We start from the raw sequence: 63954 nt of genomic DNA, 5'->3' as shown, positions 1-63954 counted from the left end.
ATACTAGTTACGACTTGTACTTTAAAATTTACCTGTTGAACAGGTCATTAGTAGATTATCCATAATTAAAAAATATTGTTATTATGTAACCATAATTATTCGTACCAAAATGCATAATACTTGTATCCCAATCAAATATATGCATACAATATCAAAAATTAAATAATGCTACCTATAAATGTTATAACAACACCATAAATTGGCATTATCTTACCACAATGAGTTGTATCAAAAATTCTTTGACTCGTATGATAGTCCGTAACAAAATCAAAAATTGTCGTACCAGAATCAACAATTGTTACACCCAAGCCAAAAAATATTTGTAAAATACTACAAATTTTATAAAATAACCACAATTATTATGACAACACATAGAATTGTCATTTTCTTATCACAACGTGTCGTATCAAAAGAAAACATATGTAAATACCACAAATTATATAACAAATCACAATTGTTATGACAATACCATAAATTGACGTTTTCTTACCATAATGTGTCATACCAAATGAAATTGATTAAAATATTTCATAATAAGACATGTCTAAAATACCACAAATTCAGTAATATAACCAAATTTGTTATGACAACACCATAAATTGACGTTTTCATGCCCACAACGTGTCGTATAAAAAAAATTCAATTAGTTTATTCAGTTAACGATAGATATAATCTGCAAAATACCATACCATAATTAAATAATATAACCACAATTGTTATAATAAAATCATAAAGTGGCGTTACCCAATCTTATCAATATTCAGGACGGTGCACTTAACAATTGGCACTATATATTTGACATGTGGATCGGTGCCAAACATTTACCCTATGCATACCAATCCAAATTTAATGGTGGTACTTGGAATTAGGTCGTGGAAATACAATCTAAACAATTTTGTAAATTTATTGTCATTGTACTTTCTTTCAAAAAAAATTATTATAGTCGACATATTGATTTACACCAATGACATAGGCTATAATATGATCTACAAGTGCAGGCTCAGGACTAAGACGGAGGCATTTAAGGCTACTGTCTTCTCAAATTTTCAGCCGGAAAATAGGGCCCCTACATACAAGAAAGTATTATATAATTAATAGCCTTTAGAATTACAAATTCTCAATTGTGTACCATAGTGATAAGGTGTTAAAGTTTGGACATTTATCTAAAAGATCTAGGGTTCAAGTCTTGCACCCTTCATTCCTTTTTTTTTTATATAAAGAATGTTATTATTTTTTAGGATAAATTACATAGTTAGTCCTTGAAGTTTCATACTTCAACAAATCTCGTCATTCAATTTCAATACAACATTAAAAAATCATATAATTCACCATTTGAGCTCCCACGTAAGGTGTTTTTTAATTTATTCATTGAAATCGTCTATCTTTTACAATTTACATGATATCAATTAGGTCATTCGTGCCAAGTATGAAGTGAAGGTTTATAGCTAGACACTTAATTGGATGATGAAAATTATCATTCTATTATTCAATCTGCGTGCCGATGATGGAGCTTCCTGAACCTGATCGAGGCAAAAATTTACGTAGGTGACTTAATCAACAAACATAAAAAATTTAACTGATTTAATTGTTATTATTGTGTCACGGTTGCATGGCTACCTTACATTCAACTACAACAGAGAACTAGGTTTCATATCAAATATAAATTGAATGTACAATCTAAATGTCGTTAATGAGTGTATTTTTAGAATGATCGATCAGGGCTGTTAGGATGTCAAGTTATACAATATTTAATTTGTGATATTTTAGGCATGTATCTTGCTTGGGTGTAATAATTATTGATTGTGCTATGACATATTTTGGTCTTGTATCTAGTACCTTTTGATCGATTTCTTTTGGTATGACACATTGTGGTAAGAAAGTGCCAATTTTTTGTGTTGTCATAACAATTATGGTTATGTTATATAATTTGTAGTAATATTTTACATATGAGGGAGAGGGAGAGAAAGTCAAGGAGGAGAGAACAACTTGTTACCTGCTAAGCCCTTTTTTTATTTTATTAATTGATTTAATAAATGGGTGGTCCGGATTATTCACTTTGAAATCCAAGGATTTAAAATCATGGTGCATACGGTACACCCCCTAATAAGGGGTGTGTACCATAGGACTACCCATGAGTTTTACCCAATTTTGTTACGTAGTGTGTAGATGTGGTAGTGGTAATGGTAAAGAGATGGAGATGGTGCCATGGTGGTCAAATGACAATGGTGGTAGAGGTGTAGTGTTGAAATGATGGTGGGTAAGTAGTGGGAGTGGGAGTGGGAGAAGGTTGTGGTAGTTGTGGTGATAGAACGTTGGTGGAAGTGATGCGGTGGTAGTGGTAGTAAGAGGGTGGTTAGGAGGTGGTGATGGTGTTAATAGCGGGATTTTTGGTGGTAAAGGGATGATAGTTGTTGTGATAAAGTGATGGTGTGCGTGAAATGATACCTTTGGAGGTTGTGGTAGTGGTGGAGATGTTGTGGTATTAGTGGTGAAGCGATATGTGGGGGGAACGTGGTCGTTGTTGTGCAAATGTAATATGCTTCAGGCACAATTGACTTGTGCCTCGGGCAAATCGAAATGTATCTATTGATGCAATGCGTCTCAAGCGCAATTAAAAAGTGCCCTGTGCACATCCTCCATAGACCAAATGCACCTCAGGTGCAATCCGAGTACCCATCTTCCATAGACCAAATGCGCCTCAAGTGCAATCAAAGTGAGCCCTGGGCGCATCTTCACTGACCAAATGAGCCTGAGGCGCAATCAAAGTGCGCATCCTTCATACCAAATGCACCTCACATGCAATCAAAGTGCGCCCTGGGCACATCCTCTGCTGACAAAATGAGACTCAGGTGCAGTTCAAGTGCACCCCCGGACGCATCCTCCATAGATCAAATATGCCTTGGGCGCAATCCAAGTACTCTCCGGGCACCACAAGTGTGCCTCACCTATGCCTCGACCACTATTCCTTTGCCACCCATAACCGCTATCCCACCATGGTCAACTCAATACTACTACAATTGCTACACCATCGCCACCACCGCTCTCACTTCACCACCACTACCACTACCACCACCTCTCGACCCCTCACCTCTGGTCCATTAATAGCATTTCCACATCGTTGTCACCACTTCACCCCTTCACTTTACCACATCTTCACCACCATCTTTGAACACACACACACACACACACACTCTCTCTCTCTCTCTCTCTCTCTCTCCACACCCTTTTGTCTACAGAAATGTGAGACAAATCACAACTGGCGGTTGGAGAAATATCTTCGATCGTATTAGCTACAGTCGCCTAGAGCTATAAACAAACCGAGCTATTATAAGTTCTCACAGCTGGCAGTTGGAGAAATATCTTCGGTTGTATTATCTACAGTCGCCTGGATCTACAAACAAACCAAGCTATTATAAGTTGTTTGTGAGTAGCTCGGCTAGGCTACTTATGGGATCGATTCAACTCAGCTTGATACGAAACGAGACAAATTCGAGCTCTAGTTTTAAGCTCGTTAAGTACAGAATCAAGCTCGAATGGCTTGATACTAAGTGAGCTGAGCTCAAGTTTAATTATTTGGGCTCAACTCGAGCTCAAGCCAAACTCGAGCTTTTGAACAAGCAAAGCTCGAACACTTTAAAGACCGGCTTGGCTCTTTTGCAACCATACTTTTGAGGTGTCAAACCCCCAGAACCAGTTTTGTCGTTTCTAAAAATAGAAAAAATAGAAAATGAACATGGAAGAACGTACGCCTTGAGTATGTGACTTTCTTTCTCATAAACATGGTTCAGACCTACTTCTCTGCAAGTTTTACAAATGAAAATCTATCTTTTTCACATCAAATAATCTCTCTCTAATACAAGAAAAACCTGTACCCATCATTTTTCCCTAAACAGATTCCTAAGCCTACTTTTGTTTTGTTTCTCCAATAACTATAGAGTATGCTGGTGATAATATTAAAGTTCTGTGCAGGAAAATTGGAACAAAACGAATTGCCACTAACATAAAGTTCCCAACATTGTTTGGCAATGGCTAATCTTTCCCATGGGCTAATTGCCTTTTTAGCATCAGCAGGCATTCACCATTTTAATTAAGAGTGCCATTTTCACAAAGAACTTCAGAAATCTCTTATTACTTCAGAAATGAACTACAAAATACATTCACAGTTTCGGAGGTGAACTTCAAAGCTACTCTACGATTTACAGAAGAAAATTCACTCTACACAAAAACCCTACAGTACGATTTCTGATTCATTTCGCATCCCAAAGAATTTGCTTTCTTGTCTCTGTGTTTACTATTGAGAGTGCCAAGAACTTCCTACAAGTACGGCAGAGGGAACAACTCCACCTTTCTTGTTTTATCTCTCAAAAAGCAGAAGTTTTGGCTAGCAGAGTTGTAAGTCATCGGGTAGGAAACTCGGAGAGCAGTTGTCAACTTTACTGAGACTCAGGAGTAGTTGTTGGAGCAAACTTGCAATCAGAGGGAACTCCTGTAAAGTGCCAACGAAGTGGTGCAGAAAATAGATAGAACAGGTAAGCCAGTTTCCTTTTCATAGATGGAGTTATGTTGATAATAGAGCAGGCAAAGAAAGACGAAAACTTTGATGACAGATACCTCAGTGAGATCAACAAAAGAACTATCAGTTAAGCTATCTGGTAGATTCTCCTTCACTGTACTGAAACCTCTGCAAAATGTGAGAACATAAGATACAATCTTTCCGGCAATGACATCAATCTCAAGTGTAGGCATAATCTAAGTTTCATGGACTTGGATACGGTTGTCAAGTGTGGGCACATAGCAGATCAACCAAAAAAAAAGTGTGGACACATACATATTTTGAAGGGTAAAATGGTCATATAACTTAAAAGAATGTAAGAATTAAAGCACTCCTCGTACTGTATAAAATTTATGCAAAAACACATGACATTAGACACAAACATGAAACAAGTGTCCCATGGAAAGTATCAGAGTCCATGTAACATAGGCATAATATTGAATCAGAAGTGCCCAAAAACTAAGAACAAATAAAGAATCAGCAATCTAGATTATGTTAATATAAAATGAGCACGATCATGGTTTTGGAGCATCTCAACGCTCATTTTAACAGCTTACCGAGTGTTAGTGCAGAGCAGTATGTAGCAGCGAAGAATATGAAATAGGAGGCGGGGAGAGAAATCTTGGTCCACAGCCAAACAAGTAACCTTGGAATCGAAGTTAAGAAAGACAAACATTTGTCAGGCTGGAATGCTTATACAGAAAATATGGAATCATAGTTTCTACAATGAACCAGGGCACACTAGGTATATGCCTACCAGATGCTCCCATGTCCTCATCAAATTTTTCAGTAGTAGGTCACAAGTTGGACTGCAAATATAAGACATCCCTGAGTCATCTTGCAAAATTGCTTCCAGAATGTGCATTCCCATCTGCAAACATGTTCCCGCAAACTATTAGCAGATCACTATTAAACATTGGATAAGAAGAAACTAAAAACATGTTTCGTGATTTGAAAGTCCCATGATATAGTTGCTTAGGTACAGGATTATCATTTATAGATGATGACTTTTGAGGCACAATCACCAAAGCCTCAAGGCTTGAGAGTTGGAGGTTTCTTACATCCAGTATCACGCCTTTTGTCTCTTTAAAAATTGAATTTTATGTGGCAAAACAGCCAGCCGGTGCCATGCATATGAAAATAAAAGACTTGAGCCCAATTTGGAAACAGAGTCTCACCACTTTAGAGAGCTCACTTCCAATCTCCATGCTGATCCGACAGATTTCTACCATGTTGCTATCGAGAGCCCATTGAATGACCTTGGGTTCTTTAGCCTTCCAAACAAAAGGAAGGAAAACAAAAGTCCCAAAAATCAACTTCCAACATATAATAGCAGATTAATGCATTCAAAAGGGAAGTACCTGGCATAGAATGCCAATCACAGAGAGGGCCACAGCTCAAACATCTTCGTAATTCTCCAAGGGGATTTCAAACCGTATCAGTGGTACCACAAAATTGGGGATAAAAGCTATATTGCACAACCAAAGATCACAGAATCTAAATGAAGACTAGCTGTAAAATATACCAAGGAATTTTACTCATATTGACAGCGTTAAGGGACCTTACACTTCACAAACTTATATCTGGTTTGTTTGCTAGACGCAATACACTGCAAAGGAAATAAGCTATTGAGCCCAAAACAAATTCAAAGAAAATGCCCTATAGGATGGAAAATAAGAAAAGAATAGAAGTCACAAGTGATGAGATGTTGCTGACAACCTGAAATAGGGTGAGAACATTCACAACACGCTTAGAGGCTCTCACAGTCGGAGTTCCATCTGCCGACAATTGGGAAAAGGCTAAAACTTCCTGTTTCAAAGAAACCGACAACTATGCTTAGAGTCTTTCATGAGTAGGAATAACATGTTGCGAGAAAATGCTTTCTGTTCTTCCGATTTAAGAAACTGAAATGATGTGAAATTTGTGGAGAAGAAAACAGCCTAAATCTTGAACATAATGCTTTCTGTTCTTTTGGTTTAAGAAAATGAAAGAGTGAACATAATACTTTTGATTTAAGAAAATGCAACTGTGAATTGAGTTGTCCAAATAATAGAACTCCAAAAGAAGTTTCTGTTTTCACTTGTTGTCTAAATTTCTTATGATCACGAATAAGGAAAACCACGAACTGAAAATAGAAAAGAAATGGCAGAGGCGGAGGGGGAAACCAAAAGGAAAAACAAACAAGAAAAACCCATTTTATTTTGAACCTGAAGTAGAACGGCCATAGTGCTGCAAGAATTAAACAACAAGAGCGCCGTCCAATCGTAATTTTCACGGTCTTCTTCTCTTTTCTGCCAACAAGAAAGGGAAAACAACCATAAACCAAATGCCTGAACCCATTCAGCATATATTCAATAGGCATCGGGAAAAATATACAGTTTAAAATAATTCTATAGCCTATATCATAATTAACCATTTCAGAAGAAAATACCCAACCGAACAAACTCAGATCTTAGAAAAATTTGACCTTTCATCATTCAAGTACCTCATGATATATATAACACAGTAAGAAGATGTGCCCACTTAAGTAAAATGATACCACTGGAGGTGGTGGTAGTGGTGGAGATGTTGCGGTAATAGTGATGAAGCGATATGTTGTAGTGGTTAAATGATAGTCGTGGTTGTGCACATGTAATGTGCTTTAGGCACGACTGGAGTGTGCCTCGGGAGCATTGAAATGCATAATACTGAAGCAATGCGCCTCAGGCGCAGTTAAAAAGCGCCCCGGGCCCATCCTCCGCAGACCAAATGCGCCTCAGGCGCACAAAATGCGTCCCGGGCGCATCCTCTACTGACCAAATGCGCCTCAGGCGCAGTTCTAGCGCGCCTCCTGGGCGCCTCCTCCACAAATCAAATGCGCCTCTGGCGCTCAAAGTGCGTCCCGGGCGCATGCTGCACAGATCATGTGCGGCCCAGGCGCGTCCTCCACAGATCAAATGCAACTCAGTTGCAATCCAAGTGCTCCCCAGGCGGATCCTCCACATATCAAGTGCGCCTCAGGCGCAATCCAAGTGTGCCTCGACCACGATTCCTTTACCACCCATAACCACTATCCCACCATGCGTGAACACACACCCTTAATTGAAATTTTATCTGAGTTATGTGAATATTATGAAGAAACCACATGAGGGGGAAAAAAGATGGTGAAGAACTCAAATGCAAAGATAAGCATAGAAAAAATTGGCAATTAAAAAAGTCTATACCTTTTGTAGTTAACCAATTCAGGAAATTCCCCAATTGAGCAAAGTCAAATGTTTTAGAAAAACCTGACCTTTCATTCATTCAAGTAAAATAAATAGCCCAGTTCAGCATGTCCCTAAACTACAGAAGATTCGATAGCTTCAAGAATTTATTAATTGTTCAATTGATAAATGAGAATATAATCGAGAAACACAAATGAGAAAAGAAGATTGTGAAACAACCCAGAGAGAAAAAGAAAGACTGTGAAAACCCATATGAGAAAAAGAAAGATAGTGAAAAACCCAGATGAGAAAATCGCTGAGGCAGCGGAGAGCAGATTCTCTCATGGATGGGTGTTGAAGCTCAAGAATCGTTTGAGGAATTGCCATTGGATTCTCCACCATCCATCGCACCTTGTGCTTCTTTCTTTTCGTTCTTTTTTTAGCTCTCACGAAATCTGAAGAAGAAATTAAGCAAATTTGTCATGCTAAATGCATCAATCGAAACTTGGTCAGAGAGAGAGAGAGAGAGAGAGACGTTGGTCGATCTTGGAGTGGGGGAGGAGGTTGAGGGTTCTTTCCTCCCATTGGTCGTCTTGTCGTGGGTTCTGAATATCTTGATTTTCTTCTTCCGCCATTACTGTTTTCATCCGAAGTTGGTGTCTTGATCTTGAGTGAGAGAGAGGGGTTTTGGAGGGAAGGCAAACGACTTTAACTGGGTTATTTATATTTCAAAAATGCTAAGGACACATACATTTGTACACATATCTTGCACACACACTTTTATGGGATCCACCTCGGGTCCCACCAATATGATCCGAACCGCTCATTATTTTTAAAATAATATTTTAAGAATTTTTGTCAAAAATCAACTCGATAGGATATCTGTAAAGGCTTTTTCAGAAATCACAGTGCGAATCAGACTGTTTCCCCCTATGATTTCTGAAAAAGTCCTTACCGATATCCTATCGAGTTGATTTTTTACAGGAACTCTTAAAAAATTACTTTAAAAATAATAAGCGTTTCGGATCATATTGGTGGGACCCGAGGTGGGCTCCATAAAAGTATGTGCAAGATATGTGTAAAAGTGTATGTGCAAGTAGCATGACTGTTTATATTTTCGTTGAATTTTTATTGGTTTTGAGACTTTGAGTCAATTATTTTCAATTTTCGGATTCCCCTTGATCAAAGCGAAGGAATAAAAAATGGGGGCGGCTATTCGCAACCCTTTATTTTCTTCATAGCCCACTTCCTTCATTTACTCCATATAACCCATTAATTTCCTTTTATGTACTCCATATAACCTAGTATTAATTTTTCCAAATCTTTCTATTATATCCCTCTCCTCCCAAAACACAAATCTCCATAGCCACTACCACCAAAGCTACGAACACTACCCTTCCACCGCCACTCCCTCCCCTCCTTTCTTCAAGGTTATTCTCTCTCTCTCTCTCTCTCTCTCTCTCTCTCTCTCTCTCTCTCTCAAAACGAAACCCACTTGGGAGCTGATCGAGCACTGTGTTTTTTTCAACGCAGAATTTTCAATTTTTTGAACCAGATTTTCGGTGTTTCAGGTCCGAAAAAATGTAATATTTTTGACATTTGAATACCGTAATATTTAAATAATTTCAACAGTTAGTTATTAAAATGTTTATATATTTTCAGCAGTTAATTACCGAAATGTATATATATAGATGACTTTTCTAATCTTCAGTAATATAATATTGTCAAATAAATTTTCCATAACCTAATACTGAAGTATATATCAAAATTCGGCAGTTAATTAGCAAATCATATATGTATTTTCAACAGTTAGTTACCTATATATATATATATATATATATATATATATATATATATATATATATATATATATATATATATAGATATATATATATATATAGAGAGGAATTTTCAAGTGAGGGATCCCTCATTTTAACATCATTTTCCGATCAAAATTTGAAAATCCAAACCGTTCAATGTTTGCAAAACGTAATTTTAAGGGTCCCTTGTGAGAAATCAGCAAAAAAAATGACCGGGAAGGGCTTCATCCGAGCAGTTTTTTTGAACCGTTCAATGAAAACTGCTCGGATGAAGCCCTTCCCGGTCATTTTTTTTGCTGATTTCTAGCGGGGACCCTTAAAATCACGTTCTGATCACTTTGAGCGGCTCGGATCATTGAAATTCAATCGGGAAGGGGAGTCCCGCATTTTAAAAAAATGCGGGATCCCTCACCGGAACCCGACTGTATATATATATGTTTTCAACCGTTAGTTACCATACACCAGAAAGGCAAGTAGAACATTTTGCATTAGAGGCTCATGTTGTAATTATTTGAAAATTTTTAATGGGCTAATGAAGAAAATAAGGAGTTGCGAGCCGCCCCCTAAAAACTAGGAAAAATTTTAAAAAAGCCCCTGAACTTTCAAGAACTTAAAAAAAACACCTACACTTTAACTAATGACAAAAAGATGCCTGAACTTACCATTCCATTAACAAAAAAGCTTCCGCCGTCCAATTCCATCAATTTGTAATGGTTGGAGCTAACGGAAGGCGTTAACCTTCCCCTCTTTTTTTTTTACTTTTTACTTCAAATTTTTTTATTTTTTTAAGTAATAAATAAATATGCAATAAAATTCTTTTTTTCCTTACTATTTATCAAAAATTATTTTAACCCCATTTTTTACTATTTACAAAAATAACTCCTTTTTTTTTACTTTCAAATTTTACATTTCTCTCTCTCTCTCTCTCTCTCTTTCCCCTCTTTTTTTTCCCAAAAATTCGACCCCACACTACACTACCAATCAACTCCATAATTAACCGCCAAAGCCCTAGCCCAGCCCCAATTTCAGAATTTTAAAATTGCTTTTTTGGGGGGTGATGATTTTCACACTCCCCTTTTTGATAACCACACTCCCTTTTTGTCTTTTAGTAAAAAAGATTCATACACTTTCAATACTAAAAAGCCAAAAAAAAAAAAAGAGTGTGGCTATCAAAAAGGAGTATGAAAATCACTCCCCTTTTTTAACCTTCATTTTACTTTTTACTTTTAAAAATTACTTTTAACTCTTTCTTTTTTAGTAACGAATAAATATGCAACAAATTTTTTTCTTACTCTTTTTTAAAAATTACTTTCACCACCGTTTTTTTTTTAACGATTTACAAAATTGGGGCTAGGGCTTTGGCGGTTGGTTGTGGAGAGGGGGGGGGAGTTAAAATTTGAAAGTAAAATAGAAGGGTGGATTAAAGTTATTTTAGTAAAATATGAGGTTAAAGTAATTTTTGATAAATAGTAAGGAAAAAAAAACTTTATTGCCTATTTATTTACTACCAAAAAAAAAAAGTTAAAAGTAATTTTTGAAAGTAAAAGTAAAAAAAAAGGGGAGGTTTACGCCTTCCGTTAGAAATTGACGGAATTGGACGGCGGAGGCTTTTTTGCCAACGGAATGGTAAGTTCAGGTGTCTTTTTGTTATTAATTAAAGTCCAGGTGTTTTTTGCAAAGTTCTTGAAAGTTCAGAGGCTTTTTTAAAATTTTCCCAAAAAAATATATGACCAGACTAAAAATTAATTTTCTACACATAAAATACATCAAAGTCAGTTATTTTTCATTAATTTGCACTTTCAGCAATGCTTATGCCTTTGATGTTGGTAGTTTTGGTTCATTCCTTTTATTGTGATGTAATCTTCGCCTTCAGGCTTTGAAATTAAAAAAAAAAAGAGTAGACAAATTCTTTTTGCTTAAAGTGGAGTTAGTTATATTAAGTGGAGTAGTTGTACTTTTTCTACATTTTTCCATCTCTTTTCTTGACATATAATCATTTCTGATAATTCCTTACTAGTTTATATTTGAGGGGGATATTGCAAATCGAATCTAAAACATGAGTCAGTGCGCTAATCTGATGATTTGAAATCAAAATTATAGAGCCCAATTGAAAAGAGATTGAGTGAGACATATCACCCGACGTGGATCGATAGAATTATAAGAATAAGACAATGGCAGGCTAGTCCCCTGCTCTATCAAGTAAAATGCTAATATTTGTTTTCATTTGAAGGATACTCCTTGAAATGTGGACCATGAGAAAGACTCTTGCACGGCTTGGAATGTGCACTACGACAGTGCACTGTCCCCGGTTTATGAACGAAATCCTATTTCTTCACTTCATTTATGCAAGTGGTTTCTATGGTTCGAACAGAGGTGGGGCCTTGGAACAATGGATTATCAGGGGACTCGTTAGTGAGAACCACAGTCTCCTCAACAACTGTACAAGAGTTCGTGTGGATTCACGATGGGGTTGAAGCTGGTCAAGCTCTGAACTGTTAGTATTATGCAGGTTTTATTGATGGTGCTTGGATTCTGGAGGAGCTTAAACTGGGTGCAGCGTGGATAGTCAAGGATGCGGCAAGGGTTAACGTCCATGAAGGCACATGTGGTTTCGTTGCTCACTCAACTCTTCAAGCGGAGTACAGGGCGTGTTAACTCTTTCTTGGTGTTTTCACAACAATCTTCTCCAAGTCGAGATTTACACGGACTCTTGGCTCTTGGTCTGTGATCTTGTGAAGGGTTGTGAATCCGAATGGCTTTTGGATGCTTTGCTAGAAGATATCAGAGCTTTATGTTATTTGCTTATCAATGTTTGTGTTTGTAAGGTTAATAGGGTTGATGCTAACAGGCAGTGCCCTCAACCAACTTGTTCAATTTCTTGTTCCTCAATCTCTCAGCAAACACTTCACTCCCTTGGCACTCATACCTGTACATAAACCAAAACCAAGATTCAGCCAAAATGCAGATTCTTGATTGATGGCAAATCCCATGAGCGGATTTGAAGTTCTCACTTATAAAAGGCAATCGTTAGAGTTTCGTGAAATTTTGTTTTCCCACAGCTATCGCAAAACACTAACCAACATCCTTCCTTTTTGTTCAACTTGAAACTGATTTCGTTAGGCATTACTTTGTGCGATATATTACAGATTTCCTGTCAGCATTGAGATTTTGATAGTGTCTAATCAATAGTTCATCAGTCAAAATGCATGCCATCCATTTTTCATAGAGTGGCATGGATTTGAGTCACGAGAACCAGACTTTGTAGAAAAAGTGGGGGCATCGTGGTTTATCGATTATTCTCCCAGACTTTGCTCTAATTATCACTTGTGAACGAGAGAATTCTCAGTCTTATCTTTGTTTGTTTTACTTAAAAATGAAATTAGTGTAAAGAACTCTTGTCTTGACTCCAATCTAAACAATGAGTCTTACTCAATTTTGTTATGTAGTGTGTGGATGGTGTGTAGACCGGGTAGTGGCACTGGTAATGGTAAAGAGATGGAGATGGTGGTCAAATGACAATGATGGTAGAGATGTAGTGTTGAAATGACTGTGTGGAAGTAGTGGTAATGGTAGAAGGTAGTGGTAGTAGTGGCGATATAATGTTCATGGAGGTGATGCGGTGGTAGCGGTAGTAAGAGGGTGGTTAGGAGGTGGCGGAGTTTTTGGTGGTAAAGGAATGATAGTCGTTGTGATAAAGTGATGGTGGTGCGTCAAAGGTTGTGGTAGTGGTAGTGGTGGAGATGTGGTGGTACTAGTGGTGAAGCGATATGTGGTGGTGGTTAAATGATGGTGGGAACGTGGTCATCGTGGTGCAGATGTAATATGCTTAAGGAACGATTGGAGTGTGCCTTGGGCGCATCAAAATGTATCTACAGATGCAATGCGCCTCTGGCGCAGTTAAAAAGCGCCCTAGGCGCATCCTCCATAGCCCAAATGCGCCTCAGGCACAATCCGAGTGTGCATCTTCCATAGACCAAATGCGCCTCAGGAGCAGTTCAAGCATCTTCCATAGAACAAATGCGCCTTAGGCGCCAATCCAAGTGTGCACTGGGCGCATCCTCCATAGGCCAGATGCGCCTCAGGCGCAATTGGAGTGTGCATCCTCCATACCAGATGCGCCTCATTTGCAATCAAAGTGCACCCCGAGCGCATCCTTTACTGACCACATGTGCCTCAGGCGTAGTTCAAGCGCGCACCCGGGCGCATTCTGCACAGATCAAGTGCACCTCAGGTGCAATCCAAGTGCTCCCCGGGCACATGCTCCACAGATCAGGTGCACCTCAGGCCCAATCCAAGTGCTCTCTGTGCACCACAAGTGTGCCTCACCTATGCCTCGATGACTATTCCTTTACCACCCATAACTGATATCCCACCATGGTCAACTCAATACTACTGCAATTGCTACACCATCACCACCACCACTCCACTTCACTCCATGGATAGCATTTCCACATTGCTGTTACCACTTCACCCCTTCACTTTATCGCATCTTCACCACCATCTTCAATCTCTCTCTCTCTCTCTCTCTCTCTCTCTCTCTCTCTCTCTCTCTCTCTCTCTCTCTCCACCCTTTTGTCTACGGAAATGTGAGACAAATCACAGCCGGCGGTTGGAGAAATATCTTCGGTCGTATTATCTATAGTCGCCTAGAGCTACAAACAAACCAAGCTATTATAAGTTGTTTGTGAGTAGCTCAGCTCGGCTAGTTATGGGCTCGGTTCAACTCAGCATGATACGAAATGAGACAAATTCGAGCTCTAGTTTTAAGCTCGTTCAGTACACGAATCAAGCTCGAACGCCTTGATACAAAGCGAGCTGAGCTCAAGCCGAACTTGAGCTTTTGAACAATTTGAAAGATTAGCTCAGCTCATTTGCAACCCTAATTTTGACGGGTCAAACCCAGAACCAGTTTTTTTTTTTTTTAAACAATGAAAAAATAGAGAATGAACATGGAAGAACATACACCATGAGTATGTGGCTTTCCTTCCCATAAACATGGTTCAGACCTACTTCTAGTTATACAAATGAAAATCTATCATTTTCACATCAAATAATCTCTCTCTCTGATACAAGAAAAACCTGTACCATCATTTTTCCCTAAACAGATTCGTAAGCCTATTTTTGTTTTCTGTTTCTCCACCAACTATAGAGCTAGTATGCTGGTCATACTACTAAAGTTCTATGCAAGAAAAGTGGAACAAAATGAATTGCCAACAAAAATAAAGTTCCCAACATTGTTTGGCAATGGCTAATCTTCCCCATGGGCTAATTGCCTTTCTAGCATCAGCATGCCCTTCACCATTTTAAGATTTCCATTTTCACAAGGAACTTCAGAAATGAACTACAAAATACATTCACAGTTTCAGAGGTGAACTTCAAAGCTACTCTATGATTTACAGAAGAAAATTCACTCTACACAAAATCCCTACAGTATGATTCTGATTCTTTTTGCATCCCAAAGAATTTGCTTTCTTGTTTCTGTGATTACTATTGACAGTGCCAAGAACTTCCGACAAGTATGCAGAGGGAACAACTCCACCTTTCTTGTTTTATCCCTCAAAAGCAGAAGTTTTGGCTATTAGAGTTGCAAGTCATCTGGTAGGAAACTCGGAGAGCAGTTGTCAACTTTACCAAGACTCAGGAGTAGTTGTTGGAGCAAACTCGCAATCAGAGGGAACTCCTGTAAAGTGCCAACGAAGTGATGCAGAAAATAGATAGAACAGGTAAGCCAGTTTCCTTTCTACATATGGAGTTATGTTGATAATAGAGCGGGCGAAGAAAGATGAAAACTTTAATGGAAGATACCTCAGTGAGATCAACAAAAGAACAATCAGTTAAGCTATCTGGTAGATTCTCCCTTACCGTACTAAAACCTCTGCAAAACATGAGAACATAAGATACAATCTTTCCGGCAATGACATCAATCTCAAGTGCAGGCATAATCTAAGTTTCATGGACTTGGATACAGCCGTCAAGTGTGGGCATGGACATATTTTGAAGGGTAAAATGGTCATATAACTTAAAAGAATGCAAGAATTAAAGCACTCCTTGTAATGTATAGGAGTAAAATTTATGCAAAAAAACACATGACATTAGACACAAACATGAAACAAGTGTCCCGTGGAAAGAATCACAATCAAATTTTTATCTCATACCCTTATCCAAGTATCTAAGAGTCCATGTAACATAGGCATAATATTGAATCCGAAGTGCTTAGAACAAATAAAAACTCAGCAATCTAGATTATGGTATTAAAAAATGAAGATCACGGTCTTAGAGCATCTTAACACTCATTATAACAGCTTACCGAGCATTAGTGCAAAGCAGTACGTAGCAGCGAAGAATATGAAATAGGAGGCGGGAAGAGAAATCTTGGTCCAAAGCCAAACAAGTAACCTTGGAATCAAAGTTGAGATAGACAACATTTGTCAGGCAGGAATGCTTATACAGAAAAATATGGAATCATAGTTTCAACAATGAACCAGGGTACACTAGGTACATGCCTACCAGATGCTCCCATGTCCTCATCAAATTTTCCAATAGTAGGTCAAAAGTTGGACTGCAAGTATAAGACATTCCTGAGTCATCTTGCAAAATTGCTTCCAGAATGTGCATTCCAATCTGCATACATGTTACCACAAACTATTAGCAGATCACTATTAAACATTGAATAAGAAGAAACTAAAAACATGTTTCATGATTCGAAAGTCCCATGATATAGTTTCTTTGGTACAGGATTATCATTTATAGATGATGGCTTTAGAGTTGGAGGTTTCTTACGTCCAGTATCGAGCCTTTTGTCTCTTTAAAAACTGAATTTTATGTAGCAAAACAGCCAGCCGGTGCCATGCATATGAAAATAAAAGACTTGAGCCCAATTTGGGAATAGAGTCGCACCACTTTAGAGAGCTCACTTCCAATCTCCATGCTGATCCGACAGATTTCTACCATGTTGCTATCGAGAGCCCATTGAATGACCTCGGATTCTCTAACCATCAAAACAAATGGAAGGAAAACAAAAGTCCCAAAAGATCAACTTCCAACAAATAATAGCTGATTAATGCATTCAAAAGGGAAGTACCTGGCATAGAATACCAATCACAGAGAGGGCCACAGCTTGAACATCTTCGTAATTATCCAAGGGGATTTCAAACTGTATCAGTGGTACAACAAAATTGGGGATAAAAGCTATGTTGCACAACCAAAGATCACAGAATCTAAATGAAGACCAGTTGTAAAATATACCTGGGAATTTATTCATATTGACAGCGTTAAGGGACCTTACACTTCACAAACTTATATCTCGTTTGTTTGCTTGACGCAATACACTGCAAAAGGAACAAGCTATTGAGCACAAAACAAATTCAAAGAAAATGCCCTATAGGCTGGGAAATAAGAACAGAATAGAAGTCACAAGTGATGAGATGTTGCTGACAACATGAAATAGCGTGAACACATTCACAACACGCTTAGAGGCTCTCACCGTCGGAGTTCCATCTACTGACAATTGGGAAAAGGCTAAAACTTCCTGTTTCAAAGATACCGACAACTATGCTTAGAGTCTTACATGGACCCTCTCTTTATAAGACGACAATGAGAAGAAATAACGTGTAGCTAGAAAAGGCTTTCTGTTCTTCCGATTTAAGAAACTGAAATGATGTGAAATTTGTGGAAAAGGAAAACAGCCTAAATCTTGAACATAATGCTTTTTGTTCTTCTGGTTTAAGAAAATGAAAGAGTGAACATAATGCTTTTGATTTAAGAAAATGCAACAGTGAATTGAGTTATCCAAATAATAGAACTCCAAAAGAAGTTTCTGTTTTCACATGTTGTCTCAATTTCTTATGATCACGAACAAGGAAAAGCATGAACTGAAAATAGAAAAGAAATGGCGGAGGGGTAAGCCAAAAGGTAAACAAACAAGAAAAACCCATTTTATTTTGAACCTGAAGTAGAACGGACATAGTGCTGCAAGAATTAAACAAGAAGAACGCCGTCCAGTCGTAATTTTCACGGTCTTCTTCTCTTTCCTTCCAACAAGAAAAGGGAAAACAACCATAAACCAAATGCCTGAACCCATTCAAATGCCTGAACCCATTCAGCATATATTCAATAGGCATCGGGAAACATATACAGTTTAAAATAATTCTATAGCCTATCATAATTAACCAATTCAGAAGAAAATACCCAACTGAACAAACTCAGATCTTAGAAAAATCTGACCTTTCATCATTCAAGTACCTCACGATATAACACAGTAAGAAGAAGTGCCCACTTAAGTAAAATGATACCCGTTGGAGGTTGTGGTAGTGGTGGAGATGTTGCGGTAATAGTGATGAAGCGATATGTCATGGTGGTTAAATGATAGTCGTGGTTGTGCACATGTAATGTGCTTCAGGCATGATTGGAGTGTGCCTCGGGAGCATGCAAATGTATAATACTGAAGCAATGCGCCTCAGGCGCAGTTAAAAAGCGCCCCGGGCGCATCCTCTGCAGACCAAATACGCCTCAGGCGCACAAAATGAGTCCCGGGCGCATCCTCTACTGACCAAATGCGCCTCAGGCGTGGTTCAAGCGCCCCCCCTGGGCGCATCTTCCACAAATCCAATGCGCCTCATCCACAAATCAAATGCGCCTCAGGCGCTCAAAGTGCGTCCCGGGCGCATGCTGCACAGATCATGTGCGCCTCAGGCGCGTCCTCCACAGATCAAGTGCAAATCCAAGTGCTCCCCGGCGGATCCTCCAAATATCAAGCTCCCCTCAGGTGCAATCCAAGTGCACCACAAGTACGCCTCGGCCACAATTCCTTTACCACCCATAACCACTATCCCACCATGCGTGAACACACCCTTAATAGAAATTCTATCGAGTTATGTGAATATTATGAAGAAACCATATGAGGGGGAAAAAAGATTGTGAAGAATTCAAATGCAAAGATAAGCATAGAAAAAATTGACGATTAAAAAAGTCTATAACTTTTGTAGGTAACCAATTCAGGAAATTCTCCAATTAAGCAAAGTCAAATGTTTTAGAAAAAACTGACCTTTCATTCATTCAAGTAAAAGAAATAGCCCAGTTCAGCATGTCCCTAAACTACAGAAGACTGGATAGCTTCAAGAATTTATTATTTGTTTAAATGTTTAATTGATAATCGAGAAACCCAGATGAGAAAAGAAGATTGTGACAACCCAGAGAGAAAAAGAAAGACTGTGAAAAACCCAGATGAGAAAAAGAAAGATAGTGCAAAACCCAGTTGAGAAAATCGCTGAGGCAGCGGAGAGCAGATTCTCTCATGGATGGGTGTTGAAGCTCAAGAATCGCTTGAGGAATCGCCATTGGATTCTCCACCATCCATCGTACCTTGTGCTTCTTTCTTTGTGTTTTTTTTTAGTTCTCACGAAATCTGAATAAGAAATTCAGGAAATTTGTCATGCTAAATTCATCAATCGAAACTTGGTCACAGAGAGAGAGAGAGACGTTGGTCGATCTTGGAGTGGTGGAGGAGGTTGAGGGTTCTTTCCTCCCATCGGTCGTCTTGTCGTGGGTTCTGAATATCTTGATTTTCTTCTTCCGCCATTACTGTTTTCATCCCAAGTTCGTGTCTTGATCTTGAGAGAGAGAGAGAGAGATATTTTGGAGGGAAGGCAAACGACTTTAATTATCTAGGTTATTTATATTATCGTTGAATTTTTATTGGTTTGAGTCAATTATTTTTTATTGTCGGATTCATCTTGATCAAAGCGAAGGAATAACAAATATGACCAGACTAAAATTAAGATATTACAAATAAAATACATGAAAGTAGACTAAGTCTTTTTGCTGAAAGTGGAGTAGTTATATTAAAGTGGAAGTAGAAGTACTTATTCTACATTTTTCATCTCTTTCCTTGACATATAATCATTTCTGATAATTCCTTGGTAGTTTATATTTGAGGGGGATATTGCAAATCGAATCTAAAACATGAGTCAGTGAGCTAATATGATGATTTGAAATCAAAATTATAGAGCCCAATTGAAAAGAGATTGAGTGAGACACATCACTTGACATGGATCGATGGAATTATAAGACAATGGCAGGCTAGTCCCCTGCTCTATTGAGTAAAATGCTAATATTTGTTTTGATACTCCTTGAAATGTGGACCATGAGAAAGACTCTTGCACGGCTTGGAATGAGCACTACGACAGTGCACGTCCCCGGTTTATGAACGAAATCCTATTTCTTCACTTCATTTATTCAAGTGGCTTCTATGGTTCAAACAGAGGTGGGGCCTTGGAACAATGGATTATCAGGGGACTTGTTAGTGAGTACTACAGTCTCCTCAACAACTGTACAAGTGTTCGTGTGGATTTGCAATGGGGTTGAAGCTGATCAAGCTCTGAACTGTTAGTATTATGCAGGTTTTATTGATGGTGCTTGGATTCTGGAGGGGCTTAAACCGGGTGCAGCGTGGATAGTCAAGGATGCAGCAGGGGTTAACGTCCATGACGGCACATGTGGTTTCGTTGCTCACTCAGCTCTTCAAACGGAGTACAGGGTGTGTTAACTCTTTCTTGGTGTTTTAGCAACAATCTTCTCCAAGTCAAGATTTATACGGACTCCTGGCTCTTGGTCTGTGATCTTGTGAAGGGTTGTGAGTCCGAATGGCTTTTGGATGCTTTGCTAGAAGATATCAGAGGATGTTTGTGTTTGTAAGGTTAATAGGGTTACCTTTCGCAAAGCCCAAGTACTAGCAGGTATATATAGCAAGAGATTCGTCTATCCCCTAGCTATAACTCTGCTCATTGTATTTGTCTACCCTTTTTCTGTTTGGTTATACATATGATTCTGGTGTTTCCTCAAACAAACAAAAATCACAGAAACGACGATGATAATGGATTGAATAAATTAACATATGATTACCAGGTCTACATAAGGAATGACTTTTACATTTACAATATCAAAGCTACAAGCTACAAATCTATGTAACATGGCAGGGTTAATGCTAACAGGCAGTGCCCTCAACCAGCTTGTTCAATTTCTTGTTCCTCAATCTCTCAGCAAACACTTCACTCCCTTGGCATTCATTCCTGTACATAAACCAAAACCAAGATTCAGCCCAAATGCAGATTCTTGATTGATGGCAAATCCTAGGAGCAGATTTGACGTACTCGCTTTTAAAAAGCAATCGTTAGAATTTCGTGAAATTTTATTTTCGCACAGCTATCGCAAAACACTAACCAACATCCTTCCTTTTTGTTCAACTTGAAACTGATTTCGTTGGGCATTACTTTGTGCGATATATTACAGATTTCCTGTCAGCATTGAGATTTTGATAGTGTCTAATCAATAGTTCATCAGTCAAAATGCATGCCAGTTATCCATTTTTCATAGAGTGGCATGGATTTGAGTCGCGAGAACCAAACTCTGTAGAAAAATTGGGGGCATCACGGTTTACCGATTACTCTCTCAGACTTTGCTCTAATTATCACTTGTGAACGAGAGAATTCTCAGTCTTACCTTTGTTTGTCTTACTTAAAAATGAAATTTGTGTAAAGAACTCTTATCTTGACTCCAATCTAAACAATGAGTCTTACTCAATTTTGTTATGTTGTGTGTGGATGGTGAAGTGATGGGTGTAAGATGGGGTAGTGGCACTGGTAATGGTAAAGAGATGGAGATGGTGGTCAAATGACAATGGTGGTAGAGGTGTAGTATTGAAATGACTGTGTGTAAGTAGTGCTAATGGTAGAAGACGAGCCGAGCTAATCTTTCAAATTGTTCAAAAGCTCAAGTTCAGCTTGAGCTTGAGTTGAGCCCAAATAATTCAGCTTGAGCTCAGCTCGCTTAGTATCAAGGCGTTCGAGCTTGATTCGTGTACTAAACGAGCTTAAAACTAGACCTCGAATTCGTCTCGTTTCATATCAAGCTGAGTTGAACCGAGCCCATAACTAGCCGAGCTGAGCTACTCGCAAACAATTTATAATAGCTTGGTCTGTTTGTAGCTCTAGGCGACTATAGATAATACGACCGAAGATATTTCTCCAACCGCCAGCTGTGATTTGTCTCACATTTCTGTAGACAAAAGGGTGGAGAGAGAGAGAGAGAGAGAGAGAGAGAGAGAGAGAGAGAGATATTGAAGATGGTGGTGAAGATCGGTAAAGTGAAGGGGTGAAGTGGTAACAGCAATGTGGAAATGCTATCCATGGAGTGAAGTGAGAGTGGTGGTGGTGGTGGACCGGTGGTGTAGCAATTGTAGTAGTATTGAATTGACCATGGTGGGATAGCGCTTATGGGTGGTAAAGGAATAGTCGTTGAGGCGTAGGTGAGGCACACTTGTGCTGCACGGAGAGCAGTTGGATTGCGCCTGAGGTGCACTTGATCTGTGGAGCATGTGCCCGGGGAGCACTTGGATTGCACCTGAGGTGCACTTGATCTGTGGAGAATGCGCCCGGGTGCGCGCTTGAACTATGCTGAGGCACATGTGGTCAGTAGAGGATGCGCCCGGGGCGCACTTTGATTGCGCCTGAGGCGCATCTGGTATGGAGGATGCACACTCCAATTGCGCCTGAGGCGCATCTGGCCTATGGAGTATACGCCCAGGGCACACTTGGATAGGCCTAAGGCCGCATTTGTTCTATGGAAAATGCTTGAAGTGCACCTGAGGCGCATTTGGTCAATGAGGATGCGCCCAGGGCACACTATGATTGCGCCTGAGGCGCATTTAGTCTACGGAAGATGCACACTTGGATTGTGCCTGAGGTGCATTTGGGCTATGGAGGATGCGCCTAGGGCGCTTTCTAATTAGTAGATACATTTTGAGGCGCCCAAGACACACTCCAATCGTTCCTTTAGCATATTACATCTACACAACGACGACCACGTTCCCACCATCATTTAACCACCACCACATATCACTTCACCACTAGTACCACCACATCTCCACCACTACCACTACCACAACCTTTGACGCACACCACCATCACTTTTTCACGACGACTATCATACCTTTACCACCAAAAACCCCACCACCTCCTAACCACCCTCTTACTACCGCTACCACTGCATCACCGCCACGAACGTTATATCGCCACAACCTTAATTTTGACGGGTCAAACCCAGAACCATTTTTTTTTTTTTTTAAACAATGAAAAAATAGAGAATGAACATGGAAGAACATACACCATGAGTATGTGGCTTTCCTTCCCATAAACATGGTTCAGACCTACTTCTAGTTATACAAATGAAAATCTATCTTTTTCCCATCAAATAATCTCTCTCTCTGATACAAGAAAAACCTGTACCCATCATTTTTCCCTAAACAGATTCCTAAGCCTATTTTTGTTTTCTGTTTCTCCACTAACTATAGAGTGTATGCTGGTCATACTACTAAAGTTCTATGCAAGAAAAGTGGAACAAAACGAATTGCCAACAAAAATAATGTTCCCAACATTGTTTGGCAATGGCTAATCTTCCCCATGGGCTAATTGCCTTTCTAGCATCAGCATGCCCTTCACAATTTTAAGATTGCCATTTTCACAAGGAACTTCAGAAATCTCTTATTACTTCAGAAATGAACTACAAAATACATTCACAGTTTCGGAGGTGAACTTCAAAGCTACTCTATGATTTACAGAAGAAAATTCACTCTACACAAAATCCCTACAGTATGATTCTTTTTGCATCCCAAAGAATTTGCTTTCTTGTTTCTGTGATTACTATTGACAGTGCCAAGAACTTCCAACAAGTATGTAGAGGGAACAACTCCACCTTTCTTGTTTTATCCCTCAAAAGCAGAAGTTTTGGCTATTAGAGTTGCAAGTCATCTGGTAGGAAACTCGGAGAGCAGTAGTCAACTTTACCAAGACTCAGGAGTAGTTGTTGGAGCAAACTCGCAATCAGAGGGAACTCCTGTAAAGTGCCAACGAAGTGATGCAGAAAATAGATAGAACAGGTAAGCCACTTTCCTTTTCATAGATGGAGTTATGTTGATAATAGAGCAGGCGAAGAAAGACGAAAACTTTGATGGAAGATACCTTCGTGAGATCAACAAAAGAACCATCAGTTAAGCTATCTGGTAGATTCTCCCTTACCGTACTGAAACCTCTGCAAAACATGAGAAAATAAGATACAATCTTTCTGGCAATGACATCAATCTCAAGTGCAGGCATAATCTAAGTTTCATGGACTTGGATACCGTTGTCAAGTGTGGGCACGTACATATTTTGAAGGGTAAAATGGTCATATAACTTAAAAGAATGCAAGAACTAAAGCACTCTTTGTACTGTATAGGAGTAAAATTTATGCAAAAACACATGACATTAGACACAAACATGAAACAAGTGTCCCGTGGAAAGAATCACAATCAAATGCTTATCTCATACCCTTATCCAAGTATCTAAGAGTCCATGTAACATAGACATAATATTGAATCAGAAGTGCCCAAAAACATAGAACAAATAAAAACTCAGCAATCTAGATTATGGTATTATAAAATGAAGATCACGGTCTTAGAGCATCTTAACACTCATTATAACAGCTTACCGAGCATGAGTGCAGAGCAGTACGTAGCAACGAAGAATATGAAATAGGAGGCGGGGAGAGAAATCTTGGTCCAAAGCCAAACAAGTAACCTTGGAATCAAAGTTAAGATAGACTACATTTGTCAGGCAGGAATGCTTATTCAAAAAAATATGGAATCATAGTTTCAACAATGAACCAGGGCACACTAGGTATATGCCTACCAGATGCTCCCATGTCCTCATCAAATTTTTCAGTAGCAGGTCCCAAGTTGGACTGCAAGTATAAGAAATCCCTGAGTCATCTTGCAAAATTGCTTCCAGAATGTGCATTCCAATCAGCAAACATGTTACCACAAACTATTAGCAGATCGCTATTAAACATTGAATAAGAAGAATAAAAACATGTTTCATGATTCGAAAGTCCCATGATATAGTTTCTTTGGTACAGGATTATCATTTATAGATGATGGCTTGAGAGTTGGAGGTTTCTTACGTCCAGTATCGAGCCTTTTGTCTCTTTAAAAACTGAATTTTATGTAGCAAAACAGCCAGCCGGTGCCATGCATATGAAAATAAAAGACTTGAGCCCAATTTGGGAACAGAGTCACACCACTTTAGAGAGCTCACTTCCAATCTCCATGCTGATCCGACAGATTTCTACCATGTTGCTGCCGAGAGCCCTTTGAATGACCTCGGATTCTCTAGCCTTCAAAACAAATGGAAGGAAAACAAAAGTCCCAAAAGATCAACTTCCAACAAATAATAGCTGATTAATGCATTCAAAAGGGAAGTACCTGGCATAGAATGCCAATCACAGAGAGGGCCACAGCCCGAACATCTTCGTAAATATCGAAGGGGATTTCAAACCGTATCAATGGTACCACAAAATTGGGGGTAAAAGCTATGTTGCACAACCAAAGATCACAGAATCTAAATGAAGACTAGTTGTAAAATATACCTAGGAATTTATTCATATTGACAGCGTTAAAGGACCTTACACTTCACAAACTTATATCTCGTTTGTTTGCTTGACGCAATACACTGCAAAAGGAACAAGCTATTGAGCCCAAAACAAATTCAAAGAAAATGCCCTATAGGCTGGGAACTAAGAACAGAATAGAAGTCACAAGTGATGAGATGTTGCTGACAACCTGAAATAGGGTGAGAACATTCACAACACGCTTAGAGACTCTCACAATCGGACTTCCATCTACCGACAATTGGGAAAAGGCTAAAACTTCCTGTTTCAAAGAAACCGACAACTATGCTTAGAGTCTTACATGGACCCTCTCATTATAAGACGACAATGAGATGGAATAACGTGTAGCGAGAAAATGCTTTCTGTTCTTCCGATTTAAGAAACTGAAATGATGTGAAATTTGTGGAGAAGGAAAACAGCCTAAATCTTGAACATAATGCTTTCTGTTCTTCTGGTTCAAGAAAATGAAAGAGTGAACATAATGCTTTTGATTCTTTTGATTTAAGAAAATGCAACAGTGAATTGAGTTATCCAAATAATAGAACTCCAAAAGAAGTTTCTGTTTTCACATGTTGTCTCAATTTCTTATGATCATGAATAAGGAAAACCAGGAACTGAAAATAGAAAAGAAATGGTGGAGGGGGAAACCAAAAGGTAAAACAAACAAGAACAACCCATTTTATTGCTGCAAGAATTAAACAAGAAGAACGATGTCCGGTCATAATTTTCATGGTCTTCTTCTCTTTTCTGCCAACAAGAAAAGGGAAAACAACCATAAAACAAATGCCTGAACCCATCCAGCATATATTCAATAGGCATCGGGAAAAATATACAGTTTAAAATAATTCTATAGCCTATCATAATTAACCAATTCAGAAGAAAATACCCAACTGAACAAACTCAGATCTTAGAAAAATCTGACCTTTCATCATTCAAGTACCTCATGATATAACACAGTAAGAAGAAGTGCCCACTTAAGTAAAATGATACCCTTGGATGTGGTGGTAGTATTGGAGATGTTGCGGTAATAGTGATGCAGCGATATGTCATGGTGGTTAAATGATAGTCTTGGTTGTGCACATGTAATGTGCTTCATGCACGATTGGAGTGTGCCTCGGGAGCATCGAAATGTATAATACTGAAGCAATGCGCCTCAGGCGCAGTTAAAAAGCGCCCCGGGCGCATCCTCTGCAGACCAAACGCGCCTCAGGCGCACAAAATGCGTCCCGGGCGCATCCTCCGCAGACCAAATGCGCCTCAGGCGTAGTTCAACCGCGCCCCCTGGGCGCATCCTCCACAAATCAAATGCGTCTCAGGCGCTCAAAGTGCGCCCCGGGCGCATGCTGCACAGATCATGCACGCCTCAGGCGCGTCCTCCATAGATCAAGTGCAACTCGGGTGCAATCCAAGTGCTCCACGGGCGGATCCTCCACATATCAAGTGCCTAAGTGCTCCTCGACCACGCTTCCTTTACCACCCATAAACACTATCCCACCATGCGTGAACACACCCTTAATAGAAATTCTATCGAGTTATGTGAATACTATGAAGAAACCATATGAGGGGGAAAAAAGAATGTGAAGAATTCAAATGCAAAGATAAGCATAGAAAAAATTGACGATTAAAAAAGTCTATAACTTTTGTAGGTAACCAATTCAGGAAATTCCACAATTGAGCAAAGTCAAATGTTTTAGAAAAACCTGACCTTTCATTCATTCAAGTAAAAGAAATAGCCCAGTTCAGCATGTCCCTAAACTACAGAAGATTCGATAGCTTCAAGAATTTATTAATTGTTCAATTTATAAATGAGAATATAATAGAGAAACCCATATGAGAAAAGAAGATTGTGAAAAAACCCAGAGAGAAAAAGAAAGACTGTGAAAAACTCAGATGAGAAAAAGAAAGATAGTGAAAAACCCAGATGAGAAAATCGCTGAGGCAGCGGAGAGCAGATTCTCTCATGGATGGGTGTTGAAGCTCAAGAATCGCTTGAGGAATCGCCATTGGATTCTCCACCATCCATCGCACCTTGTGCTTCTTTCTTTTCGTTCTTTTTTTAGCTCTCACGAAATCTGAAGAAGAAATTAAGCAAATTTGTCATGCTAAATGCATCAATCGAAACTTGGTCACAGAGAGAGAGAGAGAGAGAGAGAGAGAGACGTTGGTCGATCTTGGAGTGGTGGAGGAGGTTGAGGGTTCTTTCCTCCCATTGGTCGTCTTGTCGTAGGCTCTGAATATCTTGATTTTCTTCTTCCGCCATACTGTTTTCTTCCAAAGTTCGTGTCTTTGATCTTGGGGCAGAGAGAACCGGGGGGGGGGGGAAGGCAAACGACTTTAAGGCTTTGAGTAAATTATTTTACGGGGCGACTATTCCCAACCCTTTATTTTATTCATTAGCCCATTTTGCATTGGGAGCTCATGTTGTAATTATTTGAAAATTTTTATAGAGCTAATGGAGAAAATAAGGGGTTGTCAATAGTCGCTTCCATTTTCAATTTTCGGATTTGCCTTGATCAAAGAGAAGAAATAAAAAATAGAAAAAATTTCAAAAAAGGCCTTGAACTTTCAAGAATTTTACAAAAAATGCATGCACTTTAACTAATGACAAAAGACACCTGAACTTACCATTTCGTTAACAAAAAAGCCCCACCGTCCAATTCCGTCAATTTGTAACAGATAGAGCTAACAGAAGGCTTTAACATTTCTTCTTCTTCTTTTTTACTTTTTACTTCAAAAAATTACTTTTAACTTTTTAGTAGTAATAAATAAAATTCTATTTTTACTTACTATTTATCAAAAATTATTTTAACCCCATTTTTTTACTACTATTTACAAAAATAATCCCCTTTTTTTTTTACTTTCAAATTTACCTTTCCCTCTCTCTCTCTCTCCCCCTCTTTTTTTTTTCCAGAAATTAGATCCCACACCACCAATCAACCCCATAATTAGCTGCCAAAGCACTAGCCCAGCCCAAATTTCAGAATTTTGAAATTACTTTTTTTTTGGGAGATGATTTTCACACTCTTCTTTTTGATAACCACACTCCCTTTTTGTCTTTTAGCAAAAAAGATTCATACACTTTCAATACTTAAAAAAAAAAGAGTGGCTATCAAAAAGGAGTGTGAAAATCACTCCCCTTTTTTATCCTTCATTTTATTTTTAACTTTTTCTTTTTTAGTAACGAATAAATATGCAATAAAGTTTTTTTCTTACTATTTTTTAAAAATTACTTTCACCACCGTTTTTTTTTTTAATGATTTACGAAATTGGGGCAAGGGCTTTGGCGGTTGATTGTGGGGTTGATTGATTGTGTGGGGTTTAATTTCTATAAATAAATAAAAAAAGAGAGACGCGTCGGGGGGGGGGGGGGGGGGGGGGGGGCGTTAAAATTTGAAAGTAAAAAAGAAGGGAGGGTTAAAGTTATTTTAGTAAAATATGAGATTAAAGTAATTTTTGATAAATAGTAAGGAAAAAAATAACTTTATTGCCTATTTATTTACTACTAAAAGAAAGAAAGAGTTAAAAGTAATTTTTGAAAGTAAAAAGTAACAAAAAAGAGGGAGGTGTAAACTCCATCCGAAAGAAATTGACAGAATTGGACGGCGGGAGCTTTTTTGTTGACGAAATGGTAAGTTCAGGTGTCTTTTTATTATTAATTAAAGTCCAAATGTTTTTTTGCAAAGTTCTTGAAAGTTCAGAGGCTTTTTTGAAATTTTTCCTAAAAAATATATGACCAGTCTAAAAATTAATTTTCTACTCGTAAAATACATCAATGTCGGTTATTTTTCATTAATTTGCGCTTTCAGCAATGCTTATGTCTTTGATGTTGGTAGTTTTGGTTCACTCCTTTTATTGTGATCTAATTTTCGCCTTCGGGCTTTGAAATTAAATTTAAAAAAAAAAGTAAACAAATTCTTTTAGCTTAAAGTGGAGTTAGTTATATTAAGTGGAGTAGTTGTACTTTTTCTACATTTTCCATCTCTTTTCTTAACATATAATCATTTCTGATAATCCTTACGAGTATATATTTGAGGGGGATATTGCAAATCGAATCTAAAGCATGAGTCAGTGAGCTAATCTGATGATTTGAAATCAAAATTATAGAGCCCAATTGAAAAGAGATTGAGTGAGACATATCACTTGACGCGGATCGATGGAATTATAAGACAATGGCAGGCTAGTCCCCTGCTCTATCGAGTAAAATGCTAATATTTGTTTTCATTTGAAGGATACTCCTTGAAATGTGGACCATGAGAAAGACTCTTGCACGGCTTGGAATGTGCACTACGACGGTGCACTGTCCCCGCGTGGTTTGTGAACGAAATCCTATTTCTTCACTTCATTTATTCAAGTGGCTTCTATGGTTCGAACAACGGTGGGGCCTCGGAACAATGGATTATCAGGGGACTCGTTAGTGAGTACAACAGTCTCCTCAACAACTGTACAAGAGTTCGTGTGGATTCACGATGGGGTTGAAGCTGGTCAAGCTCTGAACTGTTATTATGCAGGTTTTATTGATGGTGCTTGGATTCTGGAGGGGCTTAAACCGGGTGCAGCGTGGATAGTCAAGCATGCGGCAGGGGTTAACGTCCATGCATGAAGGCACATGTGGTTTCGTTGCTCACTCATCTCTTCAAGCGGAGTACAAGGCATGTTAACTCTTTCTTGGTGTTTTCACAACAATCTTCTCCAAGTCAAGATTTACATGGACTCCTGGCTCTTGGTCGGTGATCTTGTGAAGGGTTGTGAATCCGAATGGCTTTTGGATGCTTTGCTAGAAGATGTCAGAGCTTTATGATATTTGCTTATCGATGTTTGTGTTTGTAAGGTTAATAGGGTTACCGTTCACAAAGCCCAAGTACTAGCAGGTATATAGCAAGGGATTCGTCTATCCCCTAGCTATAACTCTGCTCATTGTATTTGTCTACCCTTTTTCTGTTTGGTTATACATATGATTCTGGTGTTTCCTCAAACAAACAAAAATCACAGAAACGAGGATGATAATAGATTGAATAAATTAACATATGATTACCAGGTCTACATAAGGAATGACTTTTACATTAACAATATCAAAGCTACAAGCTACAAATCTATGTAACATGGCAGGGTTGATGCTAACAGGCAGTGCCCTCAACCAGCTTGTTCAATTTCTTGTTCCTCAATCTCTCAGCAAACACTTCACTCCCTTGGCACTCATACCTGTACATAAACCAAAACCAAGATTCAGCCCAAATGCAGATTCTTGACTAATGGCAAATCCCATGAGCGGATTTGAAGTTCTCGCTTTTAAAAAGCAATCGTTAGAGTTTTGTGAAATTTTGTTTTCCCACAGCTATCGCAAAACACTAACCAACATCCTTCCTTTTTGTTCAGCTTGAAACTGATTTCGTTGGGCACTATTTTGTGTGATATATTACAGATTTCCTGTCAGCATTGAGATTTTGATAGTGTCTAATCAATAGTTCATCCGTCAAAATGCATGCCATCTATTTTTCATGGAGTGGCATGGTATTCGAGTCACGAGAACCAGACTCTCTAGAAAAAGTGGGGGCATCACGGTTGACCGATTATTCTCCCAGACTTTGCTCTAATGCCTTCAGTAATTAATGGTATGCCGTTTCATACGTTTATAGCCAACATAATAGTTACTAAATCTGGTCTCAAGATTGGTGGCAAAGAGATTTTCCCTCGTTCGCCAACATTGATAAACTCAATGCTTAGTCTGTATTTGGGTCGAGGATCTTAATGGAAAGGAAATTGGAAGGGAAAACTTAGGTTTTTAACTTAGCATCTTCTTGCCTTCCCTTGACATTTTCATTCTCTCCTTAAATGCTCTATCCAAATACAGCCTTAGACTCAGTGACTAGGTCTTACCTAGGCGGTAAGGAGATCAGAGGACTCAAGCTTTCCGCGAGTTTCACAGTTTCTTGTTCAGTATTCACAATTTGATTGAAGCAGAAGTATCGCCCACACGTTGACTGATCCTCAAAAGCTCGAATATTAACATCAGCTAGGAAGTTCACGTCAACTATTGCCAGGACTCCATTTTCGTACATCTGAGCCGCCCCTGCTCACAGTTTTAATTATTAGGATCAGAAGACCAAATTGATTTAACTCCAGTGAAGCAAATAACAAAAGTGGAAAGTAGTTGTGCTCTGTATTCTCACCTTGAAGATATGACATTGTAATTTGGGGATTCTTTTTGGCAACAGAAGGTCCAAGAACCAGACCAGAGTTTACAGACACCATGTTCACCATCCGGTCCATGGCTAGAGCCCAAGCAGCCTGTTCTGAGAGTGTCTTTGCCAATGCATACCACAACTGAAACGTAGACAATAGACGTTTAATTGAGATGTTGCATTGAATGTAAGAGAACAGTTTAGAAAAGGTCTAAAGCCTAACTAGACAAGCCTTTTGGTTTCTTGAAGGAGTTATGGTAGAACCTTTTCTCAACGAGTTTCAGTGTATTCTCATGAATCTCATCACCTTCGGGCTCAGCATTCTTTTAAGGGATTTTATTTCACTGAATCAGCCTTGTGAAAATATATAATGAACAGTAGCTAGCATACTTAAAATGCCATGCTTTTGAAATTAAGAAAGGAAATCCAAGTGAGTGATATGCTACTGGAAGATGCTTAGCACCTACAAATTTTGAAACACCCAAAAATAATTGAAGATAATATTCCTTTACATGCATCTGAAATTCAATGAATATGTTGACATCACGAGCACTATTGGAGATTTCTTTTATCTAAAGCAAATAGAGTAACCGTCAAACCATCAATCAGATGCATGATCCCTAGGATATACATCTAGCGCCTCTAGCATCCACCTCAACGAGGCTTTTGATAAATTTCAGGCAAGAAATAAACAACAATAACAGCACCCATGTAATCCTCAATCGATCGATGGGGGTAGAAAAAGCTATCTACAGAACAGCACTTTGTCAAGCACCCATTAGCCCTCTCTCAAACACGAGATTTTGGTGGGGCTCCTTGTACGTATTGAAGTTCTGTACTTAGAGCTAGGCTCTCTGGCTTTGAAATAACAGCCTGAGCATCAGTTTCTTCTTCTAACTGGAAAAGGGGTTGAGGTTAAGACTATGCCATCAATGCCCAAAGTCTGCTGCTACCGTTTCACATTTCAAAGTGTGAATTCGAAGTACTAAGCAAACCATAACATTCCATGTCTTGAACGTCAAAGATTACCATATCCAACTATAGTGAAGTACTTAAGATATATAACATTCTCTTCACTAGTAAATAAATCTGACCGGAAAAACCTCAGAACAAACAAGGCAGAAGATGAAGGTTTCACCCCATCTGTCTATTTCTTAAGAAGAGAAAGAGATTTTGCCACGGATGTCTATTTCTTTTACCCATATCATCTCTGTCCTACCAGTTGATTCTTTTTTCACAAACCAAAGAGTGAAATCGGTTAAAAGCTCTTCCGTCCTCCTAGCCAACCAAACCAGTGTCGAGGAAACTATTACAAGAGTTGAATCATGCTGGAAAGATAATGGATTATAATTGCAGGAATAAACTACCACAAGTGATTAGCATAATGAGGAAGCATATGAACTCAATCTAAGAAAAGATCTCTAATTCGAATTAGATCATTGCTGGCTAATTTTAAACTTTCTCAATCTTATTGGAACATTCCCGGTGAGATAATATGGCTAAAGGCCGGAAAATTCAAATAATATGTATTTGGCAAAACAAAACAACAAGAGACACTAATTTTATCAAAAAAGAAAAAATGGTTTTAACTGGATCCACATATACCTTCTTTTTCCTGCAGAAATCTTGATTACTCCAAGACTTTTCATCTACATCCTTCTCTGAGGAAATATTCTCCCTCCATATGGCTGCAGTTAGAGAAGAATTGTACACAATCTTCTGTATGCTATCCGTCTGTGCACATGCCTCTACCACATTGATTGCTCCTCTAACCTCCAAATCCACCATTTTATCCTATTCATTCCAACCCAAAAATTAGCAACAACTCAAACACAATCTAAATCCTTTCAAATGAAGAACACCCCCATCAACAGCGATTTGTCCTTGGGGCCACCTCTCTCACCTTACGCAAATGCATGGAAAGGGATGGAGAGATTAGTCTGGTTCATCGGGACACTCTTCATTACCGAAAATAAGTAAATTAAGAACACCCAATTCCTATTATGCAGGAAATAAGACTTACATCATATCCTTCTTGGCTATCCAAACAGCAGAACAAAGCACAACATCCCTTGAGTGCTTCAAGAATGCTATGATAATCCAACACATCAACAGAATACACCACTAATCCCTCCTCTATCCCCTCCATATCCCTTATTTTCTTCACTATTTCAGCTTCTCCTGCATCAAACCAAAAAAAAACCCACATAGAAAATTCAATTTCCAACAACAATTCAGTGTCACAAAACTGCCCTCTGAAAACACACACTGTACAGTGTACAGAGAGAGAGAGAGAGAGAGAGAGAGAGAGAGAGGAAATCTTGCCATTTATTTGGACAGCCGCATGAACAGTGTACCCATTAGAAAGCAATCCTCTGAGAACCCAGAAACCCACGTAGGTTGAGGAATCGAGAACACAGACCGTGGGTTTTTCTGGGTCTGTGCCGTTTGCCCGTTCAGATTCCAATTCCTTCATTTTTAATTTCTTTTCCCGTTCGAGCTTCTTCTTGAAGTTCTTCTGTACGCTGTTATTTATATGTCTACGAGATAGAATATTGGGGTGAATATGCAGGTAGATGGGGGCACTGATAAGAGGAGGGAAGAGTTGGTGAACTATGCAAGTACACGTTCTCATCTACTATTCATCATCTTGTGCCTTTTTGCCAACGGAGAGAGGCCTATATTTCTTGAATTCCTCGTGCAGGTGCCAAGAATATGGTCATCTAATCAATGCGTGTGCATTATTTTGCGGCAGTTATTTTGCGGTACTAACGACATGAAGCTTCTTCGAATGTCAAGGGCTGGATTTTTCATCTCTTCATAGGGTAGATGTCAAAAGGATAGAAAGAGAGTGAATAGCGTGACGGTTTTGTTAACTCAGTTGTTCGGGTGTCTCTCTTAATTCTGAGTGTCAATCCTAACTTTTGACTGAGGTCGAATTCTAAAAGAACAATCATTTATAGAAAGATTTTTTTATTTTTTTTTAAAATGATCGCGAATTGTTAACGTATGAAACCATGTGAGAGTCCCAAAAAAATAAAATTGAGCTGAACAATCAACTAATTAAAGAAATAGATTTAGAATAGGAAAAAATAGAAACCAATTCAGAAAGCCTTTCTATAATAAGTCTTCCGTATGGATTAATCTCATGGCCATGAGCTAACAATTTTAAAGGGTAATCCCAAGCTCACATTTTTTCTGTGGCTGAGGATAAATGATAGGGCCTAGAGCTTTATGTATTAGGTTCATTCCACTAAGGTTCGTATTTTTTAAGTACTTTCGCTTTACAAGACAGTCATTCTCTCACAACATATCACCTTTAATTCAACAATAAGTACTTATTTTCCTTAGCAGAACGGGCCAGTCCCAGAGCATGAATAAATATTTTCTTTTTTTTTAGGCTAAAAGGAACTAAAATTTGAGGATGCATTAACAACACAAGGTAATTATGCGATTTTACTAATGCCCATTACGTAATGGATAATCCACAAGTTTTTCAATGTACTTTTCACAAATATCATTGTATTTTCCTGAGTATTTATATACCTTTCAAAGATATCAATGCACTTTTGCACATTAACCATTTTTCACTTTTTCACTGTGACTAGTATTTTCCCTTTGCTAATTTGCTGTTTTTTTTTTTTTTTTTGTTAAACCTTTGCTAATTTGCTAAGTAGGTGGAGAACGTGCCCTGGTGGGCAAGGAAAAACTAGTAGGTTTAGGCAATAATGCCAATAAAGCATATGCCACACATTTCTTTCCGTATCTACTTATTCCTAGCTAGGACTGGGTCCTGTCACATGGTGAAAACCAAAGTCTCTAGATCTACTTGCATGAGCGTGAGCGATAATGCGAGTGAGGCATAAAAACGTCTTTTGAAAAAACATTTTAAACTAATAAATCTTGTAAAAGTAGATTGAGAACGTAGAGCTAAGATTAAGAATAAAAACGAAGAATTATATGACCAAGGTCCAAGGTGAAGTAGTTGAGCTTGCCCTTTCACATAATAGAACTAGCTTTCTCTATAGTTGTCATAATCAATACTGTTAGGAATGCGTTGCATTCATAGCGTTCGTTACAACAAATACCACGTGTCAATTTATGAGCATCTCATTTGGTCTTGGTTCCTCTAGACCCCTGCGTTTGCTTCACTGATGAAAAGCCAATATGGTCCTCAACCGTAACTTCTTCCGTCAATATTTCCTCTTTCTTTTGAAAGTCATTTTTCGGGACCTAAAGCGAAAATTAAAGGTGTGGCATTTTTATTGGACCATATAACTTTGTAAATTTTCGAGGATTTTCGAGACCTAAAGCGGCCGCACCTGGAGTTTTAACTTAGAACCGGCTCTCTACCCCTGGCGAAATCCAAGAAAAGATAGTATATGGTTTCGTGCAAGAACAATAAGTGGATCACGAGCAATTTTCTATTATAGCGTGAAGCAAAGGTTGAGTAGATAGTTGGAAAACCCAGAAGAAGGAAGCTTTAATACTTTGTGTGAAAATGAGAGAGAGAATCAATACGAAAGTTCACCTCAAAATGTCCTACAAGAAAATGGTGTGTTTTGGTTACCAAGAAGCAAACTGTTCTGGGACCTTCTGTGTATTGTGCTCATCTTACTATTGGGTGGGCAATCTAACTATTGCAAGACCCATGGTTTGACTTCTCTCTCTCTCTCTCTCTCTCTCTCTCTCTCTCTCTCTCCAATTACAATTGAATGATTGATAATAGGTGAACAGATACTGTAAGCTACCAAATTAATGGCCGCGAACCAATTCGGATTAAATAATACACAGTTTACGGACTAGTTATTGAGCGTTCCCGGAATATCACGGAACGTCGCTTATATGGTATTCTCAACCATTTATGTAGTGACAATTTATGCGGCAGAGACATCATTCATTTTTGTTGGGTAGAATTGGAAGACAAAATATTGTATGATGACAATCTTTTATTTGCAAAAATATCACATGGCAATGTCACATAATACTTCGGGACTACTTAATAATTGGCCCAGTTTAAGCCTATGAGGGCTCCACTTGATGCGAACCTCAATCGTACCCAATAATTGGCCTAGTTTAAGGGCTCCACTTGATGTCAACTTCAATCGTACCCAACAATTGGCCTAGTTTAAGGGCTCCACTTTAAGGTAACTTCAATTCACATTCCATTTTTCTTGGTACGAAACATACATTCCTTTTAACTTGGTACGAAACACAAAACTGGGGGGGCGGATGTGGGGGAATGATACAGCAAGTACTTATCATCTTTTTTTTTTCTTTTTCTTTTCTTAACATAAGGTGTCTCAAGTCAGCTTGCGTGCACCTCGAACTAATCCTTATAGTCTTACCCACAACCATTTCACACGCTTACATGTGGAGGTGAGGTGGCCCCAAGAATTGTTAGCAAAGTAAATCAAACTTGAGATCTTAAGATGAAGCAAACACCTAAGTCCCAAGCCAAGACCACTTTAGCCAACCCCTTGGGTTACTTACCATCATCTTCTCATTATAAACAACCACCATAACAATAGATAAGCATGGGTTTTTTTTTTCCCCTCAAAATTTTGGCATGGGGATTCATGAAAATATATTCTACGAAAGCTTCCTTAATGGCCGTAAAGCTCCGACCGAATAAGAAAGATATTCAAGTGAAGGCACCAATAATGAAGTAAATAACTTAAACTGAGAACAGATTCTGTTTACAAATTAGGGTGCAAACAAGTTTACAAATAACTTAAACTGAGAACAGAACTTAGACATAAAACACCCATTTGTTCCCTTGAGACATCCGGCAACTTATCTTTTTATTTCTCTTTGTTAGCTCCCACGACTCCCCCGGCATGCAATCCAGCTCGTCGAAGAAAGTTTAGTACCGTCCTCAAAGCATAGAATTTGAAAAACCATGTTAGGTGATATAAACTGATAGGAATCTCTTGCTATGGCCATCTTGTCAAACTGACCGGTATTAACCCCATTTATGAAATCAAACATTGAAAACAAATTCCAATTCCTTTCGTGATAAAAAGTAACCTCAACAAGTCTGGGGCCATTTCAATAGACCTGACAAATAAACACTGAACATATGCAATCACCCACAAACCAAGTGTATCGGTTAAGCACATGAGACACGAAGTAGCAGGTATGAAGGCCACTGGTACCACTACACTAACAACTCTTACCCAAACTACTAGTATAGAAAGATTTGACATCCTATGCTGTCATCATTTCACAACAAAATACCCATCATTCTACCTCATAATACAAAAAACGGTTTCCATCTCATTCTGCAACAATTAAAAAAAAGACCCATCACTGTGTATGACACTCTGATGCCAAGTTGTTCTATTTAGCAGTTGTAAATACACCCCATGGCCCTACACCTATGCTGTCAATTACACCCATTCAGTGTAATGATTTTTCCAGAGCCGATTTCAAACTGATGGCAGCTTAAGATAACAAGACAAGTTTAGAAAGTTCACAACATGGCTGAGAAACATACCCCTAATTATCTACAACTAACAACTCCAACATCCAAGAAGGAGCCTCCAAAAACAGTATGGTACTGTGTAGGGTGATAACATGTTTAGATGTATAAACTTATACTCCCTGTGAGAAAATAACGTCATAGCTACATACATAGGAAACAATCAAAGGTTGACGTTGAAATGCTAGTGAAGAGGAAGAAAAGAATGAAAGTTCGCCAGCAGACGTAATTTGTGCTAGGGAGTGTATGGGAAATAAATTAGAAGTTTGCTGTAGAGGATGTTAAAGCATAGGGAAATAGAAACTTATTCTGTGTAATCATCCAATTTTTTAAACTGCCAGCAATTTATAGTTACAAATGGAGGATTAGGAGCATTGCAACTGCCCAGTGACATATTAGAATGCCCAACAAGATGAAGCATTTTCTAGTGGCTAGTGACAAGTCTATTTGCATTGAATACAAAATCCAGTTAAAAAGAGAAGACGGCAAGTATTCACCGAAAACTGTTGCAATTTTCAGGTAGAAATTAACTCTGAGCTCTTCTTCTTGATGCAATTTCAGAGGCCCAAGCCTTGCCCAGTTCAGTCTGAAACTTCCCTGCAGAAAGTCAACCAAATAATTTGTGAGAGGAACCACATACGACGCTTTTGTTTCGAGTACATATTTCATTTAGCACAAACATAATCCCGTAACATAACAGATAGCAAGGACAACATCAAACAAACTTGCCGTTCAACTCTAGTGACATGACAAAAGATAGCAAAAGTGGTGAGAAAAACAAGTGTAAAGTTGCCTCTATTAAAAAGGCCTCCTTAGAGGGAATGGGATCCTCTGTCCAACTCATGCCTGTCCGACTCCCTGTCCCAGCCTTCAACATGTGACACCTGTCCCCCTTAACTTATCCTCTAACCCTGTTACAACCCAGTTAACCCCCCAATTCTTTTCCTACTCCCCCATTTTACTAGTTCCCTACTTCCACTTCTTTTCAAAACCAGGTTCCACAAGAAACTATTCCCCACTTCTGTTTCTTGTTACAATTGCGGCATTCTTTTTCTGCAACTGAACATATGCACTATTAACCCAAAAAAAAAATACTCCCTCGTCTCTAATCTTTTGTTTCTTCGTCCTATCTCAACTAAATAAAAAAAACTAATTATAACTTTTAATTAATAATACTGTTTTTATGCAATATGAATCTTGCTTAATAGACTCAATAAGCTCTTTTAAACGATGTTTTCAAAACCACCTAATATATGCACTATTTAACACCCCCCCCTCAAAAAAAGAAAAAAGAAAAAACTGAACATATGCATTTTCCAGTGAGTGCTTTGATAAAGAGGAATTAAGAACGAAAAACATAGAACTTCAAAAATCAATGTGGTAAGTTCGATTGGTACATCACAAAAAGACACATGAAGTTTGCTCACTTTTGGGAATTAGGATAATTATAACATGTTATCACAGCTAGCTTTTCAAAGCCTTTTTTCCTTTGTTTATGTCATAGTTGCACTTTGTTTCATTATGATTTGTGTTCCGGATTCTTTGTACATTGAGGAAGAATTATTCTACGCACATGGAGCACCGTCATGAGTTTAAGGTGCGGTGCCCTAAACTCATTCTCCATCACTTGTATGTCTTTCAGTAAATAAAATGGGAACACTGCTAGCGTGCATCAAACATGAATGAAAAAAAATTAAACTATTTTTTTTTATCAACTAGCGTTGTGGGTGTTCAATAGACTTCACCGCAAAACACTAATGTAATTTTTTTGTGTGTCTTGCATTGAACGGAGCATAGTGCTAGTAAAAATGTACTCCGCAAAAGGAAGTTCCGTCCGTGTAACAAGGGAAATAAAGGGGGGTTAACTGGGTTGTAACAGAGAGAGGATGAGTTAAAGGGGGACAGGTGTCACGGGTTGAAGGCTGGGATAGGGAGTCGGACAAGCATGAGTCGGACAGAGGATCTCAAGCCTCCTTAGAGCATCCACAGTGGAATAAGCAAAATCAAAATGTTGCTAAAGTTAGCAATGTTTCCTCACAAAAGTGCTCACATTGGAATAATCAAACTTAGCATCCTCTTAGCAACTCATCAAATTTTGGCCTTTGAATAATCAAAACTAGCAACATTTTGCCAATAACCAAATTTAGTGATCACCCATCATCAATGTTCTAAATGGCGCTTGGCGCTAGTAGGGCGGAGACCCACCTCCAAGCGCCAAGCCGCCTAGGCGGCTCCAAGCAATTCGGCGTTTTTTTTTTTTTTTTTTTTTTTAACATTTTTTTTTAACAATCTGTCATAATCTGTTTTTTTTAACAATCTATTTGTCGTTATACAATCTGTTTTTTTTTAAATACAAAAATAAAAAATAAAAACTCAAATCAGAAATACAAAAGAGTTCGTCTGCTTCGTTCGTCTGAATCTCTGGGAGCGTGGAGTATTGAATGAGGATGTAAATGTAATTGTAATATATATAGATATGATTTTGTAAAATTACATAATAAGCCCTTTTAGTTTTTATACTTTTGATCCTAGCCCTTTTACATTAATAGTATACAATTTAGGCCTCCAAAGACGCCGCCGAGCCCGCCAAGGCCGCCAAGTCCGCCAAGGCCGCCAAACACCGCCAAGGCCGCCTAGGCGGCCGCCAAACGCCGCCAAATCTCCTTGGGCGCCAAATCAAACGCCAAGGGGTATTGGCGTGGCAGCGGGGTGCCTCCAAGCGCCTAGAGGCCGCCATTTAATAAACTGTTTAATAAACTGTTTTTTTTCCAAAAACAGATTTTATTTTTTTATTGAAAAACTGTTTTTAACATAAACTATTTTTTCAAAAACTAGTTTTTCAAAAAATATACGTGAAATGAAAGGGAAAAGTTTGGAGGAAACTTAGGGAAGGAACCAATTATGAGCCCATTGGTTTTGATTATGAGCAAAAAATAACCAATGTGAGACTTGACATTGCTAACTTTAGCAACTTCTAAATCGATAATCAAAATCTGATGTGGCATGTTTGGATTATTCACTCTTGCTTATTCCACTGTGGATGCTTTTAGGAAATGACATTTAACTTGGATTTGGAATTTCAATAAAGAGACACACCACATCATGGAGATCAAACCAAAAATGCACCAGTTTATAACAATAGAGTGACCAACTTGACATTTAACTTGGATTTGAACCATCGCAATTCTTATTTGTGACCAACTTTAGTAAAGTGATCTCGCAATCCTAGACCTCTATGGCACCAAGACTTACCCCTTTCAACATCACCAATACTCAATATGACATGACCGACAGAATCACCCCAACACCTTATGTGAGAGCATCCACCTAGAGCATTATACATTATAATTGGTAGCAACTTTTCATGGAAAACACACTTTCTTTTCATAACTGCCTTATTTTTTATGCACTGAGTAAAGTATTGTTAGATAACTAACCAAGCATAGCTATTTTTAATTTGCTTCATATAGTTTTACAAGCAGGTACTACCCAATAAAATCACTTACATGTTTGGCACAAATGTGTGGTGGTTTTGTGCGTGTGTGTGTGTGTGTTGGGTTGTGTTGATCGGGTAGCCAGGTGGGGGTTCTTCAAAGAAATAACATGGTGAGCATCCAAGTACCAAAGTCAGGTACAGCAAATTACCCATGTTATTCCTGTCCACTATCACATCATTTGGCTAGGTGCAAAAGTAAAATTTTCACTGAAATCATCATAATCCCCAAGGGTGTTTATAACCATTTCAAGTTTCTCTGGGTTATGTGAAAATAGTGGCAAAGACAAATTCAGTCTGCAATCAAGTGTAAGTAGCCTCCATGTCATCCCACAAGTTACAGATTAAATTTTTTTTGCTCAATTCAGTAAAGTTGCAGCATTCAAAAGAAAAAGAGTTAGGTTGCAATGCAAGAGTAATATTTAGCAGGCAAATCACGAAATCATTCCGAATTATGCAGATGGGTCAAAACTTGTACCAGCAGTTGACTGAAAAAATTCTTCCAGATTTTTTCCTTGCTCTGCGTAAAGCAAAGATACATCATCAATTTAGTTAATAAGTTTCTGTACCTGAATGAAAGTTTTCCTTGATAATTTTCAGTATAAACAGCAAAATAAAAGTTGCTTGCTGTTGTAAGTTATCATTTCCTAAAGAACACATATAATGACGTTCTAGGCTTCAAATAAAGATCATGAAATAAAGAAGCCCTACCAGTTTCATATTCCAAGGCTTGAAGTATCATTTCCACCTGAAAAGGCATCACCAGATTTAGCTTGTCCACGACAAAATGAACTGATAAACAAAACATGCCACATACCTTGTCAAAGTCCTTCACAACCTTAGCTTCTAGGGACAAATTTTCTTCATACTCCATCCACAACTGACCTATTTCCTGCGCTGTAACATACCCAGAGTTGGAGGATGACATTTGAAGTCCGAATTAAACAACTAGCAGCGTCAGTGCAAACAGACGCATGTGCACATGCATAAGTGTACCTCTCTGACCTCCACCAAGTAATTTACTCATGTAGTCTATTGCTTCCTGCTCACGGCGACTCTTCTCTTGTTTTGGTACCCCATCTGAAGGGGTAATGTCTCCGACAATGGCTGTTCAAACAACTATATAAGTAAGACAACCAACCATAGTAAGGGATGAAAAACATCCATGGAAAAACTGCACAAGTATGAATCTTGACGAGGAGGAAGTAAGCGGCAAAGGGGACAGAGGTCTCAAGTACGCAGAACCAAAGAATAAAAATGAAGAATCGGTTGAAGCAGATTTTCAATATTTGGAAATTAGAGGAAACCAAGACAGATATTTGACATTCTCCCCGTCTTTGATGTTCTTCACTAGATTCTGAACTAAACGATGACAATAACAACCTAATAAAACATCAAACGAAAAGCTTTACCTTCGGCAATATCATGTACAATGGCCATTTTTATACACCTGGAATTTTGAAACAAGCCAAATAAGAAAAAAAAATTGAAGTCAAAACAGACTGAGCCAACCTTAACAATATGCAACATTAAGAAACAACCCACATAGAGACAAAATAACAGAAGTAACAGAAAGCCTAACTTGTCTCGATCGACCCCCGGAAGGTCAGAAGAAATGAGAGCCATCAACCCCATTCGGTACATGTGATCAGCTATGGACTCAGGATTCCGAACATCCCTTTTCACCCATCCCGCTCTCTTTGTTGTCTGCCCATAACCCCAAATCAACTAAAAGAACTAGAGACAAAGGTTTGAAAAATAGTAACTAAGGTCTGTTCGGATCGATGTGAACTTCAAATCAACGACGGTGACAAATAGTGATAAAAGAAGAGAAATATTGACAAATAGTAACTAAGAGTCTAAGAGTTTGTTTGGATAGATGTGAATTTCAAATCAACGGACGGTGACAAATAATGAGAAAAGAAATGGGAATCTTATTATATGAATTGGCGGATAGAAGACTGGAGAAATGATGAGATATGAAAAGTAATGTCACATATATACAATGCCATCATGTGACATTTGATAAGAAAGCAAAAAGTAATGGTACATAAATGCAATGTCATTTTGTTTCTCACCAATTGCCACCAAATATGGCGAGATTTGATGAGAAACCATTATATCCTTTCTTTCCGCACAATTCTCACACAGCAAACGAGTAGTTAATGTTCAATTTCAACAATAGGATAAGAGGTTTAGTTTAGGAAGTGAAACTAGAGTAGGGTATGAATTAGAGGTAGAAAACATGTATTCTACAAGATTCTGTTGATAACTAAAACCCTCACGTAGGATTTCAAACAACTTATGTTAATCATTAACTTCAAAAGATCACATAAACCTCTCAAACTCAATGTCAAAATCCATATGAGAACTTCTTTTTTTTTAATAACTCAAGATGTCTGAGCCAGTCACAACTAATCGCTAAGCACCAATCCAATCGACAACCGTCCACCACCAAGGTGCCCAATTAAAACTGGGAAAAGCCCCGCATGGACTGGCCCCACAAGAATTTGATAGCACCTAAGAGGTATCGAATCTCAGAGGAAGCAAACTCCGAAGTCTCAAACCTTAACTACCAGGGCAACCCTTGTTCTTATGCAAACCATCAACACTAAGGTTATCAATGAAAGAGAATGGAAACTCCTTCATTTTAAAGGTTGGCCTTTTCTTTATGTTCCTCGCTTTCTTTTGCCTTCCCCATACAATTTATTACTTATAAAAACAAAAGGGAAATCCTTGATTTTAAATCCATCCAAACGGAAAAAGGTTTAGGCAGGAACTGTCCCTTCCTTGTGTCCTCGTAATGTTTGTTCTTCGATAAAACACTAGCACCCAAAATTCAAAAAACAAGAGTGTGCCAACGAATAGGAATGCAAAAAACTTAGACAATGAAACGAGTAGTAAACGAATACATACCTTGAGACGGTGGCAGAGGGAGAGGAAGTCGATGGCCGAAGAAGCGGGCACGAAGGACGCATCGCCGCCATTAGCAGAGGCTGAGGGCGGCGGCGGCGGCTGTGATGACGAGGACGACGGCGGCGGAGGTTCCGAGGCCATTCCGGAAACCCGAGCTGTTGCAGTGGAAGAAGAAGAAGAAGATTTGAAAAAACTGAATGGGAAGAGATGAGTGGAAGAGGAAGAAGCGAGTGAGGGCACAAATGATATGCACAGGAGCGCTCGACTCCCGCTGCCCATCTTCCCTTTTTTCTACCTCTCTTTCCCGAGAAAATCGTCCTCAAACTTCAAAGTGTACATTTAGATAGGACCAGGATTTTCAGTGGACTGGACCAGGCTGAGGGTGTAAACTGGGCCGTCTTGTTCGGCCTAGTGGGCCTATGTCACTACTGCTGTTTTGATTTCCATATCGGTTTTGAAGTAGGGAAAATGACGGTCCATGACGTGTGTTAATTAATACCCGTCAAGAACATGCTGAGAATATTTGTTAATATTAAAACTTTTTTTGGCGAATATTAATTATCAAAACACGTCATTGGCCGTCATTTTCCCTTTGAAATAATGGTAATGGTAGTATGTGGTTCCCTTTGAAATAATGGTAATGGTAGTATGTGGTTCCCTTTGAAATAATGGTAATGGTAGTATGTGGTTGAAATGAAAGTCGGGTCTGGCGCAATGGTAAAGTTGCTCAATTGTAATTTGAAGGTCACGGATTTGAGTCGCAAAAATAACCTTTTTGCTTGACCCGCGCCAGCTGACCTGCTAATCATTCGCCTAACCATACGGCTCAAAGAATTAACCTCAAATTTTATAGTAGTTAGTCGGTCTTACATTATATTCCACTCAAGAATTTTGTAACTCTTCGATGTGGGATATTACAGGTAAAGTTGCATACATCAATCCTTTATCAAATTTCGCAATAGCGGGAGCCTCGTACACTTGGGTTCAGTGGCAGAGGCAATTGGTGGGGGAGAGGGGGAGGGGCACATGCCACCCCCAGGTCCGGGAAAAAATATAGGCCTATGTAAAATCGCTCCCTCGGCAGGAAAAAATTGTTCCCTTTCATTTCAATTCAATTCAATAGAAAAATCATTCTTTTCAAAAAAAAACAAAATCTGTATAGACCAATAAGTTTCGAAGTTATATGACTGAATGTAGGCTGTAGTATTTGGACTTTTGTTTTCAACCATTCTTCTTTCATCTTGAGGAAAGATTAATACCCCATTTTCTTTACGGTGTTCTTATAATTATATGTGAAGAAAATGATATGTGTTCGAAGTTATATGGCTGAATGTGGATTGTATTATGCTATCTGGACTTTTGCTTCACACAAGTCTAAATTGTGATTATTTGATTTGTTAAATGTATATGGCCTAATATACACATATTGTTTATGAAAAATGATGCTTTTCAACCAATTTGAGTATTAGGCACCTTCTCTCATATATAGATTGCCTTTTGTGCATCATTTTGGAGTCAATTGTCAAGCGTGTTTGGTATATTCTACCCGTCGCCTATTAAGTGGCGGTTAGTAGGACCCTTTTCTTTTAACTTTTTGGTCAATTTATTTGCAATCTAAGGAGGGAAAAAAGAATCCATCTTAGTGATCAACAACCAAGCCAATTTCCATGTTCGTCCCTAAAAAATGAGAAAGAAACCCACAAAATCGGGTATGGGTCACGTTTAGTATGCTTTTCCAACCAGTCGGGTCTAGTTTGAACTATCTGTGAGTCCTTTCCTGATCCATAACAATGATCCGAACCGTCCATAAAATCGTGTGGAAGAAACATCAGGTATAGATCCTACAATTCAAAGACACCAATAACTTAAAAACAAAGAAAAATGCACTCCAATATTTTTCACTCTTCACGTTCCAAAACTTGTCTCTTATAATCTAAAATAAAAGCTTACATAGTGCATAAAATTCAAAGTTACTCGTAAGAAAGTGTAGTGAAAAGTTATTTTCACAGGAAAAATTAAAACTCAAAATAGATTGACCAAGATTACGCCACATTACTTTTTTTTTTTCTAGGGTTTTTTTAATTTATTTCTCTCCTCTAAACAAAACTGAAATCTCTATAAAATGCAGGTATGATACCCCGTCAATTTTATTTTGTTATTATAAAAACAAAACCCTAGTAAAATTCCCACACTACGGCGACGCGGGCGGGTCCGCGGCAACATCCCGGCACCCGCTCCAAATCTTCTTAGAACTCTCCTTAATCATCGCCGCATTCTGCCTGAAATCCGGATACCTAACCAGCAACTTGACCAAATGGTTATGGCACTTCTTCCCCATCCTCACGAGCTGCGTGCAACAGTCGTCGCTCACCTCCGACTTCATCAGCAGCCCCGAGACCACGTCGTCACCGCACTTACGGGTCATGCGGTTAGAGCAGTCGTCGAGGAGTTTTCGCTCCGCCGGGGGGATGCTGTTTATGTAGTTGAGGTCTTCGGCGGCGGCCGGCGAGAGGTCGTAGGAGGGGGAAGGCGCGGGCGCGGGGTTGTCCCCTCCGTCGTCGTCGAAGGCGGGGTGTTTTGCTAGGGCGGTGGTTAGGAGTAGGGAGAAGGCGGCGAGCAGGATGGTGTTGAAATGTGCCATGGCGTTTTGGACAGTAACGGAATGGAAGTTGATGGCGAGGAGAGATGTTTTTATAGGGTAGGGGAGAGAGAGAGAGAGAGAGAGAGAGAGAGAGAGAGGAGTTATTTTGGTCAGTTTCATTTGCACTGGTTCTTTGGTATTCAAGAATTCGGTTTTGCTAAGAAGTAAGTTCGTTGTAAGTTTCGTAATCAATATATTTAGTCCTTTCACAACGTTAATGGGTCAAAACTTGGTTAAATACAACCTGGCCAGACATAAGTCACGTAATGTTCATGCACGTGCGTAAATGTGAAAGGGAAAAAATACGAGTGGGAAAGCTTGTTTTAAAAATACGTCAAGTTATTAAAATCGCAAAAGGAAGAATTGAGAATGCAAGCATAGACGACAGAGGATTGAGTGAGACGAAGACTATTACCAGAAGATTATGTGACCGAAAGCTGAATGAAAATTTGGAAAAATGATTACATGAGGTGAGTTCTATCTATGTGTAGATTCCACTTCACATAAGAGCATTATGAATAACCGTTGCACTTAAATCATTCTCGGGAGCACGAGCATTAAAATGTCTTTCGAAGTATCCTAAACTACATAATCCGTGAGAACGAGAACTGAAAACGTTAGTGTAGAGCGATAATTGAGAGTGAGAACGAATGACACTACTAAAGAATTGGACTTCGGATTGGTGCTGTGAAGTGACGTGCACACCTCCAAGTTGTCGGATCGTGCATCCGACGACTCGAATATCATCTTGGTAACCAATAATCGAGAGTCATTCATTGCCAAGATGAGATTCGAGCTATCGGATACACGATCCGATGGCTCGAAAGTGCGTAACACGGTGTTGCGCACACCACTGCACAGCACCATCCCGCAATTGTAAAGAATTATGACCTCAAAACCTCTTTCCACTCATTAGTCTTAAAAACCTCCCTTAAAATCCAAACCGAATAATGCCCGTTTGGTCAACGCTGTCACTGGTGGCGGCGTTTGTTTTTGGGTGGTAGTGGTGATTTGGGCAGCAATGTTAAGGGTTTTGGTTTTGGTTCTTGGGCTGGGCTCATGACTTGGCCCATTTGGCTTTGCCTATTTTAGGTTTTTTGGGGATTTGCCCATTAGATGTTTTGGACTTTGGTTGAATTTTCCTCCCCTATCCCCAATTTGATGTACTCTTATCAAGTTTTCTTAATAAAATGATACTATTGCCTATTAAAAAGAAAAAGAATTATCTCACATAAGGTCAGATCCATTAGGGAGCTCGAGAGCAGGATTCACATCAATCTCTCAAAATACCCATGGTGATACTCTTGTCCCAAATTACTTACACACTATAAAAGTCATGCGATTTTTGGCTCATAACGTAAATTACTTTTGTTCATAATTTTTTTTCAAAAAAATTGTACTAAATCAAATACTTCACGAGTTCTTTAATTTGGAGTAAAAAAGTTCTAAAAAAAATTATGCACGAAATATTTTATGTGTTGATTTCAAAATTGTAAAGACTTTTTTTTAGGGGCCAGCAATTTGGTTGGGGGGGGGGGGGGGGGGGGGGGGGGGTGGTGGGGGTTTATATCTTTCAAATTATATTGGTGTCTCATAGAATTACATTTAATTTTCTGTTTTGTGAATGTTTATTACTAATATTTTTTCTAGAGTGATCAATTTCATACCCTTAATAGTTTCTGTAGGCATACTTAGGTTGCATTTTCAAGCCCAACAAAACATCTCAAATGTGCTTAAAATACAGGCCTAAAGTACTCTTCAGAATGGGCTAGGCTGGATGGGCTGGGCGAGAGAGCCTTCTCACCGTCGCGGTATCTCAAATCTCAAACTCTCTTTTTTGTTTTTGAGAAAGTAACATCTCAATTGATATCCAACTATCCCCAACATTTTTAGACTACGACCAAGATCTGAGATTCTAGATTTGGGTTGCGGCTAGGGTTATAAACGAACCGAGCAGCTCACAAGTTCGGTTTGGCTTGGCTCATTTTGTAAACGAGCCGAGTTCGAGCTCGAATTTTCGGCTCGTTTAGTAAATTTGCCAAGCTCGGCTCGGCTCGTTTGACAAAAGCTCGGCTCGTTAAGGGTGGCTCGGCTCAATTAAAGAGACTCGTTTAGTAAATGACTCAACTCGGCTCGAGCTCGAATTTTGAGTTCGTTTAGTAAACGAGCTGAGCTCATGCTCGACAAAGTTCAGCTCAACTCATTTACAGCTCTAGTTGTGGCTCCTGATTCCGATCGACTAGGACGGCGATTTCGTGAGCTGTCCAACGACAAGTACTGCAATCCAAACGATATTCCAGTGACGATCATGCAACAGGAAGCAAATTCAGTGGCGATCATCCGCTCATCTCTGTGAGTGGAGCGACGGGTCTAATAACAACGCTGAGCGATTTTCCTTGTATTTTGTTATTATTTTATATGTATTAGAGTATCCACAATACTATAATCAAAAGTAAAAGATTTTTAAAGTTAATAACGTTTGTGCAAAATATGGCTTACAATGCTAAATCAAATTTAACAACCTTCTTAAAAATAATCAAATTTTGGATTTTGAATAACCAAAACTAACAACTTTTTGACAATAACCAAATTTAATAGACCCACATATTCTCAATCAAATACATCAATCATTATACAAAAATGTTCTATCTCTCTTCCTTTTTCCTCTCTCTCTCTCTCTCTTCGACCAACATTTTCGAAAAAAACTATTTTACTAAAAAATTGTTTTTTTCCAATAAAAAGTTTCAAAAACTATTTTCTATATCTAGTAAATACTCCCTCCATCCCATAATATTTGTCCGGTCCGCAAAACGAGAACCATAAAATAATGTATTTCTTTCAAGAAAAAATTCAAATTTTTTTCATAAGTTAAAAAAACTCGTCAAGATCTAATAAATTGTTGAATTTTTTTCCAACTTTTCTTACAAAAACTGTATTATTTTTACGTCTCTGTTTTGCGGACCGAACAAATATTATGGGACGGAGGGAGTAGTTTTTATTAGTTTCAAAATTATTTTTAGAAAAACTATTTCTATTGTTCACAGTTTTTAGATTTTTGTAATTTGAAAATATGATGTGATAAGTTTTGGTTATATAATTTTGATTATGCCATTGGAGATTGACGTCTACATTGTTAATCTTAGCAATCTTTAAAATGAATAATCAAATACTGATCGATGTGACAATTTTTGATTATAACATTTTGGATACCCTTATCATTGATCGAGGATCTTGTTTTATATGTATAGAAAGATCCTTTTGTTGAGTTGACAGTCTTGAAAAGAGAAAACGGGTGGGGGGGGGAAAGAGAACGGTGAGACTATGGGAGACCCTACACCAACTACGATTCTCGATCGTGGGATTGATTTATTTGCTCGTGCTCCAATCCTCAATGATAATATTGGATGAACCACCAAACCCATGTCCAAGTGGGGATCTAGTTTTTCCAAATATATCCAAAGCCGAATCAGTACAGATTGGCCGCTCTGCACCGTTTTTGTAGGGTACTGCTGGATAGCATCTCCCATTCCAAACCAGTAACCACGTACTTCAATGACTTCACAGAACAAACTATAAATCTTGCAGGAAAGTTTCGATGTTTCGCATGAAGTTGCTACAAGCCTTCAACGACATAGTTGAAAAAGTGCCTAGTTTTGATAACTCAGGTATTCGGGTCATCTTATACACATTTCAAGTAATTCTGGTGGACCAATCCCACTGCGCACGAACGGAAATCGATCCTAATTAAAGTCACAGCAAAGTTCTCTATGGACCGTGAAAAAAAGTACTTAGTTAAGCCAAAATAACTCTTGATACATAAAAAAGGTCAAACTATATACCTATAAAAAAATAAGTAGCTAACAACATTATAGCGACAACAAAATATAAATGTAGAGGTCGTATTCGTAGATAAAGATATGTAAACTTAATGTGCATTCGGTTAAGACATCGAGACAGGGATTGCATATATATATATATATAGTTGAAAAAGTAATTAGTTAAACCAAAATAATTTCTTGATGAAAATGCATACATGCATAATTATAAGAAAATCAGTCGCTAGCATCATCATAATGAGAACATCAAGATATAAAATTATAGGTAGCATTTGTAAAATAAGGACATGTAAACTTGTGATTGGGTTCGGACATTTGAGAATAGGATTGCATAACTTATATATGCCCCATATTCACACTACAAGAAAAATTGCATTGGGTGACGAATGAAAATCGTCGCAAATTGTATGTTTTTCGTCACAAATAATATAGGTGACGAAAAAAAATTTGTCGCCTAAAGGTTGTCGAGGATTCCTACCTGGTGACGAAATCTATTTTTCGTCACCTATAGTGCCTTTTGGTGACGAAAAATTTCGTCACGGAAAAATGACTTGGTGACGAAATTTTCTTCGTCACCTATTGTGCTTTTTTGATGACAAAAAATTTCGTCACAAATTATTCCCTTTGGCTCGTCAAAGGTGACCCATCGGTGACGAAATTTTTCGTCGCGAAAGACATTCTAATATGTGAAAAAAATCTCACTTTCTTGCTCCTGCGGGGTTTCGAACCCGAGTCTCCTAAGTTTTGCACGCAAGCTTTAACCAACTGCACCACACAAACTTTTCAGCATATGTTTGAAATATCTAATATATAACACATACATTGAACATTAAAATATATTTTGAACGCCATTTTGAACTATTAAACATTAAAATTAGCAATTTTAATAAACATAAAAGTCGTAGCTCTTTATGTTATTGTTCAAACCCAATTTAGATTATCTCAATCGGAGTTCTGAGCAAAGAGTTATGCCCGAAATATACTTGGTGACAAAGCGTAATTCATAAATTTCGTCACCAAAGGATAAATTTTTCGTCACTGAAAACGTAAAAAGAAGACAAAAATATTTTTCGTCGCCAAATTGGTTCATTTGGCGACAAAATATTTTTTCCGTCACTAAATAGTTATCTTTGGCGACAAAAAATAATTTCATCTCATTTTTTACTCTTTTGGCGACGAAAATTTTATTTCGTCGCCAAATAGGAGCCTTTGGTGACAAATATATCTTTTTCGTCGCTAAATAGTTAGAATTGGTGACAAAATAATTTCGTCAAGGAAGTTATCAAAACAGTGACTAATTTATTTTTTTGTCGCCAAATATACTCAATTAGTGACGAAATTAAATTTCGTCGCCACTTTTTCGTCACTAAACATACTTTTTCTTGTAGTGTCAACTGAAGAATTTTTCCGCCAACTATACCATACTCGCCTTTTACTAGAAAAAAAAAATCTGTGAGAATTGATTCGCGCGCATTCATATGAGCAGGTTGGAGCAGATATCTATGGCGCCGTAGACTGGGACAGATTCACATCTGTAGTAGTAAAAGTTTTCCTATGAGTTCTATTTTTGCGTTTGAGAGAGTATATACAGTTTATGACAATTTCTCCATTTCAAAGGTATCTATGGGGTATTTGGAAAGAATATTTTAATTAAGTTCTCTCATTACTAATTTGTTTTAAAGATGCTAGTTAAACTGTTAATTAGTTGAAGCTTGCAAGATTCTTGATTATAAAACTCATGTAGATTCTAGCCACAAAAGTAATGGTTAAAAGTTGTGTTACATATATACGCATTGACTTTAGACTCTCAAAATAAAATAAGATGGGAAGAAACATGTGAGCCCTAAATGTGCACTCCACCTTCCACTAGGACCACTACAATGAGAGGAAATTACTACTAGCTAATTCTACATTTTAAATTGAGACGTCAGATCGGCAAAATGCTCTCTGCAAAGTAAAGGTATTGCTACACTATTTTGGCGTAATGTTAGATGAATGATTTTCCACTTGACAATAAATCAAAATTCAAAGAAAAATACGTTAAATGTTGCAGATAAAAGAAATAACTTGAAAATTGCATGCCATGGGTAATCAAATTCTATACTCAGCATAAAATTTTGCTCCTTCCCTTGAAAAGGCTCCATCAATGTTCATCAATTTTTATTTTCACATGGACAATCACATTCATCTACCTATCCAAAAAGGGCATTTTCAAAGTTGTACCATACTTTGCATTATGCTTATTAGTACCTTAGTCACTTAATTCTTTAATTAGGACCTTTCATTCCCGTTTTGAATTCTTGCTCACACAAATATTAATTGGATATTGTTAAAAGACACTTTTATCTTTGTGCTCCCGCTTGCGCAGCCACACGCATAATGTGAGTTAGCTTATTTCATCTCATATTTTTGAATTCATTAAATCCTGATCATTAATTCCAGAAAGTTTTACAAAGAAAAATAGCAATATTGTGCCCAATTTAAAAGAGCAAGCCTGAATTCCGAAGCACCCAAAGAAAAGAAAAAAAAAAAGCAGGCCCAAATGTAAAGCAAAAATGAGGTGCCTAAGGCCGTGATTGGATGCAGGTAAAGGAGGGTGGATGAGGGTTGCGCCCGGGTGAGAGAAGCAGCGCCCACCCTGGCCTTTACCTTGGTTTGGATCTCACAAAACTCACCCTGATGAAGTCATGATCCCCCTTCCATTTTATCTAGGCGATCTTTGTTAACTCAGGAAAGTGTGACCGTGAAGTATGTGTGACCAGTTCCTATGAAACCTATTTTTGGCGTAGTGTATCTATATACTAAGTAATTTTCAGTCACAGAATGATCATGTGAGATTCTAGTAATCACCGAACGTGATTCTGCAATTAAAAGTCATTATTATCACTTCGTACATGAATACGCAAAAGACTACGTACGTACAGAGGATCTTCAGCCTTGGGGACGGGAAAATACAACATTCCATATACGTTGTTAATTGGTTTCAACAAAAACTTTAATCAGAGAGTCGCACCACGTTTAGTTAGAGTCACACCACGTTTTGTCAAAGTCGCACTGCTAGAGATAGCGATGGGATGGATTTGAGGCGGGTTTCACTCATTCCTTGTCACGTGTAACCGCATTTTATTCCCAACCCGATCTCCAATGAGAAATGCTTAGCAGTTGTAGCCCTCCATTCCCGCACCAGATGGGAATGGGTATTCCCACCAAACTCTGTATTGTTATTTTTATATTTATTTTTGTTTGCTTCTCAAAGAGCAAAAAAAAAAAAAAAAACTACTAATCCGTGACTTAACAAAATTAATCTTGCTCAAAATATTCGGATTATACCATATCACCATTGGAGAGATGTTTTCCTATGGACATAATAAGTTCCCTGATAGATAAATTTACCTAAAAATAAAGGGGTGAATTTTACCTATGAAGGGGCACACAAAAAAGAACCACAGTTTAAGTTTACCCAACTCCTTTGGTGTTATCGACTACTTTTAAAGCCAGTTAACTCAGAGCTTTTTTTTATCTTTAATTGGGACCCCTGCTAATGAATGTCACGATTAATTCTCTATATAGGATAGTCAAAATACACGTAAGCTGGTGGGCACCTGAGTTTTCAAAACAAGATTTTTAAGTTAACCAAGTTGTGCCAATTCTTCTACCATTTAAACTAGCTGAAAAGTCGATTTCATGGGAGAAAAGAACAAACAAAATTTTTGAATAGAAAATATATTCAATCTCTTTCCCATTGCCTATTCGAATTCCCTGTCAAAATCAAAACAAGACGTGGTAGCAATCGCTATTCCATTAATTATTTTAAAAAATATATCTATGTTCGTCATCTCTAGGTTTTTATTAATACCAGAAATCAACAGTAAATCTCCAAATTGGTGAATTCTGAGCAATAAATTACACGTGCTCTATAATTTTTTTTTTCTCGGAAATTGCGACTTCAAATGTATTTTTTGGTATAAAAAACGCTTATCAAAATAACTAATCGAACTTAATTTGTAAAACTTAGTCCAGAGGTAAAAAAGATGATAAACTTCACAATTTGAAAGCTTAATATAATATAACATTGCTATTGCGTTCCTAGAATAAGCTCTCGTTCTGCTAAAGTTCTTATTTTTTAAATATTTATTTTCTACTTTTACGAGACATCATTCTTTAATAATACATCATCTTTAATTCAAAAATAAGTATGTATTTAAATACTTATTTTTCTTAGCGAAACGGAGTCTAAATTTTGAATGCCGTAGCATTAGACCTGGGTAACAGGTCGTGTTCGTGTCGTGTCAATCAGGTTCATGTCACAAATCACCCAATCCGAACCCTACCCATTTGAATTCGTGTTTCTCGAGTCGTGTCATTTTCGTGTTTCGTGTCAAAAATGCGCAACCCTAACCCGTTAATTTTGTGTCTGGTTCGTGTCGTATTATCATGTCTGTTACCGAACTTGATGCAGGGCAGCCTCCTTTTACGAAACTATTTGCAAGAAGAGATCACGAACTTGCTTATGTTAAAGATTCTCTCTTTGAAACATAAACACAAATGGGTATGAACTAGAGGTACTCCCTCTTCGAACACACGATAATGAGAAAACTCTCCATTTTCATTAATTCAATAAACAACTCCATTTTAATGTCACCATACAACTTATTTTATACTAAAAACCTAAGACCAAAAAGGAATCAGCAAAACAGGAAGCTGAATCCCGGTGAATCACTATTTGACTCCATATTACCAAAATCAAAAGATTTGATCTCAAAATACTAAATATTAAAAGAAAACTTGCCAAAACAAATGGCACTTAAAGTGGAATATTCAAAAATAATTTATAACCAAAATAATAAAACTAAATATCTATTTCTTAAATAATAAACCATTTCCATTCTGCATCATTCTCCCCGTCTTGAAGAAACTCGTCCTCGAGTTTATAAAGTTGGATTCGTCGTGACTTGTCTGCATCAATCTTGTACCTCAAATTAATTTTTCGGACCCCAAACTGTAAAGATGAGTCAGGAAAAATAAAAGCAATATTGTTTGCCACAATTTGCTCTAAGTATGCAATCCAAATATTCTTCTTCATAATAGCTTCAGTACGTTCCCAAAAAGAATCCTCAAATTGATTACCCCAACCAATCTCACCACCTTCAAGCATGGTAAAAACTTTTTTTTTCAATATTTTTTGATTTTTTTCTTTTGTAATTTTCTTCACCGGTTCTTCATCAAAAGCTGGTGATTTACTCCAATCCACTACTGGATCTGGAATAATATTTACTGTGAATGGCCACTCAATAGTAGCTTCATTCACCATTGCCCTCCCCCTCGTCTGATGATTATCAGCCAAAGGTTCGGTGATAGAAACATCATCCGACACCTCTTCCTCTTTCGGAAACCAAGGTTGAACTGGACGATGGCGAGATGGGATTGCAACTTCAAAAGCCTCCATGCGTTGGGTAAGCAACCCAATCGCCGCCAAGACTTGCTGCAATCTTTCCTCCATTCGAGCATCTCGAGCAACCTCATCTCGCTCATAGACTTCATCAACACTAGTTGTATGACCTCCTCTTCCACCTCGACCTCCAGCACGTCCTCCGGCCATAGTCAGGATTGAAACGAGAGCTCTGATACCAACTGATGCAGGGCAGCCTCCTTTTACGAAACTATTTGCAAGAAGAGATCACGAACTTGCTTATGTTAAAGATTCTCTCTTTGAAACATAAACACAAATGGGTATGAACTAGAGGTACTCCCTCTTCGAACACACGATAATGAGAAAACTCTCCATTTTCATTAATTCAATAAACAACTCCATTTTAATGTCACCATACAACTTATTTTATACTAAAAACCTAAGACCAAAAAGGAATCAGCAAAACAGGAAGCTGAATCCCGGTGAATCACTATTTGACTCCATATTACCAAAATCAAAAGATTTGATCTCAAAATACTAAATATTAAAAGAAAACTTGCCAAAACAAATGGCACTTAAAGTGGAATATTCAAAAATAATTTATAACCAAAATAATAAAACTAAATATCTATTTCTTAAATAATAAACCATTTCCATTCTGCATCAGAACTCTATATAGAATTACAAATATACCATATAGATTTTATATATATATATGTATATATATATGTGTGTGTGTGTGTGTGTGTGTGTGTGTTCATGTTAATGGGTGACACAGATTAGTAACCGTGTTGGTCGTGTCAATTTTGTGTCTCACGTGTTCAACCCGACCCGACCCGACCCATTTAGAATTCGTGTTCTCGAGTCATGTCATTTTTGTGTTTCGCGTCAGAAATGTTCAACCCTAACCCGCTAACATCGTGTCCGGTTCGTATTGTGTTATCGTGTTATCGTGTCCGTTGCCCAGCTCTACGTAGCATCTTAAGCTCAAATAGAAGGTCAAATTGCCAGAAGATTCAACATAAAGAATTCCAAAAAAAAAGAAGAGTTTTCAGCTATTCGGATTAAAAAACGAACTCTTTGAGGGAAGAGTTCAACTCTTCTCAAATTCTTCCTTGAAAGAGTTTGTTTTCAATCCGGACCATTGATGACCGAGATAGATGGTCCGGATGCGCTTGGCAAGGTCCTCGGGTCAATAAAAAAGAAGGGCTAATTGAAAAATTATCAAAGAAGCATGAAAAACTTTAGCAATAGACAAAGTGGATAAACAGAATCGATAAACACAAGTTGTTTGGGATTGCTTTTGAAGTTTTGATAAAATATAAAGATAAACAAGAAAAAGATAAACACAAGCAGTAAGCTTCAATCTAAAGAAATCTTTTTTGTTTGGGGGGTTGTTTTCCGGTAAGATTTTCTTTCCCATTCCCGGGAAAAAAAATCCCGGAAAATATGAAACAACAAAGCTATAAAGGACCCAACTCTTATTCCCCTTCTTCTCCTTTTATTTTTTTGTAAACTTGAACTTGCATTAATTAAAAAACTAAGATTGTAAATCCTGGGGATATTGATTCCCAAAAGCATTAAGCAAATTAACAATACGTAAAGAAATTGAAAGATAGATATGCATCTCTCCTATGGAAATTGAAATATCCTTCGCAAGGGCGGGGCACATTGATGGGCTTCCCGGTAGATGTCCTATTCAAATGTGGTTGGATTGGTGCTCAACCATTGTGTCTCGTTTTTTCATTTTTTGTTAGGACGTTTCTGCGTAAGCCTTCGGGGCGTTTTTGCAAATTAAAAAAATAGTCTTGCTATTGGTACCGACGAGCACACGGGATCCACTCCGGATCCCACATGGCTTATTTGAGCCATTCAATAAATTTTTTTTTTAAAAATCGAGTATGCTCATGAAAAATCAGCTCAATTCAATATGTGTATGTGCTCTGTAATCTGAATGAAAAATGAAAAGATTTGGTCGAGTGCTCACACGTATCAGATTGAGCTAATTTTTTATGAGCCCAAACACATATATCTTGATGCAAATGGCTTCCGACTGATAGTGTGCGGATTTAATTTTTCCTGATATACATGACGTTATGCATCAAAATTAATCAGTGGTCCAACCAACATGATTTTTGAGAAGATCAATGTTCTCGACGAACCTGAGGTGCAACATGAAACAAGTGTGTTAAAAAAACAGGACACAAATGGCCCAACAAGTATCTTTACCCTTTTTCCAAAACTAAAAAACGAAAGAGAAACGCTACAAATCTATCATACAAGCTTGCCTTGATTGTAGCCGTAATAAGACAGATACCAACTAACAAACTTCTTCAACCCGGTTTCCAAATCGGTTGTCGGTTTATACCCGATCTCTCTCCGGGCCAAGCTTATATTCGCGTGGGTAAACGGAACGTCGCCATTTCCGGGCATCTCCACAACATTCTGCTTCGCCTTGGCCTTCAAATGCTTCTCCAAAATGCTCACAAGCGTGGGTACGGTCACGGGCGACGTGTTACCCAAATTAAAGATCCGATACAGGGCGGGTCCCCGTTTCTTCCCACCCGACCCAGTACTCTTCCCCGACGTGTCCAACGACCTGAGACACCCCTTCACAATGTCGTCAATATAGGTGAAATCCCGGGCCAAGTCGACCCCGTTCTTGCCCCGGTAGACCGTTATCGGCTTCCCCTGGAGTATGTTCCGGGTAAACGAGAAATACGCCATGTCGGGTCTGCCCCACGGGCCGTAGACCGTGAAAAACCGCAACCCGGTTATCGACAACCCGTAGATATGATTATAAGTGTGGGTGATCCCTTCGCCCGCCTTTTTAGTCGCGGCATATAGGGAAGCGGGTCGGTCGGTCCCGTCCGATTCCGAAAAGGGCACCTTGGTATTTAACCCGTAAACCGAGCTCGAGGAGGCCCACACGAAAGCAGGTTGCGGATTAGCTGACTTGGACGTCTCGAGAAGCGTGACTAGCCCTGCCACGTTGCTGTGGATGTACGAGTGGGGGTTCTCGATAGCGTATCGAACCCCCGCTTGCGCCGCCAGGTGCATCACATGTGTAAACGCCACGATGTCAAACACCTTCGCTAAAATGCGCGCGTCGTTGATATCGCCCTCCGCGATAAAAATACCGTTGGAATTGAGAAGGTTCTTCCGGGCCTTCTTCAACGACGGGTCGTAGTAGTCGTTGAAATTGTCGAGCCCGACGACGCCGTCGCCGCGCTTCTTCAGGGCGAGGGAGACGTGGGTGCCGACGAAGCCGGCGGCGCCGGTGACGAGGACGGAGAGGCCGTTGGAGCGGCGGATCTGGGCGGAGTCGCGGACCTGTTTCTGCCACTCGACGCTGTCGTACAAAGAGGGGCTGGAGGAGAGGCAGCGGTTGCCGGAGGTGAACAAGCTGATGTACATCGCCGCCAGGACTATCAGGAAGAGGGCCCACAAGAACAGCGTGCTCGTGCATCGGTGGAATTGGCGATTGATCGCGTGGGCCCTCTCGATTTTGAACTTGCCCGGGGTTAATGGGAACACGTATTCATCCTCGGAAGATCGCATCCTCTTTCCACAATATATGGGGGTATGTGTGTGTATGGAGAGATGGAGATTAGGGAATTTTTTTTTTTAATCAAGGTTTGAGATGGTTGATGTAGGTTTGTTTTATTTCAGGATTTTGGAGAGAGAGAGAGAGAGAGATGCAGAAAAAACCAATGGGGGAGGTGTTTGAGTTTTTCTGCACCTGCTTGGGGAGGGAAGGAGGCGAAGGATTATATAGGGATATACGCGTGAATGTATTCAAGGACGGGGAGGGAAGGAGGCGAAGGATTATATAGGGATACGCGTGAATGTATTCAAGGACGGCCGTATGGGAGGGGAGAGAGAGAGAGAGAGAGAGAGAAGGAGATGATTTTGCAAATCATTTTCAAAAGTGCTACTTCCGCGTCATTATTTATGATGTTATCCGGAAAAAATGACCCGAAATATATATTATTGGAAAAATTTCAAAATAACCTCCAACCTTTACACCAAAATTCAATTAGACTTTCAACCTTTTAAAAATTTTAATTTTACTCTCAACGTTATATTCCGTTAATCAAAACGCCCCTTTCCGTCCAAATGACTAACAGATTCCGTTAAAAGCTCTGTAAAATAGCATCCCGATAGAATTTCGATGATCCGAATTGCTCAATGTGTTCAAAACGTGATTTTAAGGGTACTTACGCGAAATCAACAAAAAAAAAAGACCGAGAAGGGCTTGATCTGAACAATTTTTTATTGAACTATTCAATAAAAAACTGTTCAGATGAAGCCCTTCACGGTCATATTTTTTGTTGGTTTTTCATTAGCACCCTTAAAATCATGTTTTGTAAATATTGAGCAGCTCGGAATATCAAAATTCGATCGGGACGATATTTAACAGAGCCTTTAACGGAATCCGTTAGTCATTCGGACAGAAGGGGACGTTTTGATTAACGGAATATAACGTTGAGAGTAAAATTGAAGTTTTTAAAATGCTGGGAGTCTAATTGAATTTTGGTATAAATGTTGGGAGCTATTTTAAAATTTTTCCTATATTATTTATGATCGGTCAAAAACAATGTATTCTACATCATTTTCTGCTGATAAATTTCTTTGTACGTAATATGCCTCGATCATTTTTCCAAAATAAATACAGCCGTTTATTTCAGGGAGTAATTTATACAATTCCATTTTTACTGTCAATGTTTATTTTTATTCTTATTCGTGTATATTTGTTACATTATCATTTTTTGCCATATAGTATTGTGTATCTTGATAGGTAAGAAAGTGATTAATGGAATGGTAACATGGTAAATTTTCCTGAATTAGAGAAAAAAATTGAAAGCTCTGTTTGGAAGGGAAAGCAAGGGAAAACAAAGGAAAGGTAGAAATTTTATTTGTCATTGTTTGATTATAGGAGAAAGAGAAGAGAAAACAATAAATTCTAAACTTGTGGAAAATTTTCCCTCATTTTTTTTTCTTTTATTTTTCTTCACTTTTTAAAAGTTTCGAACGTAACAAAAATGAAAGAAAGTGAGTGGGAAAATGACAAATGGATACTTTTTCAATCAACTTTCTCTTATCAGTTATTGGCTCTTCTCTTCTTTGTCAACACGTTATTATTGAGCTTGAAATTGCCTTCTTAAAAAATAAATACTTATTTAGGATTCTGAAACGGGCTTACTTTTCTTGCTTGGTTGTGGTGGAGCTGTTGTTACTTTTTATCTCGATGTATGTGTGTTTTGAGTTAATAAATTTTGTTTTGCCAATCAAATAAAAAAAATAGATATTTTCCCTGTCAATTTTTACGAATAAAAAGCAAGGAGAAAACAGTGCCATGGGGAAATTCTGTTGAGAGAATTTTATTTTGACCACATTTTTTTTACTTAGTCAACTGCTGCCTTTACTATTTTTATTTATACCTTATATAAAAGTATATGTTAGATTAAAGCGGCCAAATAGAGTAAAATACTTAAAGGCCGGGTCAAAGTGTGGTTAAACTAGAAAAATCATGGAAACGAAAATCCTTTAGGAATTTACTAACATCTTTGCAGATGAGATGAAAATATACCACTAAATGACGTGATATTTTCTTAAAATTATAGTAGTAGTTCTTTCTAATTCAATTCGGAAACAATGAATGTTTTCGGATTTTTTTCCCTCGCTGTAATTCTGAGAGATTTTAACATCGGTCAAAAAGAGTTTAATATGATCGGTATGTTATTCCATTTGTTATCTTTGCCCTTGTTTGGAAAAATTGGTTCCAAGAATTTTCCTCAAGGTATAATTTTACTAAATCCGTTGTTTCTACAATCTTTGTTTATTTCAACAAGAGAAGACTAGAGGAATTCAAAAATGTCAAAAAAGCACGGACCGCAAGTCCCCCGGTCGGATTGTATACGTAGACCAAAAAAAGAAGAAGATATAGCCCGATGTCAAGGCTAGCCGCTATTTGGCTGGGATTTTTAGCTAACGTTTCTTAAAACGACAACGTTTGTCTCTTCTTCTTCGAATTGGACAGTTACTCATTTCCTTTATTCTCTGCATGACACCTGGTCATAACCGGCTTACTTTTACTATTCACGTAAAATGACATTGAATTAGCCAAAACGTCATCGTTCTTTTAAATGCATGATTCCATGAATTTCAATCTATACATGCTCTAAAAAAATTAAGTACTTTAATTTTCAATCTGTTTGAACCGGTGCGAAAATATTGTAATTTTGATCATATTATTATAAAGGGTCATAGTCAAATTTTGTCTCTAAAGCTTTCGTAATTAAGTTTCTACTCTATATGATTCTAAATAACCAACTCGCAAAGGGTAATTGGGTCAGTGTAATTTAGTATTAGTCTCCCTAGGTTAGGATTATGAATACCAAGTCTCACACGGTATTGATGATCCCCCTAAAGAGGGTATTCACATGCCTATGGAACTAATGGTCCACCCCTCCATTGCCAAAACCAAAAAAAAAAGACGTAATCCTTTGGAATTATCAGTCGAGTTCCAAAGCCGAAAGAAGTTAACAAACGGCGGAACCATCCTGTCAAATTCTAGGATATCCAAATGAAACCTCCCACGTGATAAGTGGGTATTCGTATTTGCGTCAGCGTGGACATCACTTTCTACAGGTGCTCGATATAATTAAGCTGACTCCCTCAACCAATTGGAACAGGCCGGGGAAAGGTCCACGTCACATAATAATATTATGACGAGCTAGTACTCGGTTAACAGTCTAGCTGCTGGGCCCAGTTTCTGGGCCCATTAGATACTGTATATATCAAAAGTCAATTATGCACAACAATAACAATAACCATGTAATTATACCAATCGATAGGGACAAGGATACGAGCGGGATAAATAAAGAGAATCCAAACTCCGTATCGAACGATTAATTCAACATATATTTGGCGGAGTCAATAGACCCTTCTTTCTTTTAATTTTGACGACGTGTGTGAAATCAGTATGTTTAAATGACGATGCATGTGGTGTAATTTTCAGTTCTTCAAGAACCAAGACCATTTCTATTTCATTCACGTTTCTTGGCTTTTCATGTATTTTTATTAAACTTTGTTTAATTGAGAGAAGAGAGTTTTGTTGATGAAACATGGTGTACTATTGACTATTTTCTTTAATTTGTGGTTCTTTTTTTCTAATAATTATATAGCGATCTACTCTATATTAATAAAAGTGGGAAGAAAAAATTCAGTGGGAGAAAAGGTTGTAGAATTTTTTTCAATATTATTGTTAGGAGAAATGTTAAAAAAGAACTGAAGAAGAGATCATTGTTGAAGTACTTTGAGCGGGGTCTGCTCGATTCGGTTTCGCTCCGATGATCGGAAACGTTCACTTTGTAGAGGTAGTCGAGTAGAAAAACTATTCAAAAAATCAGCTCGATCGAATATCATTAAGTGCTCCTTTTACTCTATTTGTCTCCTTGCTCACCCTTCGACCTTCGCTCCTAAAAAATGTACCTTAGATTGACATCAACCATTACCATTAATCCAAATGGCCAGACGATCATCGCCTGAAATTTAGGGATTTGCTCACATCTAATGTCTTCGATTTTCCCTACCAGCAACTGATCTTGGGGCCACTTCATCTCCAAGTGCAAGCATGTGAAAAAGGCTGTGAGAGGAATTGTATCGATGATTAGACTGATTAATTAGTCCGAGGTGCAAAGGATTAATTAAAGGATACCCTTAATTAATTAATGGTTGGAACTTGGATCTCTCACTCCTCACACAAACGCATACATATTTTTATATAAATACACAAATAGTATGATTATCCAGATTCCAAAATCATACAAAAATATATTTTAGGGAATTTCAACAATCGCACATCATTTCCCTTTCCCTTTCCAAAATTTTTAATTTGCAGGCCATGTTAAGGTGAGAGGGTAGTGATGATTTTCCTTCCTTTCCTTTTCTTATCGTTC

General features: G+C 38.3%; 7 protein-coding genes and 1 pseudogene across 9 annotated transcripts; all 8 read right to left on the bottom strand.

Annotated features, from left to right (window-relative positions):
• Positions 1–4093: 4093 nt before the first annotated feature.
• LOC131335778 (uncharacterized) lies at positions 4094–8413 on the bottom strand (annotated as a pseudogene).
• Positions 8414–14571: 6158 nt separating this feature from the next.
• Positions 14572–16609, bottom strand: LOC131335798 (uncharacterized). The gene is made up of 5 exons (XM_058371315.1): positions 16452–16609; positions 16062–16175; positions 15862–15950; positions 15360–15429; positions 14572–15234 (listed from the first exon to the last, which is right to left on the bottom strand). Exons 1-5 carry the CDS (start codon positions 16548–16550, stop codon positions 15133–15135), a joined length of 474 nt encoding a protein of 157 aa, XP_058227298.1. The 5' UTR covers positions 16551–16609; the 3' UTR covers positions 14572–15132.
• An 11-nt stretch (positions 16610–16620) lies between these two features.
• LOC131335808 (uncharacterized) lies at positions 16621–19509 on the bottom strand. The gene is made up of 5 exons (XM_058371324.1): positions 18804–19509; positions 17501–17584; positions 16993–17082; positions 16840–16882; positions 16621–16742 (listed from the first exon to the last, which is right to left on the bottom strand). The coding sequence occupies exons 1-5, from the start codon at positions 18903–18905 to the stop codon at positions 16621–16623; spliced, it is 441 nt and encodes a 146-aa protein (XP_058227307.1). The 5' UTR covers positions 18906–19509.
• Positions 19510–20401: 892 nt separating this feature from the next.
• LOC131335756 (cinnamoyl-CoA reductase-like SNL6) lies at positions 20402–34084 on the bottom strand. Of its 2 annotated transcripts, none has more exons than XM_058371262.1 (5): positions 33234–34084; positions 32816–33004; positions 31199–31352; positions 30906–31098; positions 20402–20620 (listed from the first exon to the last, which is right to left on the bottom strand). In XM_058371262.1, the coding sequence occupies exons 1-5, from the start codon at positions 33843–33845 to the stop codon at positions 20536–20538; spliced, it is 1233 nt and encodes a 410-aa protein (XP_058227245.1). In that variant the 5' UTR covers positions 33846–34084; the 3' UTR covers positions 20402–20535. The 2 variants fall into 2 exon arrangements, with proteins under 2 accessions (XP_058227245.1, XP_058227235.1); XM_058371252.1 differs by lacking the exon at positions 20402–20620 and adding an exon at positions 30015–30230.
• Positions 22813–27322, bottom strand: LOC131336037 (uncharacterized). The gene is made up of 10 exons (XM_058371659.1): positions 27192–27322; positions 26828–27103; positions 25629–25930; positions 25204–25314; positions 25051–25093; positions 24847–24953; positions 24663–24758; positions 24275–24409; positions 24075–24163; positions 22813–23636 (listed from the first exon to the last, which is right to left on the bottom strand). Exons 1-10 carry the CDS (start codon positions 27289–27291, stop codon positions 23429–23431), a joined length of 1467 nt encoding a protein of 488 aa, XP_058227642.1. The 5' UTR covers positions 27292–27322; the 3' UTR covers positions 22813–23428.
• Positions 34085–38001: 3917 nt separating the features above from the next.
• On the bottom strand, positions 38002–44426 carry LOC131335785 (uncharacterized). 2 transcript variants are annotated; one of them, XM_058371293.1, is made up of 8 exons: positions 44104–44426; positions 42770–42894; positions 42600–42637; positions 42184–42294; positions 42005–42084; positions 41899–41935; positions 41666–41707; positions 38002–38291 (listed from the first exon to the last, which is right to left on the bottom strand). In XM_058371293.1, the coding sequence occupies exons 1-8, from the start codon at positions 44380–44382 to the stop codon at positions 38221–38223; spliced, it is 783 nt and encodes a 260-aa protein (XP_058227276.1). In that variant the 5' UTR covers positions 44383–44426; the 3' UTR covers positions 38002–38220. The 2 variants fall into 2 exon arrangements, with proteins under 2 accessions (XP_058227276.1, XP_058227286.1); XM_058371303.1 differs by lacking the exon at positions 41666–41707 and having other exon boundaries at positions 44104–44416.
• A 1703-nt stretch (positions 44427–46129) lies between these two features.
• Positions 46130–46761, bottom strand: LOC131332902 (protein DOWN-REGULATED IN DIF1 11-like). The gene has a single exon (XM_058367216.1). It carries the CDS (start codon positions 46742–46744, stop codon positions 46295–46297), a length of 450 nt encoding a protein of 149 aa, XP_058223199.1. The 5' UTR covers positions 46745–46761; the 3' UTR covers positions 46130–46294.
• Positions 46762–58105: 11344 nt separating this feature from the next.
• On the bottom strand, positions 58106–59940 carry LOC131335607 (UDP-glucuronate 4-epimerase 1-like). The gene has a single exon (XM_058371056.1). The coding sequence runs from the start codon at positions 59549–59551 to the stop codon at positions 58265–58267; it is 1287 nt and encodes a 428-aa protein (XP_058227039.1). The 5' UTR covers positions 59552–59940; the 3' UTR covers positions 58106–58264.
• Between the last annotated feature and the right edge of the window lie 4014 nt (positions 59941–63954).

This window comes from Rhododendron vialii, chromosome 1a, assembly GCF_030253575.1.
Source record: "Rhododendron vialii isolate Sample 1 chromosome 1a, ASM3025357v1".
Taxonomy (NCBI): domain Eukaryota; kingdom Viridiplantae; phylum Streptophyta; class Magnoliopsida; order Ericales; family Ericaceae; genus Rhododendron; species Rhododendron vialii.
Note: the sequence above shows the minus strand (reverse complement) of the source record. Positions and strands in the feature narration are given on the sequence as shown.

What these genes read in the sequence shown, in the direction of transcription:
- LOC131335798 (XM_058371315.1), bottom strand. Translation starts at nt 16,550, where the DNA reads ATGGTTAGAGAATCCGAGGTCATTCAATGGGCTCTCGATAGCAACATG. An exon ending in TGAGGACATGGGAGCATCTG is followed by an intron (nt 15,951 to 16,061) that starts GTAGGCATGTAC and finishes TTTGATTCCAAG; the next exon opens with GTTACTTGTTTGGCTTTGGA. An exon ending in CTTTTGTTGATCTCACTGAG is followed by an intron (nt 15,235 to 15,359) that starts GTATCTTCCATT and finishes GGCACTTTACAG; the next exon opens with GAGTTCCCTCTGATTGCGAG.
- LOC131335808 (XM_058371324.1), bottom strand. Translation starts at nt 18,905, where the DNA reads ATGGTGGAGAATCCAATGGCGATTCCTCAAGCGATTCTTGAGCTTCAA. An exon ending in TCAGCGATTTTCTCAACTGG is followed by an intron (nt 17,585 to 18,803) that starts GTTTTGCACTAT and finishes TCTTGTTGGAAG; the next exon opens with GAAAGAGAAGAAGACCGTGA. An exon ending in GAGATATAAGTTTGTGAAGT is followed by an intron (nt 16,743 to 16,839) that starts GTAAGGTCCCTT and finishes TGTGCAACATAG; the next exon opens with CTTTTATCCCCAATTTTGTT.
- LOC131336037 (XM_058371659.1), bottom strand. Translation starts at nt 27,291, where the DNA reads ATGGCGGAAGAAGAAAATCAAGATATTCAGAGCCTACGACAAGACGAC. An exon ending in CCACTCCAAGATCGACCAAC is followed by an intron (nt 27,104 to 27,191) that starts GTCTCTCTCTCT and finishes TTTCTTCTTCAG; the next exon opens with ATTTCGTGAGAGCTAAAAAA. An exon ending in TATATTCTCATTTATAAATT is followed by an intron (nt 25,931 to 26,827) that starts GAACAATTAATA and finishes CTAAGATCTGAG; the next exon opens with TTTGTTCAGTTGGGTATTTT.
- LOC131335756 (XM_058371262.1), bottom strand. Translation starts at nt 33,845, where the DNA reads ATGAGAACGTGTACTTGCATAGTTCACCAACTCTTCCCTCCTCTTATC. An exon ending in TACAATGTCATATCTTCAAG is followed by an intron (nt 31,099 to 31,198) that starts GTGAGAATACAG and finishes AACTGTGAGCAG; the next exon opens with GGGCGGCTCAGATGTACGAA. An exon ending in CTGATCTCCTTACCGCCTAG is followed by an intron (nt 20,621 to 30,905) that starts GTAAGACCTAGT and finishes GTTTATGTACAG; the next exon opens with GAATGAATGCCAAGGGAGTG.
- LOC131335785 (XM_058371293.1), bottom strand. Translation starts at nt 44,382, where the DNA reads ATGGGCAGCGGGAGTCGAGCGCTCCTGTGCATATCATTTGTGCCCTCA. An exon ending in ACTTGGTGGAGGTCAGAGAG is followed by an intron (nt 42,085 to 42,183) that starts GTACACTTATGC and finishes GGTATGTTACAG; the next exon opens with CGCAGGAAATAGGTCAGTTG. An exon ending in TTGTGAAGGACTTTGACAAG is followed by an intron (nt 41,936 to 42,004) that starts GTATGTGGCATG and finishes ATGCCTTTTCAG; the next exon opens with GTGGAAATGATACTTCAAGC.
- LOC131332902 (XM_058367216.1), bottom strand. Translation starts at nt 46,744, where the DNA reads ATGGCACATTTCAACACCATCCTGCTCGCCGCCTTCTCCCTACTCCTA.
- LOC131335607 (XM_058371056.1), bottom strand. Translation starts at nt 59,551, where the DNA reads ATGCGATCTTCCGAGGATGAATACGTGTTCCCATTAACCCCGGGCAAG.